The 72,089-nt window shown below is 38.7% G+C and overlaps 4 protein-coding genes across 4 annotated transcripts; all 4 read right to left on the bottom strand.

Moving 5' to 3' along the window:
* Positions 1 to 3,550: 3,550 nt before the first annotated feature.
* LOC135156048 (uncharacterized) lies at positions 3,551 to 4,445 on the bottom strand. Its single transcript, XM_064107078.1, has one exon. The coding sequence runs from the start codon at positions 4,443 to 4,445 to the stop codon at positions 3,645 to 3,647; it is 801 nt and encodes a 266-aa protein (XP_063963148.1). The 3' UTR covers positions 3,551 to 3,644.
* Positions 4,446 to 4,506: 61 nt separating this feature from the next.
* On the bottom strand, positions 4,507 to 5,292 carry LOC135156047 (uncharacterized). The gene has a single exon (XM_064107077.1). It carries the CDS (start codon positions 5,290 to 5,292, stop codon positions 4,507 to 4,509), a length of 786 nt encoding a protein of 261 aa, XP_063963147.1.
* A 7,814-nt stretch (positions 5,293 to 13,106) lies between these two features.
* LOC135156046 (receptor-type tyrosine-protein phosphatase F-like) lies at positions 13,107 to 31,295 on the bottom strand. Its single transcript, XM_064107076.1, has 11 exons — positions 31,008 to 31,295; positions 29,394 to 29,726; positions 28,202 to 28,339; positions 27,464 to 27,628; positions 20,978 to 21,276; positions 19,347 to 19,422; positions 18,136 to 18,426; positions 16,522 to 16,854; positions 15,330 to 15,467; positions 14,658 to 14,819; positions 13,107 to 13,423 (listed from the first exon to the last, which is right to left on the bottom strand). Exons 1-11 carry the CDS (start codon positions 31,159 to 31,161, stop codon positions 13,107 to 13,109), a joined length of 2,406 nt encoding a protein of 801 aa, XP_063963146.1. The 5' UTR covers positions 31,162 to 31,295.
* A 2,543-nt stretch (positions 31,296 to 33,838) lies between these two features.
* Positions 33,839 to 60,566, bottom strand: LOC135156045 (receptor-type tyrosine-protein phosphatase F-like). The gene is made up of 12 exons (XM_064107075.1): positions 60,467 to 60,566; positions 59,640 to 59,777; positions 58,901 to 59,065; positions 53,013 to 53,311; positions 51,373 to 51,448; positions 50,162 to 50,452; positions 49,039 to 49,341; positions 43,947 to 44,237; positions 42,326 to 42,658; positions 41,135 to 41,272; positions 40,397 to 40,561; positions 33,839 to 34,149 (listed from the first exon to the last, which is right to left on the bottom strand). Exons 1-12 carry the CDS (start codon positions 60,564 to 60,566, stop codon positions 33,839 to 33,841), a joined length of 2,610 nt encoding a protein of 869 aa, XP_063963145.1.
* Positions 60,567 to 72,089: the final 11,523 nt, after the last annotated feature.

Below are 72,089 nucleotides of genomic sequence, written 5' to 3'. Positions count from 1 at the left end.
TGCAAGTTCGAAAGGATTTGCCTCTCAAAAACTGACATAAGTTGGAAGGCTAATTCCAGCCCACCCTAATTTTCATACCCTTTGTTTCAGTGGGCAGTGCTCGCTCAAGCATGAATAGTTTTCCAACTTTTTTGTGTTATTTGAAAGTTGACTTTATTGGCTTTCCATATATGTAAGTCTTTTCCCCCAAAGTGCTACATTTTTTATTTGGCAGCCATTTCAAAAGTGTATAGTTTTTTTTTGGGACGCACTGTAGAACAATTATTTGTTATATAATCATTATTTATTAAATAATAACTATTATTTATATATAATTTACATTTTATTTGTAAATAATTACTATTATATAAAATAACATTTCTAATTATTTATATATAATTCCAAGTAATACTTCATTATTTGTAAATAATAATAGTTCGACATTCCATTATTTATAAATAATGATTATTTGTTTTTCATTATTTATAAATAATGATTATTTGTCTTTTATTATTTATAAATAATGATTTTCGTTTTTAATTATTTATAAATAATGACACTACATACTTCATTATTTATAAATAATTGCAATTCGTCTTTCCATTATTTATAAATAAGTTTTCTATTATTTATAAATAATAATTATTTATTAACAATGCCAGTGCACATTTCTTTATTTATAAATAATTTGTTGAGTTTCCCATTATTTATAAATAATGATTATTTGTTAAATAATGAAAACGTCTACTTCATTATTTATAAATAATTTTTTTTCGAGTGCGCCATTATTTTCATTATTTATAAGTAATCATTGCGAGAATAAATACAGTTCACACATGAAATTGCCATTTCTCAACTTTTATTGTCACTGGGGGATATTCCCAGATTAAGAACAATTTTCCAACAATATTTAACAATTAAGCAAGATCAAACAATTGAGACCTCGGCGAAGGAGGTCCAATGAAAGGGGGGTAACCGGGTCATGTGACCTGCGGAAGGAAGACATCCTACCGCGACTCCAGGGCAGGTATTTCCTGGGGTGCGGTTCCCCTATACAATTATCAACTATTCAATATTATGTTCTCGAGTGTCAGAGATGTAGGAGGGAGAGGCGTATATGAGTATGAAATATTGGAGGGGGAACCGGGTCACATGACCTGCCGGAAGGAAGACATCCGACCGGGACTCCAGGACAGGTATTTCCTGGGATGCGGTTCCCCTATACATTTTTCATCTATTCAATATTATAGTTATCTCGTGTGTCAGGAGGGGAAGAGGTTTCAAGACATGAATGTGAAATCTTGGAGGGGGAACCTGGTCATGTGACCTGCCGGGAGGAAGAAATCCATCCGGAATTCCAAGCCAGGAGACTCAGAAAGATGCGTTCCCCTCTCCAATATTTAATGACCCAATAAGTACACAGTCCCTCCCCCTGGTGTTGAAATTTTTGTGAAATAAGACAGAAACGAGCCCCCACTATTTGTGAAATGGGCCCCAGATCTAGCCCAACCAACCAGCCAAAACAAACCCAACCAACCAACCAAAACAAGCCTGACCGACCAGCCAGCCAAAACCAGGCCAATCCAACCAAATGGATCAGACCAATTAAACAAGTAGAACAAGCCCATCCAACCAACCAATCAAGCCCATCCTCCAACCAGAACACATTCAACCAACTTAGTTCAATTGGCCCGTAAAGGGTCTCTATACCTAGCCATCAAGAATGTGGGGTATTCCTCTTGCCCATCACAACCCCCTTTGTCGCATATACCAGCATAGTATCGAAATACAATGAAGTACAAAACATATCGTTTCCGGTTACCCCCCCCCCCCCCTACAGAAATCAATGCTTTTAATGGGTGGGAGGGAGGGAAAATAATAGTTATAGAGAATAAATACAGTTCACACATGAAACTGCCATTTCTCAACTTTTATTGTCACTGGGGGATATTCCCAGATTAAGAACAATTTTCCAACAATATTTAACAATTAAGCAAGATCAAACAATTGAGACCTCGGCGAAGGAGGTCCAATGAAAGGGGGGTAACCGGGTCATGTGACCTGCGGAAGGAAGAAATCCTACCGCGACTCCAGGGCAGGTATTTCCTGGGGTGCGGTTCCCCTATACAATTATCAACTATTCAATATTATGTTCTCGAGTGTCAGAGATGTAGGAGGGAGAGGCGTATATGAGTATGAAATATTGGAGGGGGAACCGGGTCACATGACCTGCCGGAAGGAAGACATCCGACCGGGACTCCAGGACAGGTATTTCCTGGGGTGCGGTTCCCCTATACATTTTTCATCTATTCAATATTATAGTTATCTCGTGTGTCAGGAGGGGGAGAGGTTTCAAGACATGAATGTGAAATCTTGGAGGGGGAACCTGGTCATGTGACCTGCCGGGAGGAAGAAATCCATCCGGAATTCCAAGCCAGGAGACTCAGAAAGATGCATTCCCCTCTCCAATATTTAATGACCCAATAAGTACACAGTCCCTCCCCCTGGTGTTGAAATTTTTGTGAAATAAGACAGAAACACCCATCCAAAAAGGAAACCCCAATTTTTTTTTTTTTTTTTTTTTCCCCATCCTCCTAGCGACCACACTTCCTGAACCGTTACCTGTTAGGCAGCCAAGGATTGTAAAGCGATCCGGAAGTCATTTATGAGCAGATCGCTACCACTATCAGATAAGTGTACCCCGTCTCGAAAGTACTGCCTGTGGTCCTGTATGCTTATGTTGTGATGCAGATAAGATGCTCGAAACATTCTCCTTACTTTTCCCCGGGCATGTTTGTTAATAGTCTTACGGCAGTTGTTCAACGTCAATTGGGAGTGCGGACCATCTGATCTGCCGTAGTAAAATAGCCTTGGTACGATTTCAGAAAAGCAGATGTGGCTGTTCGGAAGCTGCTGTCTGATAGACAGGAGAATCTCGTCGACCGCCTGCCTGCAGTTCTTCACTGGGTGTCTACCGATGTTATTGGTGCCCGCATGAAGAATTACCACGTCCGGGGTAGCGTGATGCTTTAGCAGAGACTGTACAGACTTGGCCAGGTCATGCATTTCAAGGCCGCCCCTCCCGAACCACCGGACTTGGCTCCCTGGCTGAACCTCAAGGTTTTGGAGACCTGTCGCCTTGGCCCTTTCTCCGGCCCTTCGCACTAGGCTGTCTCCTACGATCGAGATCCTCCGGTTGCCTGTTGGTCCTGCATGACAAAGAAATTATTCTATCACGAGCATCATATATCTTTCGACTCTTGGGTGAATCCCCCCCCCCCCAACAATGCGTAATTGTAATTGCTACTGCTTCAATATTTGTTTACTTCCTATATCGTGCTTTGTCCATTTTCTTCCATGGTTATCCTTATATGTGCTACCTATTTTTTCATCTTTATTTATTTCTTATTATTATTATCTTTTTTTTTTTTTTTTTTTTTTTTAAATATGTATTAATAGATTCATAATTCACTTCCTTGTGTTGTATTATCCGTTAAACTCAATGGGATGCGTCTTACATTAAATGACAGACTTTTTACCCTTCCTTCTTCCTGGTCGTAACATAGTTAGGCTTCCCTATAGTCAAGTGCTTATACCTCATACTTGTACAAACCAAAATCATAAGCTTGTTTGCATCAACATAATGATAGAAATCTCAGTTCCCCTCAAATTCTCACATATGTTTTAAACGCACTGCTCCGCCATCTGCCCATTTCTTGAAGCTGTTCTTCTGTCGCTCCTCCAATGGCCGCTGTAGTGGCGGCCCCAATTCGGGAGGAATGGGTCCCATATTTCTCTGCTTCAAAGCCGGAGACTCCCAAGACTTTCCTCAACACAGCTCTAAACTGATACCTAGTTAGCGGTGACCCATTTGCATGGCAGAAGAGGGGGCCTTGCATCACTGGCCTCATTTTCAGATATCTAACCATCGCCCCTACTGGACAGCTGCTGTTCAATCCATTTCGCTTTATCTTCAGAGTTGTTGAAGTACCATATTGATCTGTCTTTGAGAATCGAATGGTAACCAACAGGTAAGCTTCTTTAGAGCTTTGGAAAACACTTATGTCTTGGTCAAGGACGGTCATGTCTTCGGTCCCACCTGTGCCATCTACCGTGAACTCACCAACCCGCAGCATTCCGAAAAAGGCTAACAGAAATGATGCCTGAAACATGACGGCTTCATAATGGGTTACACAGATGAGACAGAGGTTAGGTAAAATATTGACAAGGACATCCCATGTTATAGGCCTGCGCCAATCTTTCCTCTTCCGGCCTCGCCTGCTTCCTTCAATCATCTTCCTGATCAGAAAATGGGTGGTCGGGTCAAGCCAGCTGTATATCTTATGCAAGTATGATAGCGCTGCCACATGAAGTGTTATAGTTGATGGTGCTCTACCACTCAGTGACAGATGCGCGATAAATGACATGACCTGCTGGGGAGTAGCCGGCCAAGATGAATCCAGCATGCTCGCCAGTCGGAATCGCTGGAACGAGTCGATAGCTCTCTGGTACGAGGTCTTGGTCCCCTTAGTTGTAACATCTGAAATAAGCCGGCATACCTCCTGCTCTATATCCGCCAAATGCTTTCTGGTATTGGTGTTGATGTTGCATCCGCCTGTGGTGCCAGCTCATCTGTAACCGGGATAGAGAGTCAGCAATATCATTTTCTTTTGTGGCGATATAGACTGCCTTGACTATCGTGTCTCTCTTCAAACATTGGAGAACTAGGGTTCTTACAAGTGACATTATTCTTGGGCAATGGGATGTCTGTTTGTTTATAACATTCTTGATGGCCATATTATCGGTATGAAGTCTAATTCGCTTCCCTGCTAGATCGGAACCCCATACCAACAGTGCTACGGCTATTGGGACCATCTCTTTCCATGCAATGGAATAGTCCCCGGATAGAACAAAAGGGGGCCAATGGCCGCAAAACCATTTGCCATGAAAGTAACCACCGAAACCTATTGTACCACTCGCGTCAGTGAAGAGGTCAAGATCAAAGTCACTCTCCCAGCGACCCGGTCGAACTATAGTCACCCCATTGAAGTCATCTAGGAAGGCGAGCCATGTTGTTAGATCGGACTTTGTTCCCTCTGAGAGTTGTATTACACTGTCCGGTTTTGAAATTTTCTTTGTCTGATCTGTTAACCTCCTCAGAAAGGCCCTACCCGGTTTAACCGCCCTACATATAAAATTAAGCGACCCGATCAAGGACTGTATCTCCTTCAAAGACAAGGATTGTTTCCTAATTGTCTCTGCGATCTTCCGTTTCAATTGTGTCCTTTTCTCGCAAGGGACTCTTACTTCCATGCGTTCTGTGTCAATTTCAAGGCCTAGAAATGTAAGTCTGGTTGTGGGACCCTCTGACTTCTCTTGAGCGAGGGGGACCCCCAGTTCTTTGCATAATGTCCTAAACTCTTGGATAATTTCTAGACATGAGAGGCCCCCTCCCTTGGCTGAACCCACTGCTAAAAAATCATCCATGTAATGTATCAGCCGATCGGTTCCCAGTTTGTCTTTCACACAGAATTCGAGGAAGGATGAAAACTTTTCGAAATATGCTGGTGCACACCGAATGCCCATCGGGAGACATCTGTCAACATAATACAGACCCTGAAATTTCACACCCAACAATTAAAAATCCCGGGGATTTATAGGGAGCAACCTGAAAGCTGACTTAATGTCTTCCTTTGCCAGCTGCACTCCTCTACCGATCCTTGACACTATGTCTACTGCATCGTCAAACCTACTATATTCAACCTTACATGCATCCTCCCGTATGAAATCATTTATAGAAAGACCTGTAGGATAGGAAAGATTGTGAATTAACCTGTATTCTCCAGTTCTTTTTGGCACAAGACCAATAGGGCTGACCCTAAGGTTGGTCAGTGGTCTCTTGTCAAATGGTCCTAAATATCTACCTAGCCTAACTTCTTTATCAATTTTCTTCTTCGCCTCTTCCCTGTTGTGTTCCACTGATTTTAGATTCGGAAAATCGACTGGCATCCGGGGGCCTGTATAATTCAAGTCAAAACCAAACATAAAACCTGACTTCAAAAATTCGGCAGTCCTTTTGTCGGGATAGTCCCTTAATTTGGTAACTAACTTCTCAACCAAAACTGGAGTCGGGGCTAACGCTGGCAAAAGACTAGGCCAGCACTCTATACCTAATTCTACTTTATCCCTACTTTTGCCCCTGGCCTCCAGTTGCTTGCAGGAACTTGGGGCACTTGACTTTCCCGTGTCCCGGGATGCCACATGCAACGCACTTATGTAAGAATCTGCATTGCTGCCTATTGCAGACCCCTGGTCCGAAATTGAGCTCGTAACATACATTTGACGCGCTTGGCGTTCGCTTACTGCTAACCTTTCGGTGGTCCGAATTTTGCCTCCACCCCCCGGCCTGCTGGCGGGCAAAGGGAAATTGACCAGGAGATGTGTAGTTGTTCTTCCCGTATCCTGTCAGTCTATAGCTCGAGGGGTTATGGGCCCCTTGCTTCGGAGAACCCCCACCGACCACATACATGAGCCATAATTCGCCATCTATTCTACCCCAAGCCTGGCCCAAAAGCGTTACCGACATGCGGGAACGGTACTGAATGTCGTATTCTCGCCACCCGAATCCAGTATATTTATTAGCAGCTGATCTGATAAGGCTGCAGTATTTAAGTAAGGCCTGTGCCGAGTGACTGTGCGCCTCTAAGTAGACGCTCGCATATTCCAGAAACGCGCTGGTCCACAACTCGATATTGGTAATCTTGTTTTTTGAGCTAGCCACAGGTTTCAAGAAAATTTGTTGACCATTCTGGACCATCGTGAACCCAAATTGTTCCTCCTGTGGCCCCATGGGCCGGGTGGACATCCCCTGATCACCAACTAGCCCATTTAGATCTTTATATTCACCTTTTTCATATTTTCTCTTTGATGTTCTTGGGAATCGCAGCCCATAATGCTTCCCCGTGTATTTGAGTTGGGTTAACACTCACTGGCCCATCATTTAGTGCTGAAGCTTGACCCTGGTTTGGATCTAGGCCTACGTTCCGAGTCAAACTGGAGCTAGATCTAACGTTAGAATTACTGCTGTAACCGTCCTCGGAAAGGATACGACCTACAGGGGGACCTAGGTCACTAGGCCTAGTGTATGATGGTGGCACAATACTCGGAAATGACCCCATGGGAATGGGTGACACCACACCACTCTCATCCTTAGCAGTCACGGCATTACCGATATTAGCTGTATCTGCACTAGTAATCACGTTAGTTGTAATAACAGCATCAGCAACCTCACCTGACACGGGTATTTGTGGTTGATTTGGCTGAGGCGTAGAGCTCATCTCCAGCTGCCCCAGTCCCGAGAGCGTCCGTTGGACTTCACCACCCTCGGCCTGCGCTGACGCTGCTCCACCTTGCCCGGTATTTTCACCATTTCTCCTCCTTGATCTCGTAATAACTCTATTTGCCGTCCTCCCGGCAGTGTCAGTCTCTTGTTTGCGTGGTCTACCACGGCCACGGCCACGTCCAGCTTTCCGTTTGCCCATGTTTTAACGCTAATCGGGAAAAATTCACGTAGTGAACAAATCACAAAAAATAACGTCTTGAATCCCCCAGTGCGAAGTTGAGAATGAGCACACGTTTGCAATTCTTCCAGCGGGTGCGCACGTCCCGAAATCGCTTGCTATATTTCATTGGCTGTTCCCCGCATATAGGCGGAGCCTGCTCGGCAGTTGTTAAGCTATCACTAAGGACATTGCATTATGGGGCTAATGAGGCTGCTGTCGGCCAATCGCAGACCTGTTGTTGGGGGCGTGTCCTTGAAGATTTCCCGCGGAATACAAGCGTGCATTAATTGATCTTAACGGATTGTATGGAACGCTATTAGATACGTCTGCTGTAAGGACCTGCATTCTCTCACAAATGCGTCTATTCGCTAATTCGAATAATCGTATTATTTAATGTTCGAGTTTTCCATTATTTATAAATAAAGATTATTTGTTAAATAATGAAATATCTTCTTCATTATTTATAAATAATAATTTTGTTTCAATATCCCATTATTTATAAATAATCATTATTTATAAACAATTTTTACAGTTTGCCATTATATACAAATAATCATTATTTATATACAAATAACCATTATTTATTAAATAATGGAATACTCGCTATAACATGCAAATGTGGGACCGCCCATGATATGAATATTCATGATGCGATTTCCTTTTTCGTGATTTTTCTTCACAAATTTTTGTCCGTTTCCTCTTCATAATGGCATTTCTTGAAGCAATTTTCTAGGGATATGGTCTGATTGTAATATTCTTCATTTTCTATATAACTTCGTCTTCGTAGAAATATCAAAAAGTGTAATTTTATACGATTTTTCCTACAGTTCACAATCCCCGTAGGCGCGCGTGTATTTCACCTTTTCTCTCTGATCGTAGGAACAACCCAAGGGTTCATTACATGTTGTCGCGCACAGAAAAATTAAGCCAAAAAAGTTGCGTGTTGTGGACACCAGAAGTGAGATCCCAGCACGCGAGACCCACTTGTTAGAAATCCACTGAAAAATGCGGTTCATGGTGCGACCTTAGTATACGGTACCTCGCAATACGTGTGAGTGGGAACAACCGGTGAATCGACGAAATGCTCTTCATCGAAATATTACGTTGGTTGGTCCCCGGAACTGTCGGGCGGAATTTAGCCCGAAATCCGGATCCTTAATGGAAGTGGATCAAGTGCATATGAGCTGAGAGAGTGAGTGTAAGTGCATCAGGCCCTTCTACTATAATTCTATAATACTATAATTTTTTGTTTTTTTGTTTTTGTTCAGTTAATTTTTCCCCGAAATGCTCGCAACGACAATACGGGGGCATGATGACCCCTACATTTTTGAAAACTTATTTTTCTATTGAAAATTATCACAAAATTCACCAAAAGTGTGCACGAAAGCCTTCATATTTCACTTTTAAAACTCCAAAAAGTGCCCAAATGACTAGACCAAAAGCTTCAGTCTCTGTATTTTGGTTGTTCCACTGAACTGCGTTGGCTCACTCACCAATAGACCAAAAGCTTCAGTCTCTGTATTTTGGTTGTTCCGCTGAACTGCGTTGGCTCACTCACCAATACATAAATGTATTGGTATTGGTAAATGGGGATTATAGTAAAATGTCAGAAATTGTTTAATAAATCCCCAGAAACGACGGTTATTCCTGTCTACCAAATGACAAGCTTGGTCGCTTCGCTGTATCGCTTTCAACTTGAGAACGAGTTTACACGCATGCTCCCCCCCCCCCGAAAGAAAGTCTGTGTACGGCCATGCTCAAAAGAGCCTGGCACATTGATTTATATATACTTTTCATTTTCATTATTTTTATATTTTTATCTCATTATCACCATGGCCTCACGCATAATTTTTTCAGGGGGGGGGGGGGGGGGAGCATGACGCGCGTAAACTTTCTAAAAAAAAACCTTGAAAGCGAGACAACCACGCGACCAAGCCAAAATGACAAGCTTGGTCGCTTCGCTGTCTCGCTTTCAACTTGAGAGCGTTTACGCGCGTCTGCCCCCACCTCCCGAAAGAAATTCTGTGAACGGCCATGCTCAAAAGAGCATATGGCACCATTGATTTATATATACTTTTCATTTTCATTATTTTTATCACATTATCATCATGGCCTTATGCAGAATTTCTTTCCGGGGGGGGGGGGGGGGAGCAGGACGCACGTAAACTTTCAAAAAAAATCTTGAAAGCGAGACAGCGACGCGACCAAGCTCAAATGACAAGCTTGGTCGCTTCGCTTTTTCAAGGTTTTTTTTGAGAAAGTTTACGCGCGTCATGCTCCCCCCCCGGAAATTTCTGCGTAAGGCCATAGTGATAATGAGATAAAAATAATGAAATTGATAAGTATACATAAATCAATGTGCCAGGCTCTTTTGAGCATGGCCGTACACATAATTTCTTTCGGGGGGGAGCATGCGCGTAAACTCGTTCTCAAGTTGAAAGCGACACAGCGAAGCGACCAAGCTTGTCATTTGGGCACTTTTTGGAGTTTTAAAAGTGAAATATGAAGGCTTTCGTGCACACATTTGGTGAATTTTGTGATAATTTTCAATAGAAAAATAAGTTTTCAAAAATTTAGGGGTCATCATGCCCCCGTATTGTCGTTGCGAGCATTTTGGGGAAAAATTAACTTAACAAAAACAAAAAATTATAGAAAGTAGAAGGGCCTGATGCACTTACACTCACTCTCTCAGCTCGTATGCACTTGATCCACTTCCATTAAGGATCCGGATTTCGGGCTAAATTCTGCCCGACAGTTCCGGGGACCAACCAACGTAATATTTCGTATTGCGAGGTACCGTATACTAAGGTCGCACCATGAACCGCATTTTTCAGTGGATTTCTAACAAGTGGGTCTCGCGTGCTGGGATCTCACTTCTGGTGTCCACAACACGCAACTTCTATGGCTTAATTTTTCTGTGCGCGACAAATAGCTTCATGATGTAATGAACCACTCGGTTGTTCCTACGATCAGAGAGAAAGGTGATCATACACGCGCGCCTACGGGGATTGTGAACTGTAGGAAAAATCGTATAAAATTACACTTTTTGATATTTCTACGAAGACGAAGTTATATAGAAAATGAAGAATATTACAATCAGACCATATCCCTAGAAAATTGCTTCAAGAAATGCCATTATGAAGAGGAAACGGACAAAAATTTGTGAAGAAAAATCACGAAAAAGGAAATCGCATCATGAATATTCATATCATGGGCGGTCCCACATTTGCATGTTATAGCGAGATTTCCATTATTTAATAAATAATGGTTATTTGTATATAAATAATGATTATTTGTTTAAATGGCAAACTGTAAAAATTGTTTATAAATAATGATTATTTATAAATAATGGGATATTGAAACAAAATTATTATTTATAAATAATGAAGAAGATATTTCATTATTTAACAAATAATGTTTATTTATAAATAATGGAAAACTCGAACATTAAATAATGATTATTTATAAATAATGAAAATAATGGCGCACTCGAAAAAAAAATATTTATAAATAATAAGGTAGACGTTTTCATTATTTAACAAATAATCATTATTTATGAATAATGGGAAACTCAACAAATTATTTATAAATAAAGAAATGTGCACCGGCATTGTTAATAAATAATTATTATTTATAAATAATAGAAAATTTATTTATAAATAATGGAAAAACGAATTGCAATTATTTTTAAATAATGAAGTATGTAGTGTCATTATTTATAAATAATTAAAAACGAAAATCATTATTTATAAATAATAAAAGACAAATAATCATTATTTATAAATAATGAAAAACAAATAATCATTATTTATAAATAATGAAAAACAAATAATCATTATTTATCAATAATGAAAATCAAATTATCATTATTTATAAATAATGAAAAACAAATCATTATTTATAAATAATGGAATGTCGAATTATTATTATTTACAAATAATGAAATATTACTTGGAATTATATATAAATAATTAGAAATGTTATTTTATATAATAGTAATTATTTACAAATAAAATGGTAAATTATATATAAATAATAGTTATTATTTAATAAATAATGATTATATAACAAATAATTGTTCTATATAATATTGGTACAATCGGCGCCTCATAAAAAATATCCTGAAGAATGTCAAAAATTCAAAGCGCTTTCGACAAAACACAGACAGGTTTAGAGTTCGAACTTCAATTTTATATTTGTGTTTATGGTGGTTGGTTAATATATACGGACATTAATTTGGAAAAAAAAAGTTCCAAGGCAGTTTACTATATTGCAGGATATCATTGACATCTAATACTCGCGCTAACTCGCATTGAACGTATTCAGCATATAGCATGTTTAGATGATATTTTGCGAGGGAACGTTTAGCGTCCGAACTAGTCCAGACGCTGGCCCTTCGATATTTTCCCCTCCACTCTCTGCACACCATTCACTGCTCGTTTTCCTCCATACTGCACTTATCCAGTGATCGCGCGACCCCCGAATGGGGTAAATTCGAGGGTCGCGCGATCACTTGGTCAGTGCAGTGTGGAGGAAAACGTGCAGAAAGTGGAGGGGAAAAATCTCGAAGGGCCAGCATCTGGAGTCCAGGACTACGTTCGAACGAGAAAATCTTCGAATTTGAGTTGTAAAAAACTTTGATTTTTAGAGTACTTGACAGCATGAATGAAATGCCTGTTTTCGGGTGGGGGGGGGGGGGGGGGGCTTCAGTCCCCAAAGCCTCCCTAAAACCGCGCTGGATAGAGTTAAACCAAGTATTTTCCTTCCATTACTTCGTATCTTATGTAGATCTCACACAAAGCGTACGATCTGCTTATCTAATTATCCGAAATCGGTAATCGAAATCATCATCCATTGGCCCGGGAGGAGGGGGGGGGGGGCACTTCTATTGACGGGTGCCATGCGCGACCATGATGTCTCGAAAAGCACCCTAAACAAGTATTTTCCATATTCTAAAAATGCACCCCTTAACAAGTATTGGCGTGTGAAACCCTACCCTTAACAAGTATTGGAAACAAAACAATACCCTTGGAAAGTATTCCCTGATTCGAACTGCTAAACAAGTACAGTGATATTTTAGTTATGTCACGGACTTCGGTCGTCGGTTTTACCTTTACCTACATCATTGGGTATACGGCCCAACCTACCACACCTCTCGCAAATCGGACTCTAAACACGTAGTGTTGACGGGGCAAAAAGTACATCATTTATAAAACATGTGTCTTTTTTATACCCTCGCAAATTTGACCCTAAACACGTAGCTTTCCTAGCAAAATAGATACCTTTTTTCATTATTTTTTGACACCCTTATTACGTTACGTACGTAACATGCCCTATCTTCAAAAAGACATAATTTTGACGTGTTTTTTTTTTGGTCGCGCATGGTATCTACTCTTCAATGTAAGTGCCCCCTGGGTCTATTGGACTGTATTAACACCTGGAGCAGGTTCAAGGCATAACTCTATGTTAATGGTGATGTGTTATTCTAACATTAAAGCAATTCATGATTTTTTTTTATATCAAAACCCTTCTCAGTAGCAATCTGAAATCGTACCCGTAGCATGATCATGTGAGTGCCAAATCATGAATTATAAGATAAAAACTACAATTAGCAATCAAACTTGCCTGAATATAATAATTCCTGTCCGGCAGAAGATCAGGGATTATCACCGAAAACCTTTCATTGATGTCAGAGCATTGACCATCTCCACACGTAAAGCTAACATTCCTGACTATAGGTGTGACACTACTATCATCCGTCTCCCAATAGAGAACGTAATAACCTATTATCCTTCCCAGAGGAGGGTTTGGTGACATCCATTCCACTGTGATGCTCTCCTGGTCAGAAGCTGGAAGATTTACTCTTATAGGTGGTCCAGGCTCTGTCATTAATAAGTCATAATATACAAGTCAAAAAAATGATCTAAAAAATACTAACTGTAAATTGGTTTGAAAAATGATACAAAAGTAGATAGAAAGTTTTGCTTTATTAACGATATACCTACAGTTTGAAAGGAAAAGGTCATCACACAATATTGAACAAACACTTTTCTGGAAAATATTTACTAATGTGAATGAAAAAAAAAATACAATGCATTTATTTTTATAATATGAAAAGTTAATTTCAAAAATGAACATGAATGTGATATCTCTTTTTGTTTCTTTAAAAACATTTATTTAGTTTTTTTTTGCATCATTCGCCCTAGCTTCCATGCATGTTATGCGCATATCTGCCGACTAGTTTGAGGAACCAGAAACCTCGTTAAAATATGCAGTTCTTCTTTACCAATATATACACAACTGCTTTTTAAAACCGGCATAGTGCCATTTACATCATTGCAATATATGGGTCTAGGCATGGGCATAAATCCCGGGGGTTGGGGATACATCCCCCACTTTTCAAAATAGAAACAATATCTTTTTTAATCATCAAATGATCAATACTACTGTTGATGTGTGGATTCATATTTAAATGCAGTCAAAGTGCTTACATTGGCCTAACTTTGCATTTTAAAAATAAAAAAATTCGCGCGGTCGCTCAGCTCCCAAGCTCAACCTATACATTCTTACCAGAATTTATCCGCGACAAATCTCTATATCTAGCTTATAGCAAAGGTTATATCCACTGCATCATGGGAGTTTAGTTATAATAAGTCTATTTACATGTATAAATACGTGTTTCCAATGAATTTCAAATATCATTATAACTTTTATCATAAACGAATCAAAACATCCTTTAAATACACTTTCGTGAATATGGGAGGAGGTCATCTGGTATCTTTGTGTGGAAGCGGGAGTTTTGTACGAAAAACATTTTGCCTTCATATTCTTCAAAAGTATACAATAAAATTACTGAGGACATTAATCAAATCAATGCCATTAAAGAAACATTCATCTTTGTCATTTAATCCATTTATAGGGGACTTTGAAGCACATGAATTTATACAAAAATGTAATAAATATTTCATAAATGAATTTTGCTCAAAATTTGGAATGTTGTTGGGTTTAGGCAATGAGGCATGTCTACAGTTGATATGTTTGTAGCAAAGCTTTGAATAGATAGATTACACCAAAGTCAAAAGAAAGAATTGTATTTCACTACGGTTTTAGTCTTACTTGCTTCATCTGTCTGTGCCCAAAACTCTGGTGAATAAACCCCTGGTAGTTCATAGTTCCATGCTCTGACCATGATACTATAATTTGAATATGGGATGAGGCCATCTATTTCTGTCTCGGGTGTTGTACTCTCCGACACATTACTTTGATGTACTACGCCTCCTGGAAATGAACAAGATTCCAAGGAAAAAGTTGATTGTAGGTATGAGCATATAGAAATCATTTCGAAAAATTGTTACGACAATTCATTGTGATGACAAACAGCCATCCCCTACATACCAAATAAAGTTTGTCCAAATTTGTGGAGCTTTTAAATAGATATAGGCATACAAGTAATGCTTACAAACTGTTTTCCAAGCATTGTAGTTCAATCAATACCAATGTAGATTAGAGGACTACCAATTTACTAGGTTTCGAAGATGGAAACATCTATAAATTTGAAAGAATTGCTAATCTGGCCAAATAAAAAATGTCTGTCAATATATTCCTAAGGAGTCCCTGCTATCTTATTCGACCGCAAAAGATGACTTGTCGGGCATTTTTAAAACCCAAATGTGATGACAATATAGGGCATGGATACATTTTTGTCAATCCAATTCTTAGTAAAGAAATTTCTTTGATTGCACCGCTGAAGACTCTAATCAATTTTCAGCGTCCCCAAGATTTCATTACCTGTTGAATTGGATAGGATAACATCGTAGCTGGTAATTGGTCCATTTCGATAACCACAATCTGGTTTATCCCAAGTAAAGGTAATACTTCGTTTCCTGGTGCCAGTTGAATGGACATTAGTTGGAGGACCAGATGGATCTATAAATAAAGAAATCAATGCATTTCTGATTTACCTTTTTCTCTTCGAGACAAAGCATCCTGCTACCTTATAACTTTATGTGTGTGTGCAATAATCATTTTTGTATAAGGTTCAAAAAGACTAATTAAGAGTTTGAAAGATTCCTTTTTTAAGAGAAGGTAAGAGAAGGTGCAATTTAGTTCATGATCATGATGGTAAGCTTTCTTCTTGAGTTGATTCAATCGAGTAGGTCCATAATTTGAAGAATCATATGGGTTTTATGTATCGCAGCATACAGTGGATGATAAATGTGACTTGGTCCTATCTGATGTCAAATCTTTTGTCCTAAACTTTTATACAATTATGGTGTTCCAAAGTGATGATGTCACATTTTCATCCATTTCAGCATTTTATACTATACCTAAGCAGAGCATGATGGAAAAACATGTACAACTTACATGTAAGTTTGGTGAGAATCGGTCAACATGGTGGAAAGGGGCCCAAAATATGACCTCTAGAATACATAGCCCAAAGGAAATCAATGTGTTATTGGCACGGTTCAATTGGGCTCATTACGTATTCATGTGAATATATCTTGGACCCATTCCCACCAAATTTGGATGTAGAGAATTGTTCATGCTGATGACGACACACTTTGGTAGTCTTGAGTTGCTTTTTTTGTGCATGTATTTCTTTTTAAGGTAAATTTTCAAATTCGCACACATTTGTAAAACAAGAACATGATAGTGTTTTACAAATAGTAGGGATAAAGTTTCTTTCTCTGGGGCAGTCAATAGGAGATCAATACCAGTTTCTTTTTTAGTTGAATATAAATCTAAAAAAATAGGCAATAATTGGTCCTGCCCACAGGCATATTCACACTACATTCTCAGCCCTGCTGGGCCACACCCTCCCTCACGCACACCCACATTTTCGTGTACATCCAAATAAATATGTAAGGAACAGATTCTTACCTTTTAAACCGTCACTCTCCCTTCAGCTGGATCAACACACAAATCACCACACACATGCACAGACACCCTTCCCACACACAAACACACACACAATACTTACATGAATGTCCTGTGACAGCTTTTCGAGAATCGGAATTACCGTAGCCGCTGCTTGTTTTGGCTCTCACAAACACCATATATTCAGAGTTTGGACGTAACTCCAGAATGTTGAAGGTGAAGGTTGGTCCATTGACAGACCCTGCTGAAGTTAGGCCTAATTGAGGCTGGCTGGGTATATCCTCACACATATCGCCTTGATAAATATAATACTGGATTTGATAGTGTGTGGGCTCGCATGGAGGAGAAGAAGGAGGATCCCAGGTGACTGTAAAACCTGTAGCGCCTGCGACTTCCTGATGTTTGGTAATTTGTCCAATATTGGGAATTCCAGGTTCTTGATATATTTGGTAGAAATAAGAAACAGATATTTGTTTCAGGAATAAAATTCAGAATATGTTCTCTTAATAAAGAAATTATGGAGCGTTATGGCCCAGTGGATTAGTCTTCTGACTTTGGAACAGAAGGTCGTGGGTTCGAATCCCAGCCATGGCGTAATTTCCTTCAGCAAGAAACTCATCCACTTTGTGCTGCACTCAACCCAGGTGAGATAAATGGGTACCCGGTGGGAAGAAATTCCTTGAATGCTTGAGCGCCTAGGCAGGTCAGCTAAAGCCGGGGTAACAGTAATAGCAGGGCCCGCTGGGAGAACAGTTTTCTCAACTAAAGTGGCTACCCTGGGTATATATACCTATATTATTATTATTATTATCATCATCATCATCAATATTATCCGACAAGTACAGACCGACCTGTACCCCGCTGTAAAACAGCGTTGATATGTTATCAACGCTGAGTAGGGTAATCCCTCCGTCTTTTTAATGATCATTTTTGTAATTGTAAATATATCTATCGTTGTTGTAATTTTTAATTGACGGAAAATAAATACAATACAATACATGTACCTGTAAGCAGTTATCCGAGGAATCCTTCTCCATATGGCCTTCCCCATCTATGTCCATTCAAGTTACACACCCTTTGCACGAGTTATCTCGTTCTCAGAGTGGAGCGGGTTAACCTTTAAATGTTGCTTAAATAAACAACTCTTTTTCCAAAAGACGTCAAAGACATTATGGTGCCTGGAATTGGCCCTTTTGACACTTTTTGTGTACACATGTCCACACATAGTTACCAAGAATGCGTGCAGCATTTTCATTTTTTAATGTAGAATAAAAGAGCACTGTCGATTTAATGATGTGCTCACTGGTATAAGTGTCATGGCTGGAGATCGAACCCTGGCCTTTCATATGTCTAATCAGGCACATTATACCACTTTGCCACGATACATCCACACGCTGATGCACAGCAGACCTTCTGGAGAATGACACCCCCTCCCTCCCCACCGATGTAGATATGCTTGTTACTACGAGTTATGTTCATTTGAACAGAGGAAATGCCTGTCTGATGTCATGCCAACAGACATGTTTGTATAGGAAAACGCAAGAGCGGATTTATTTTTCCCAGTATATATGACATGCCTTGACACATTAATTCAGGAAACTATTCCCTTCATGTACATTACTTCATCAATACATGGAAAATGTGCAAATAATAAAAGAAACATATTTAGACTTATAAGTGTTAGGATGTGCTAATACGTAATACTTATTTCACGAACCTGATACATTTGTCTGTGCCAACTTCATAAGCCATCTACTCTTATTATTGGTGGCGGTAACTACTCTTACTCTGAAGCGATAATTGGTGCAAGCATCAAGTCCAGGGATAAGTACATAGTTAACTCGTACCGATATTTGATACCTAATATACATATTTCTGTCAGTGTCATAGAGATCATACTGGTATTCCTTTAGATCATCATGTAGGTTTTCACACGAAGGTTCATCCCACTCAAAGCGCAAGGAGTGTGTAGAAGAAGTGTACGACACAGACTCAATTGCAGAGGGAGCTGTTAAAAAAAACATGATTAAAAATGTATATCTTTATGAAAAGGAATAGCAAAAACAAATTACAGTGAACTTTATTTCCATCTGTCTTTGCCCATTCCCTTTAATAATGACACCACGGTAACTATGCCAAGTATTATATTGTAACTACCATGAAAAGCCTTCGTTGTTATTGGTTGCTGAGTCCTCAGTGTTGCCATGGTAGTTGCAAAGTTACCATACCATAGTTTATGAAACAGGCACCTGATGTCAAAGAATTACCAATGAGAAGAGCTGGCAGATAAATGTCTCCGCTATTCATTTATTTTACTCTTTGACTGAAATTTACAGATGTTTACAATATTTGCAGAAGTACAGAATTCATGTTTTTAATCATTTTTTGCAGCATATAACGACATTGTTATTCTCTGAATTTTCAAACATTACTCAATAATCAATTGGCAATATCTATGTTTGTCTTCAGACGCGGATTTTTGGGGGGAGAGGGGCCTTTGGGGACTGAAGCCCCCCCCCCCCCCCACATACACATAAAAAAATCAACCACAAAGAAAAGCAAATAGATGTAGGTCCTATATGTATGGATTAATGCGGTATTTTATTAATGATGTCAAGTGCTCTAAAATCAATGTTTTTACTATTCAAATTCGAAAATTTTCTCACTTGGTCGCTAAATGCACCCTCGCAGACTGCCTTTCAAATTTTTTTAGAATTAACGTCCCTTTATACTTCATCCACCACGAATACATACTTATGCCATAAAATTGAAGTTTTAACTCTAAAGCTATCTGTGTTCATGCACCCTAAAAAGGAAATTGGCTAGAAGTCCTGGGTAAACTTTGCGAGCTTGTATGTTCCCGTGATATCCCGTCATCTATAATCAATGCGGTGTTATTGAAATAATAAGGTCAAATGATTGTCTTACTGCCTTCTGATGTAAGCCTAATCAAAGGTTGGTCTGGACTCGGGTTACCAACTCCAAGTATTGTCTCCGCTTCTACCTATAAAAAAAGACAAGTGGCAAATAACCGGAAGTTAGAGAAAAAGAATGAGATAAGAGAATTCTGACTATGTTGTACGCCACAGGAAGTATAGAATGTAGATTTGAAATCCAAGCTCTTTCTATGACCCCGTATCTTTTGTTGATCTTATACGGAGCAGTGGCGTACCGTGGGTCACGGCATTGGGGGGGGGGGCACCCGAACAAAATTTAGTCACTTAGTGAGCGCGCGAAGCGCGCTCAGTTGCCTGGTATACTGACTTAAACTGACCTAATAAAGATAGTTTAAGGACAGTGCCATTAAATGGATATGTATCTCACTGATCACGTAATGCGAGCGAAAGCTGACATTTTTTTATATTCAGACCCAAAAAGAGACATTATAAGCAAATTTTTGTAATCATGATATGTACCTTTCTCGCTAAACAAACAGTGCGAGCGCGAAGCGCGAGCTGAAATTTTTGTATATATTGACCCCAAACAGGGACATATAAGGACTATTTTTTCAAGGAATCCATTAAGAGTACACATATCTCACCATAGTCATCTAATGCGAGTGCCAAGCGCATGATGATGATGTTAGAATTACATCTAAACACATAAAGTACTTTTTGTAGTCATTGTAATCGTGATTATCATACGCATCGTCGCATCTCACTAATCAAATATTGCGAGCGCGAATTTTTGGAAATTCAGACCTGAGGAGGGGCATTCTAAGGCTTGTTCGTAGGAATTCACGAAGACTATGCGTATTTCACAAACCAAATGACGCGAGCGCGAATCACAAACTGATTTTTTTTTTTTTTTCAGATCAGAAAAAGGGACATTTTTAAGGACGGATTTTAGGAATTCATGAAGAGCAGACATATCTCACCAATCCACTAATGCGAACGTAAGCACGGACAGGAAATGTTTTATATTAAGACTTTAAAATGGGGCAATCTAATAAGCAGTCATGAAAAAGAAGCTTATGTCACTACGTAAACAATAATAAATCGAAGTGCGAGGAAATATATTTGGTGTATATTGACTTGAAAACGGGAGGTTTTAGTACAACAGGATTATATATCTTGTTAAACAGACAATGCGAGCGCCAGGAACAATGAAGACATAGGCCCTGAGCAAATTATGTTTCTTAAAGTTACGAATTTTTGTATTTTCATGTATAACATAATTATAATATAATATATTATAATAAACAATAATTTCTTCTTTCCCACTACGTTTCTTTCCCTTTCTCCCTCTTTTTCTCCTTTTCCCCGTTTTTTTTTTTTTGGCCAGCCGATTGGCACGTGCCCCCCCCATGCCCCCCCCCCGTAGTTACGCCACTGATACGGAGCATACAATCTGCTTATCTGACACCAGTTATCATCATCCATAAGGCTGTTTAGACGTTAAAGAAGATTTACGAGATAGCTTTATGTTTATGGTGGGTCATTCTAATGGGGATGTAGCAAAACTGTCAGAAATGCTACGTTTCAAGCAATTTGCGATTTTCTATAAAGTAGCTCTTTTAAGTAACAATCTGAAATATCTTCATGTGATTAGGAAATCACAACGAATTGTGAGATAAAAGTAAAATCAAGAATCAGACTTGCCTGGACGGAATAATTTGTGTCCGGCCGAAGATCAGGGATTATCACCGAAAACCTTTCATTGATGTCAGAGCATTGACCATCTCCACACGTAAAGCTAACATTCCTGACTATAGGTGTGACACTACTATCATCCGTCTCCCAATAGAGAACGTAATAACCTATTATCCTTCCCAGAGGAGGGTTTGGTGACATCCATTCCACTGTGATGCTCTCCTGGTCTGAAGCTGGAAGATTTACTCGTATGGGTGGTCCAGGCTCTGCCATTAATAAGTCATGTATAAAAGTCACAAAAATAATCACACACTACTAGGTGAAAGGTGGTTTTAAATATCATGCAAAAATAGATAGTAGGTTTTATTTTGTTTAGAATATGCCAACAATTATATCTTAACTAAACTTCTAGAGCACGATACGATATTCACTTTGCATGAAGAATTAACTATTACTTAAAGGTCAAGTCCAACCCAGAAAAATGATATCTTGAATAAATAGAGAAAAACCAAACTAGCAAAACGCTAAAAATTTCATGAGAATTTCTTGAAAGTGCATGAAGTCCTGAAAAGGACTGTAAACCAGACGAGATGAGCTGAATATGGCTTGAGTAGCGATGATTTAAGGAGTAGCAGGTTGAAGTAAAAAGAGGTTACTCGACGTTTCGGTCAAGTTGACTGTCCGTCTTCAACCTAAATCAGTTATAAAATTGCACTAAATAATTGCTCTATGCAAGGATGCTTGACGAATTATAAGACAGCTTCCCGGCGACAAATTTGAAAATGCCCATTGTAAGTAAACCTTGTGTTTTCCAGATGCCCTTTTGTTTCAGTGGCTAAACTGGCATGAAAATTGTCATAATTATATATTTAAAGCTAGAAAATAATGCAAAATTAAATATCATCTAAACAAAGGATTTAAAACTATTGTCTTAATTAAAGTGTCCCATTTACCCCACATGGCCGGGGTAAATGGTACGCACCAAATCCAGGTGGGAATATATGCTTTGTCATTTTTTTTTTCAACATTTCAATTGATGTTTTAGTTTGAAGTAATGCTTACATTTCATATGAAGGCAGTCTTTGAGGAATATTTTGACATATTTTTCTGAGTTCTAAACAATGTTGGTGTAATTTTTATACATCCAGCTTACTGATTACATAATTTATTATTTTCTATTTTAATGTAGCTGTGCAGGCCGATATAGCTTCACCTTGCCAATAAGAAAGAAAGACTGGACTCCTAGTCAGGGGAAGTGGAGTGCAGAGTCCATGGAAGCTGCAGTTAAAGCTGTTACGGAGCAAAATGTTGGCATCCGGAAAGCGGTAGCTACTCATGGTGTGCAGCGACGACTGCGAAGTGGAAAAACTGACATGTCAGCTTCAAGGCCTCAAGTTCTTACAAGTGCACAAGAAAAGGATCGAGCTCCATATATGATCACATTTTTTATATGGAGAGTATTGGTCTTGGCCTGACTGATGATGTCTGCAGATTGGCGCTTGAGATGGCATTAGATGAAGGGATTACTCATCCTTTCAATACTGATAAGAGAGCGGGATACGACTGGTATGTTGGATTCAAGAAACGCAACCCTGACTTGTTACTTCGACAGCCAGAAGCACTCTCTGCCGCTTGTGCATCAATGCTGAATCAAACGGTCATTGACAAACATTAAAAAAAAACTTGGAGATCTGTTGAAGTCAACTGGGCTAGGAAACAAACCCAGCTCAAATCTATAATGTTGATGAAACAGGATTTAGTCTGGTATGTGCCATCGAAAATTTGGCACAGAAGGGGAAGAAAACGATAAACGCTCAAACGAGTGGAGGGGAGAAAACGTCTCAGTTTTGATATGTGCAAATGCAATCGGTCAACCTCTTCCTCCTTTCGTGATTTTCAAAGGTCATCGATTGAATTCTGGTCTTGCAAATAATGCACCAGCTGAAATATTATTTGCTTTGAGTAAGAGCTCTTTCATTGATGCGGAGCTGTTTGAAACCTAGTTTGAGAAGCAGTTCCTGGCCAAGATACCCTCATCAAGACCAGTGATACTCGTTCTCGATGGTAACAGCTCACACCTAACACTGACACCCTCAAGCTCGCCAAAGCAAACTCAATTCATGTTTTCTGTTTGCCACCTCATGCCTCCGACCAAACACAGCCATTGGACAAGGCAGTTTTCAGATCAATGAAGGCTAGCTATAAACACCGATGTCAAGTATTCATGCGGGACAATCCAAATAAAATCATCACGCGGTATGAATTCTGTGAAATATTCAGGGAGGAGTACAATAGAGAACTGGCGATGGCAAATGTCATCAGTGGATTTAAAGCCACAGGAGTGTATCCCCTACAACCCCAGTGCCATAAGTGCTGAGCACTTGCAGCAGTCTTCTATCGAGAGTTTGAGACCCATCTGGAAAGAGAAATTCCGGATCCAGATGAGTCACGAGAGATAGGCCAAGAGGATGGAGAGCCTCAACCAGCATCAGGCAAAGTGCAGTTGGCCCAGTCAGATGATCAGATCTCCGAACCTTCTGCAACAACTGATACAGCTACGGACCGTCCAATTAAAGGTCAAGTCCACCCCAGGAAATTGCTGACTTGAATAAAAAGAGAAAAATCAAACTAGCATAGTGCTGAAAATTTCATCAAAATCGGATGTAAAATAAGAAAGTTATGACATTTTAAAGTTTCGCTTATTTTTCACAAAACGGTGATATGCACAACTAAGTGAGTCAGTCGATGATGTCCATCACTCACTACTTCTTTTGTTTTTTATTGTTTGAATTATACAATATTTCATTTTTTATAGATTTGACAATATGGACCAACTTGACTGAACCATATAGTATTAAACAATGCTAATTCCACATGTTCAGGGAGGAATTAATCGTTGTATCACTTGACAATGAGGAGAAAATTCGAATATATCATATTTCATATAATAAAATACAAAAGAAATAGTGAGTGGATGATGTCATAGTTTCCTCATTTGCATACCAGCCAGGATGTGCATATAACTGTTTTATGAAATTAAGCGAAACTTTAAAATGTCATAACTTTGTTATTTTACATCCGATTTTGATGAAATTTTCAGTGTTATGCTTGTTGGATTTTTCTCTTATTATTCAAATCAACTTTTTGTTGGGGTGGACTTGTCCTTTAAGTACGTCTGCTGATTGTAGTTCGAGTGTTCCTGTTTCAACGCTTCATTCAAAGCCCTCTCCGTCATTTCCTGAAACCCCCAAAAGACCCCTCATCCAGAAAACACTGAAGTGCACCAAAAAATCAAGGTGTGTAACCGAGTCAAGGGTAATGACAGCTGACGAAATTATCGAAGAGATCGATGGAGAAGAAGCAAAAAACAGAAAGAAGAGCAAGATGGACTGAAGGAAGTACGAAAACAGGCAAGAGAAAAAAGGAAGAGGACCGTGAAAAGGAAAAACAAGAAAAGCTAGTTGTTAGATTAGTTAAACATCACAAAAAATCAAGGCAAACAAAACATAAAGATACAATCTCAAAAGTCTGTAGAGCCTAAAAAATCAATGGATGACGAGAGAAAAGAAACTCAAAAGTACTGTAGTGGATGTAATTCCTTCTACTTCGATGATGAAACTGATTATGACGGTTGGTGGCCGTGCACTGGATGTGCTCGCTACTGGCATGAAACATGTACTGGACTATGGAAGATCTCTAATTTAGAGAACTTTCAATGTGAAGAGTGTGACAAATTATTAATCATGTTAATAGAACAATGGTTGTCTGCTAAATAGCGTAGGCCTATATGCATGTTCATGTATATTTTTTGATTTATTATAAATATATATACCATGTTTACGTAGCTTACTTCTTTCCCTATTTATCTTTGTTATGAATGACCAATATTCTACCTATGAGTTTGTTTTAAGTAATATCTCAAGTTGAAAGATCGGGTGAATTATCTTAACCCAAGATTTCTAACTTTGGACTACCACAAGGCTCGGTTATTGGTCCTGTAGGTTATTCAGTGTATACACTTTTGACCCTAAAACTGCAGGAGACCTTGGAAATGCCCTTGATAAACTGCAGAGATGCATACTTGACATCAAACAGTGGATGGCTGTAAACAAATTAAATCTGGAAGACACGGAAACTGAATTTTTCATAGCTACCTCCCCACACAATTTGAGGAAATTGCCTGATATTCAACTTGAAATTGGTGATCTTCGTATTAATCCTTCAGAAAAAAAATTAAGAACCTAGGAGTATATCTTGATAAACATATGACTATGAATGATCATATTTCCACAGTTTGTTGTAGTGTCACATATCATTTGAGGAACATTACTAGAATTCGTAGGTTTATTGATCAGTCAACTGCTAACCATGTCATACGCTCCCTTATTCTTTCTCGTCTTGATTTCTGTAATGGTCTTCTTTCTTCAATACCAGTGGCTCACATCAATCGTCTCCAGCACCTCCAGTATTGGGCTGCCGTCTTATTTTTGAAGTCCGCCGTGACACACCTCCTAAACCCCTGTTACTTAATTTACACTGGCTTCCTATTAGACAACGGATTATTTTTTAAGTTACTTCTTTTTGTATACAAATTACTCTATAACATAGCCCCAAAATACTTGTGTGATTGTTTAGAAATTTATGTCCCTGGTAGAAGAACTAGATCCTCTGAAGACCCACTTAAATTTACATATCTAACTAAAAGAAACAGACCGGAGATAGAACATTCACTGTTGCATCCTTAATGGAATGGAACTTCCTCTCACAATAAGACAATCCCCAACAATTAAGTCATTTTAGAAGTCCCTTAAAACTGTTTTGTTATAGGCAACTGCCTTAATTTAATATGTCATTCTGATGTTTTGTTTGTATAAATAAGTTAACTGAAATTGTGAGCGCTTTGGCATGTTTGGGCCATGTGGGAAAAGCGCGTAATAAGTATTATTATGAGTAAGTCGTATTCCTTTTAAAATTTTGTTTCCAGTCTTTCTGTCGTCGTTTCTCTTCTTCCGGAGGAAAAAAAATCGTTCGGGGTATGATTCGCGTGCGACAAAATGCAAATCAGACAGAATTATCATACCAATACCTATTCCAGTATATCATAAGTCGTATATGATATATGAATCCCTTTCGTTTCCAGTCTTAATACAGGTCTTATTATCGTCCTCACTCTTCCTCCAGAGAAATAAAAATCGCTCGCACGGTAAAACTTCGCGCGACGAAAATGCAAATTATCATATATTAAAAACTAGTCTAGATCAAGGCAATCGGCGTCATTGAATACTCGCCTCAACCTTAAAATTCGTGTGTTTGTGACCAATAACTTCAGTTCAGTACCTCACGATCAAAATCGAGTGTGCGGAGAGAGAAGTGCATGTTGGAGTAAATAAGAGATAACGATGTGGGATGTACAAAAAAATCAACAGAAATCAGGTCAAATATGTGGAATGTGATTATGTTAAAACAGTAGTCAAAATTCGCGTGTTTGTTATGTTAAAACAGTAGTCCAGTACATTTTATTTAAGGCACTTGCCGGCTTATTAAAACGAAACTCGAATTTCAATTTCACTTTGTCTTCCCAGCGTGTTTGTCCCATTGAAGACACCGTTAGAAAAAAATTGCATCGAAATCCAAAACACGAGTGATTCCACACGCGCACGCGACCCGACTGATTAGTATAAGCCGATATTATCATATAACACTTTTTGTCTGAAGATCCATAGAGCTGCGATATTACCACGGCTTGAGCTACCACTTTTTCAACGGCGTTCGTTGCAATCATGGAGCTAATCCTATACTAGCACACTGTGGATAAATTACCTGCTGAAGGAAACACGCAATGGTTAAGATTCGAACCCACGACCCTCTGTTCAAGAGGCGAGAGTCAAAACCACTACACCACGACGCGCCCAAAATTATATAGTAAAAAAAGTAAAGTTAAAGGCATACATGAATATGAAAGGAAATGTTATCTTTTCTTTCATAACACCTTTTTTCATCATCCGTTCTCTGCCATGCATGATTCGCACATATAAGTTGACTAATAAGGCGCACCATAGCCTATAATTTAGTCGGAGGCTTTAGTTATTGTCTTTGCTGTTATGCTGAATGCAAGCTATACGTCTGATGTGGCAAAGACTACGAATTGTGAAATGGCCGCTTCACAATTCGTAGTCTTTGCCACATCAGACGTATCGCTTGCGTTCACCATAACAGCAAAGACAATAACTGCAGCCTCCGCCTAGATTATAGGCTAGGGGCACCAGAAACCGCGTTAAAATATGCAGTTGTTTACTAATATACAAAACCAGCATAGCGGCATTTACATATTTGTAATGTATGGTTACAGTCAATCCATGACTACAGTTGATGTGTTCCTACCAAAGCTTCAAATTATTGGATAAAACCAATACCAATAGAAAGAATTTGCATTTCACTCTTGTTTAGTCTTACTTGCTTCTTCAGTCCGTGCCCAAAACTCTGGAGAATAACTGGCCCCTGGTAGTTCATAGTTCCATGCTCTGATTCTGATACTATAATTTGAATATGGGATGAGGCCATCTATTGTTGTCTGGGGTCTTGTACTATCCGACACATTACTTTGATGTACTAAGCCTCCTGAAAATGAACAAGATTCCACTGATAAAGTCGATCGTAGGTATTAGCATATAGAAATCATAACTAAAAACAATTCAAAATAGTACTTGTATGACAACAGCAATTCATGGTGATGAAAAACAATTGTGCCCTATTTGTGGAGGTTTTCAAAAGATATACAATATCTATTCGGAAAGGGAAGGAAAAGAAAATCAAAATCATGTTCCTGAAATAAATTATTTCAAAAGAAAGTTTTCTTCGACAATCTGTGCCTTTGTCATATATAGGCCTGAAATAGTAACGAAAATTGCTTACAAACGGGATTCCAAGTATTGAAATTCAATGAATACTAACAGATTAGACGAACACCACTTTTCTAGGATTCAATGATGGAAACATCCATAAATTTGAAACGCATTGCCTTGCACACTAATTCGACTGCAAAAGATGACTTGTCAGGCATTTTTGAAACCCACATGTGATGATAATGTAGGGCATGGATATATTTTTTGTCGATCCCACTCATAAAAACATTTCTTTGATTGCACCGCTGAAGACTCTAATCAATTTTCAGCGTCCCCAAGATTTCATTACCTGTTGAATTGGATAGGATAACATCGTAGCTGGTAATTGGTCCATTTCGATAACCACAATCTGGTTTATCCCAAGTAAAGGTAATACTTCGTTTCCTGGTGCCAGTTGAATGGACATTAGTTGGAGGACCAGATGGATCTATAAATAAAGAAATCAATGCATTTCTGATTTACCTTTTTCTCTTCGAGACAAAGCATCCTGCTACCTTATAACTTTATGTGTGTGTGCAATAATCATTTTTGTATAAGGTTCAAAAAGACTAATTAAGAGTTTGAAAGATTCCTTTTTTAAGAGAAGGTAAGAGAAGGTGCAATTTAGTTCATGATCATGATGGTAAGCTTTCTTCTTGAGTTGATTCAATCGAGTAGGTCCATAATTTGAAGAATCATATGGGTTTTATGTATCGCAGCATACAGTGGATGATAAATGTGACTTGGTCCTATCTGATGTCAAATCTTTTGTCCTAAACTTTTATACAATTATGGTGTTCCAAAGTGATGATGTCACATTTTCATCCATTTCAGCATTTTATACTATAACTAAGCAGAGCATGATGGAAAAACATGTACAACTTACATGTAAGTTTGGTGAGAATCGGTCAACATGGTGGAAAGGGGCCCAAAATATGACCTCTAGAATACATAGCCCAAAGGAAATCAATGTGTTATTGGCACGGTTCAATTGGGCTCATTACGTATTCATGTGAATTTATCTTGGACCCATTCCCACCAAATTTGGATGTAGAGAATTGTTCATGCTGATGACGACACACTTTGGTAGTCTTGAGTTGCTTTTTTTGTGCATGTATTTCTTTTTAAGGTAAATTTTCAAATTCGCACACATTTGTAAAACAAGAACATGATAGTGTTTTACAAATAGTAGGGATAAAGTTTCTTTCTCTGGGGCAGTCAATAGGAGATCAATACCAGTTTCTTTTTTAGTTGAATATAAATCTAAAAAAATAGGCAATAATTGGTCCTGCCCACAGGCATATTCACACTACATTCTCAGACCTGCTGGGCCACACCCTCCCTCACGCACACCCACATTTTCGTGTACATCCAAATAAATATGTAAGGAACAGATTCTTACCTTTTAAACCGTCACTCTCCCTTCAGCTGGATCAACACACAAATCACCACACACATGCACAGACACCCTTCCCACACACAAACACACACACAATACTTACATGAATGTCCTGTGACAGCTTTTCGAGAATCGGAATTACCGTAGCCGCTGCTTGTTTTGGCTCTCACAAACACCATATATTCAGAGTTTGGACGTAACTCCAGAATGTTGAAGGTGAAGGTTGATCCATTGACAGACCCTGCTGAAGTTAGGCCTAATTGAGGCTGGCTGGGTATATCCTCACACATATCGCCTTGATAAATATAATACTGGATTTGATAGTGTGTGGGCTCGCATGGAGGAGAAGAAGGAGGATCCCAGGTGACTGTAAAACCTGTAGCGCCTGCGACTTCCTGATGTTTGGTAATTTGTCCAATATTGGGAATTCCAGGTTCTTGATATATTTTGTAGAAATAAGAAACAGATATTTGTTTCAGGAATAAAATTCAGAATATGTTCTCTTAATAAAGAAATTATGGAGCGTTATGGCCCAGTGGATTAGTCTTCTGACTTTGGAACAGAGGGTCGTGGGTTCGAATCCCAGCCATGGCGTAATTTCCTTCAGCAAGAAACTCATCCACTTTGTGCTGCACTCAACCCAGGTGAGATAAATGGGTACCCGGTGGGAAGAAATTCCTTGAATGCTTGAGCGCCTAGGCAGGTCAGCTAAAGCCGGGGTAACAGTAATAGCAGGGCCCGCTGGGAGAACAGTTTTCTCAACTAAAGTGGCTACCCTGTGTATATATACCTATATTATTATTATTATTATCATCATCATCATCAATATTATCCGACAAGTACAGACCGACCTGTACCCCGCTGTAAAACAGCGTTGATATGTTATCAACGCTGAGTAGGGTAATCCCTCCGTCTTTTTAATGATCATTTTTGTAATTGTAAATATATCTATCGTTGTTGTAATTTTTAATTGACGGAAAATAAATACAATACAATACATGTACCTGTAAGCAGTTATCCGAGGAATCCTTCTCCATATGGCCTTCCCCATCTATGTCCATTCAAGTTACACACCCTTTGCACGAGTTATCTCGTTCTCAGAGTGGAGCGGGTTAACCTTTAAATGTTGCTTAAATAAACAACTCTTTTTCCAAAAGACGTCAAAGACATTATGGTGCCTGGAATTAGCCCTTTTGACACTTTCTGTGTACACATGTCCACACATAGTTACCAAGAATGCGTGCAGCATTTTCATTTTTTAATGTAGAATAAAAGAGCACTGTCGATTTAATGATGTGCTCACTGGTATAAGTGTCATGGCTGGAGATCGAACCCTGGCCTTTCATATGTCTAATCAGGCACATTATACCACTTTGCCACGATACATCCACACGCTGATGCACAGCAGACCTTCTGGAGAATGACACCCCCTCCCTCCCCACCGATGTAGATATGCTTGTTACTACGAGTTATGTTCATTTGAACAGAGGAAATGCCTGTCTGATGTCATGCCAACAGACATGTTTGTATAGGAAAACGCAAGAGCGGATTTATTTTTCCCAGTATATATGACATGCCTTGACACATTAATTCAGGAAACTATTCCCTTCATGTACATTACTTCATCAATACATGGAAAATGTGCAAATAATAAAAGAAACATATTTAGACTTATAAGTGTTAGGATGTGCTAATACGTAATACTTATTTCACGAACCTGATACATTTGTCTGTGCCAACTTCATAAGCCATCTACTCTTATTATTGGTGGCGGTAACTACTCTTACTCTGAAGCGATAATTGGTGCAAGCATCAAGTCCAGGGATAAGTACATAGTTAACTCGTACCGATATTTGATACCTAATATACATATTTCTGTCAGTGTCATAGATATCATACTGGTATTCCTTTAGATCATCATGTAGGTTTTCACACGAAGGTTCATCCCACTCAAAGCGCAAGGAGTGTGTAGAAGAAGTGTACGACACAGACTCAATTGCAGAGGGAGCTGTTAAAAAAAACATGATTAAAAATGTATATCTTTATGAAAAGGAATAGCAAAAACAAATTACAGTGAACTTTATTTCCATCTGTCTTTGCCCATTCCCTTTAATAATGACACCACGGTAACTATGCCAAGTATTATATTGTAACTACCATGAAAAGCCTTCGTTGTTATTGGTTGCTGAGTCCTCAGTGTTGCCATGGTAGTTGCAAAGTTACCATACCATAGTTTATGAAACAGGCACCTGATGTCAAAGAATTACCAATGAGAAGAGCTGGCAGATAAATGTCTCCGCTATTCATTTGTTTTACTCTTTGACTGAAATTTACAGATGTTTACAATATTTGCAGAAGTACAGAATTCATGTTTTTAATCATTTTTTGCAGCATATAACGACATTGTTATTCTCTGAATTTTCAAACATTACTCAATAATCAATTGGCAATATCTATGTTTGTCTTCAGACGCGGATTTTTGGGGGGAGAGGGGCCTTTGGGGACTGAAGCCCCCCCCCCCCCACATACACATAAAAAAATCAACCACAAAGAAAAGCAAATAGATGTAGGTCCTATATGTATGGATTAATGCGGTATTTTATTAATGATGTCAAGTGCTCTAAAATCAATGTTTTTACTATTCAAATTCGAAAATTTTCTCACTTGGTCGCTAAATGCACCCTCGCAGACTGCCTTTCAAATTTTTTTAGAATTAACGTCCCTTTATACTTCATCCACCACGAATACATACTTATGCCATAAAATTGAAGTTTTAACTCTAAAGCTATCTGTGTTCATGCACCCTAAAAAGGAAATTGGCTAGAAGTCCTGGGTAAACTTTGCGAGCTTGTATGTTCCCGTGATATCCCGTCATCTATAATCAATGCGGTGTTATTGAAATAATAAGGTCAAATGATTGTCTTACTGCCTTCTGATGTAAGCCTAATCAAAGGTTGGTCTGGACTCGGGTTACCAACTCCAAGTATTGTCTCCGCTTCTACCTATAAAAAAAGACAAGTGGCAAATAACCGGAAGTTAGAGAAAAAGAATGAGATAAGAGAATTCTGACTATGTTGTACGCCACAGGAAGTATAGAATGTAGATTTGAAATCCAAGCTCTTTCTATGACCTCGTATCTTTTGTTGATCTTATACGGAGCAGTGGCGTACCGTGGGTCACGGCATTGGGGGGCACCCGAAAAAAATTTAGTCACTTAGTGAGCGCGCGAAGCGCGCTCAGTTGCCTGGTATACTGACTTAAACTGACCTAATAAAGATAGTTTAAGGACAGTGCCATTAAATGGATATGTATCTCACTGATCACGTAATGCGAGCGAAAGCTGACATTTTTTGATATTCAGACCCAAAAAGAGACATTATAAGCACATTTTTGTAATCATGATATGTACCTTTCTCGCTAAACAAACAGTGCGAGCGCGAAGCGCGAGCTGAAATTTTTGTATATATTGACCCCAAACAGGGACATATAAGGACTATTTTTTCAAGGAATCCATTAAGAGTACACATATCTCACCATAGTCATCTAATGCGAGTGCCAAGCGCATGATGATGATGTTAGAATTACATCTAAACACATAAAGTACTTTTTGTAGTCATTGTAATCGTGATTATCATACGCATCGTCGCATCTCACTAATCAAATATTGCGAGCGCGAATTTTTGGAAATTCAGACCTGAGGAGGGGCATTCTAAGGCTTGTTTGTAGGAATTCACGAAGACTATGCGTATTTCACAAACCAAATGACGCGAGCGCGAATCACAAACTGATTTTTTTTTTTTTCAGATCAGAAAAAGGGACATTTTTAAGGACGGATTTTAGGAATTCATGAAGAGCAGACATATCTCACCAATCCACTAATGCGAACGTAAGCACGGACAGGAAATGTTTTATATTAAGACTTTAAAATGGGGCAATCTAATAAGCAGTCATGAAAAAGAAGCTTATGTCACTACGTAAACAATAATAAATCGAAGTGCGAGGAAATATATTTGGTGTATATTGACTTGAAAACGGGAGGTTTTAGTACAACAGGATTATATATCTTGTTAAACAGACAATGCGAGCGCCAGGAACAATGAAGACATAGGCCCTGAGCAAATTATGTTTCTTAAAGTTACGAATTTTTGAATTTTTGTATTTTCATGTATAACATAATTATAATATAATATATTATAATAAACAATAATTTCTTCTTTCCCACTACGTTTCTTTCCCTTTCTCCCTCTTTTTCTCCTTTTCCCCGTTTTTTTTTTTTTTGGCCAGCCGATTGGCACGTGCCCCCCCCCATGCCCCCCCCCCGTAGTTACGCCACTGATACGGAGCATACAATCTGCTTATCTGACACCAGTTATCATCATCCATAAGGCTGTTTAGACGTTAAAGAAGATTTACGAGATAGCTTTATGTTTATGGTGGGTCATTCTAATGGGGATGTAGCAAAACTGTCAGAAATGCTACGTTTCAAGCAATTTGCGATTTTCTATAAAGTAGCTCTTTTAAGTAACAATCTGAAATATCTTCATGTGATTAGGAAATCACAACGAATTGTGAGATAAAAGTAAAATCAAGAATCAGACTTGCCTGGACGGAATAATTTGTGTCCGGCCGAAGATCAGGGATTATCACCGAAAACCTTTGATTGATGTCAGAGCATTGACCATCTCCACACGTAAAGCTAACATTCCTGACTATAGGTGTGACACTACTATCATCCGTCTCCCAATAGAGAACGTAATAACCTATTATCCTTCCCAGAGGAGGGTTTGGTGACATCCATTCCACTGTGATGCTCTCCTGGTCTGAAGCTGGAAGATTTACTCGTATGGGTGGTCCAGGCTCTGCCATTAATAAGTCATGTATAAAAGTCACAAAAATAATCACACACTACTAGGTGAAAGGTGGTTTTAAATATCATGCAAAAATAGATAGTAGGTTTTATTTTGTTTAGAATATGCCAACAATTATATCTTAACTAAACTTCTAGAGCACGATACGATATTCACTTTGCATGAAGAATTAACTATTACTTAAAGGTCAAGTCCAACCCAGAAAAATGATATCTTGAATAAATAGAGAAAAACCAAACTAGCAAAACGCTAAAAATTTCATGAGAATTTCTTGAAAGTGCATGAAGTCCTGAAAAGGACTGTAAACCAGACGAGATGAGCTGAATATGGCTTGAGTAGCGATGATTTAAGGAGTAGCAGGTTGAAGTAAAAAGAGGTTACTCGACGTTTCGGTCAAGTTGACTGTCCGTCTTCAACCTAAATCAGTTATAAAATTGCACTAAATAATTGCTCTATGCAAGGATGCTTGACGAATTATAAGACAGCTTCCCGGCGACAAATTTGAAAATGCCCATTGTAAGTAAACCTTGTGTTTTCCAGATGCCCTTTTGTTTCAGTGGCTAAACTGGCATGAAAATTGTCATAATTATATATTTAAAGCTAGAAAATAATGCAAAATTAAATATCATCTAAACAAAGGATTTAAAACTATTGTCTTAATTAAAGTGTCCCATTTACCCCACATGGCCGGGGTAAATGGTACGCACCAAATCCAGGTGGGAATATATGCTTTGTCATTTTTTTTTTCAACATTTCAATTGATGTTTTAGTTTGAAGTAATGCTTACATTTCATATGAAGGCAGTCTTTGAGGAATATTTTGACATATTTTTCTGAGTTCTAAACAATGTTGGTGTAATTTTTATACATCCAGCTTACTGATTACATAATTTATTATTTTTTATTTTAATGTAGCTGTGCAGGCCGATATAGCTTCACCTTGCCAAGAAGAAAGAAAGACTTGACTCCAAGTCAGGGGAAGTGGAGTGCAGAGTCCATGGAAGCTGCAGTTAAAGCTGTTACGGAGCAAAATGTTGGCATCCGGAAAGCGGTAGCTACTCATGGTGTGCAGCGACGACTGCGAAGTGGAAAAACTGACATGTCAGCTTCAAGGCCTCAAGTTCTTACAAGTGCACAAGAAAAGGATCGAGCTCCATATATGATCACATTTTTTATATGGAGAGTATTGGTCTTGGCCTGACTGATGATGTCTGCAGATTGGCGCTTGAGATGGCATTAGATGAAGGGATTACTCATCCTTTCAATACTGATAAGAGAGCGGGATACGACTGGTATGTTGGATTCAAGAAACGCAACCCTGACTTGTTACTTCGACAGCCAGAAGCACTCTCTGCCGCTTGTGCATCAATGCTGAATCAAACGGTCATTGACAAACATTAAAAAAAAACTTGGAGATCTGTTGAAGTCAACTGGGCTAGGAAACAAACCCAGCTCAAATCTATAATGTTGATGAAACAGGATTTAGTCTGGTATGTGCCATCGAAAATTTGGCACAGAAGGGGAAGAAAACGATAAACGCTCAAACGAGTGGAGGGGAGAAAACGTCTCAGTTTTGATATGTGCAAATGCAATCGGTCAACCTCTTCCTCCTTTCGTGATTTTCAAAGGTCATCGATTGAATTCTGGTCTTGCAAATAATGCACCAGCTGAAATATTATTTGCTTTGAGTAAGAGCTCTTTCATTGATGCGGAGCTGTTTGAAACCTAGTTTGAGAAGCAGTTCCTGGCCAAGATACCCTCATCAAGACCAGTGATACTCGTTCTCGATGGTAACAGCTCACACCTAACACTGACACCCTCAAGCTCGCCAAAGCAAACTCAATTCATGTTTTCTGTTTGCCACCTCATGCCTCCGACCAAACACAGCCATTGGACAAGGCAGTTTTCAGATCAATGAAGGCTAGCTATAAACACCGATGTCAAGTATTCATGCGGGACAATCCAAATAAAATCATCACGCGGTATGAATTCTGTGAAATATTCAGGGAGGAGTACAATAGAGAACTGGCGATGGCAAATGTCATCAGTGGATTTAAAGCCACAGGAGTGTATCCCCTACAACCCCAGTGCCATAAGTGCTGAGCACTTGCAGCAGTCTTCTATCGAGAGTTTGAGACCCATCTGGAAAGAGAAATTCCGGATCCAGATGAGTCACGAGAGATAGGCCAAGAGGATGGAGAGCCTCAACCAGCATCAGGCAAAGTGCAGTTGGCCCAGTCAGATGATCAGATCTCCGAACCTTCTGCAACAACTGATACAGCTACGGACCGTCCAATTAAGTACGTCTGCTGATTGTAGTTCGAGTGTTCCTGTTTCAACGCTTCATTCAAAGCCCTCTCCGTCATTTCCTGAAACCCCCAAAAGACCCCTCATCCAGAAAACACTGAAGTGCACCAAAAAATCAAGGTGTGTAACCGAGTCAAGGGTAATGACAGCTGACGAAATTATCGAAGAGATCGATGGAGAAGAAGCAAAAAACAGAAAGAAGAGCAAGATGGACTGAAGGAAGTACGAAAACAGGCAAGAGAAAAAAGGAAGAGGACCGTGAAAAGGAAAAACAAGAAAAGCTAGTTGTTAGATTAGTTAAACATCACAAAAAATCAAGGCAAACAAAACATAAAGATACAATCTCAAAAGTCTGTAGAGCCTAAAAAATCAATGGAAGACGAGAGAAAAGAAACTCAAAAGTACTGTAGTGGATGTAATTCCTTCTACTTCGATGATGAAACTGATTATGACGGTTGGTGGCCGTGCACTGGATGTGCTCGCTACTGGCATGAAACATGTACTGGACTATGGAAGATCTCTAATTTAGAGAACTTTCAATGTGAAGAGTGTGACAAATGATTAATCATGTTAATAGAACAATGGTTGTCTGCTAAATAGCGTAGGCCTATATGCATGTTCATGTATATTTTTTGATTTATTATAAATATATATACCATGTTTACGTAGCTTACTTCTTTCCCTATTTATCTTTGTTATGAATGACCAATATTCTACCTATGAGTTTGTTTTAAGTAATATCTCAAGTTGAAAGATCGGGTGAATTATCTTAACCCAAGATTTCTAACTTTGGACTACCACAAGGCTCGGTTATTGGTCCTGTAGGTTATTCAGTGTATACACTTTTGACCCTAAAACTGCAGGAGACCTTGGAAATGCCCTTGATAAACTGCAGAGATGCATACTTGACATCAAACAGTGGATGGCTGTAAACTAATTAAATCTGGAAGACACGGAAACTGAATTTTTCATAGCTACCTCCCCACACAATTTGAGGAAATTGCCTGATATTCAACTTGAAATTGGTGATCTTCGTATTAATCCTTCAGAAAAAAAATTAAGAACCTAGGAGTATATCTTGATAAACATATGACTATGAATGATCATATTTCCACAGTTTGTTGTAGTGTCACATATCATTTGAGGAACATTACTAGAATTCGTAGGTTTATTGATCAGTCAACTGCTAACCATGTCATACGCTCCCTTATCCTTTCTCGTCTTGATTTCTGTAATGGTCTTCTTTCTTCAATACCAGTGGCTCACATCAATCGTCTCCAGCACCTCCAGTATTGGGCTGCCGTCTTATTTTTGAAGTCCGCCGTGACACACCTCCTAAACCCCTGTTACTTAATTTACACTGGCTTCCTATTAGACAACGGATTATTTTTTAAGTTACTTCTTTTTGTATACAAATTACTCTATAACATAGCCCCAAAATACTTGTGTGATTGTTTAGAAATTTATGTCCCTGGTAGAAGAACTAGATCCTCTGAAGACCCACTTAAATTTACATATCTAACTAAAAGAAACAGACCGGAGATAGAACATTCACTGTTGCATCCTTAATGGAATGGAACTTCCTCTCACAATAAGACAATCCCCAACAATTAAGTCATTTTAGAAGTCCCTTAAAACTGTTTTGTTATAGGCAACTGCCTTAATTTAATATGTCATTCTGATGTTTTGTTTGTATAAATAAGTTAACTGAAATTGTGAGCGCTTTGGCATGTTTGGGCCATGTGGGAAAAGCGCGTAATAAGTATTATTATGAGTAAGTCGTATTCCTTTTAAAATTTTGTTTCCAGTCTTTCTGTCGTCGTTTCTCTTCTTCCGGAGGAAAAAAATCGTTCGGGGTATGATTCGCGTGCGACAAAATGCAAATCAGACAGAATTATCATACCAATACCTATTCCAGTATATCATAAGTCGTATATGATATATGAATCCCTTTCGTTTCCAGTCTTAATACAGGTCTTATTATCGTCCTCACTCTTCCTCCAGAGAAATAAAAATCGCTCGCACGGTAAAACTTCGCGCGACGAAAATGCAAATTATCATATATTAAAAACTAGTCTAGATCAAGGCAATCGGCGTCATTGAATACTCGCCTCAACCTTAAAATTCGTGTGTTTGTGACCAATAACTTCAGTTCAGTCGTTTCTCTTCTTCCGGAGGAAAAAAATCGTTCGGGGTATGATTCGCGTGCGACAAAATGCAAATCAGACAGAATTATCATACCAATACCTATTCCAGTATATCATAAGTCGTATATGATATATGAATCCCTTTCGTTTCCAGTCTTAATACAGGTCTTATTATCGTCCTCACTCTTCCTCCAGAGAAATAAAAATCGCTCGCACGAAAATGCAAATTATCATATATTAAAAACTAGTCTAGATCAAGGCAATCGGCGTCATTGAATACTCGCCTCAACCTTAAAATTCGTGTGTTTGTGACCAATAACTTCAGTTCAGTCGTTTCTCTTCTTCCGGAGGAAAAAAATCGTTCGGGGTATGATTCGCGTGCGACAAAATGCAAATCAGACAGAATTATCATACCAATACCTATTCCAGTATATCATAAGTCGTATATGATATATGAATCCCTTTCGTTTCCAGTCTTAATACAGGTCTTATTATCGTCCTCACTCTTCCTCCAGAGAAATAAAAATCGCTCGCACGGTAAAACTTCGCGCGACGAAAATGCAAATTATCATATATTAAAAACTAGTCTAGATCAAGGCAATCGGCGTCATTGAATACTCGCCTCAACCTTAAAATTCGTGTGTTTGTGACCAATAACTTCAGTTCAGTACCTCACGATCAAAATCGAGTGTGCGGAGAGAGAAGTGCATGTTGGAGTAAATAAGAGATAACGATGTGGGATGTACAAAAAAATCAACAGAAATCAGGTCAAATATGTGGAATGTGATTATGTTAAAACAGTAGTCCAAATTCGCGTGTTTGTTATGTTAAAACAGTAGTCCAGTACATTTTATTTAAGGCACTTGCCGGCTTATTAAAACGAAACTCGAATTTCAATTTCACTTTGTCTTCCCAGCGTGTTTGTCCCATTGAAGACACCGTTAGAAAAAAATTGCATCGAAATCCAAAACACGAGTGATTCCACACGCGCACGCGACCCGACTGATTAGTATAAGCCGATATTATCATATAACACTTTTTGTCTGAAGATCCATAGAGCTGCGATATTACCACGGCTTGAGCTACCACTTTTTCAACGGCGTTCGTTGCAATCATGGAGCTAATCCTACTAGCACACTGTGGATAAATTACCTGCTGAAGGAAACACGCAATGGTTAAGATTCGAACCCACGACCCTCTGTTCAAGAGGCGAGAGTCAAAACCACTACACCACGACGCGCCCAAAATTATATAGTAAAAAAAGTAAAGTTAAAGGCATACATGAATATGAAAGGAAATGTTATCTTTTCTTTCATAACACCTTTTTTCATCATCCGTTCTCTGCCATGCATGATTCGCACATATAAGTTGACTAATAAGGCGCACCATAGCCTATAATTTAGTCGGAGGCTTTAGTTATTGTCTTTGCTGTTATGCTGAATGCAAGCTATACGTCTGATGTGGCAAAGACTACGAATTGTGAAATGGCCGCTTCACAATTCGTAGTCTTTGCCACATCAGACGTATCGCTTGCGTTCACCATAACAGCAAAGACAATAACTGCAGCCTCCGCCTAGATTATAGGCTAGGGGCACCAGAAACCGCGTTAAAATATGCAGTTGTTTACTAATATACAAAACCAGCATAGCGGCATTTACATATTTGTAATGTATGGTTACAGTCAATCCATGACTACAGTTGATGTGTTCCTACCAAAGCTTCAAATTATTGGATAAAACCAATACCAATAGAAAGAATTTGCATTTCACTCTTGTTTAGTCTTACTTGCTTCTTCAGTCCGTGCCCAAAACTCTGGAGAATAACTGGCCCCTGGTAGTTCATAGTTCCATGCTCTGATTCTGATACTGTAATTTGAATATGGGATGAGGCCATCTATTGTTGTCTGGGGTCTTGTACTATCCGACACATTACTTTGATGTACTAAGCCTCCTGAAAATGAACAAGATTCCACTGATAAAGTCGATCGTAGGTATTAGCATATAGAAATCATAACTAAAAACAATTCAAAATAGTACTTGTATGACAACAGCAATTCATGGTGATGAAAAACAATTGTGCCCTATTTGTGGAGGTTTTCAAAAGATATACAATATCTATTCGGAAAGGGAAGGAAAAGAAAATCAAAATCATGTTCCTGAAATAAATTATTTCAAAAGAAAGTTTTCTTCGACAATCTGTGCCTTTGTCATATATAGGCCTGAAATAGTAACGAAAATTGCTTACAAACGGGATTCCAAGTATTGAAATTCAATGAATACTAACAGATTAGACGAACACCACTTTTCTAGGATTCAATGATGGAAACATCCATAAATTTGAAACGCATTGCCTTGCACACTAATTCGACTGCAAAAGATGACTTGTCAGGCATTTTTGAAACCCACATGTGATGATAATGTAGGGCATGGATATATTTTTTGTCGATCCCACTCATAAAAACATTTCTTTGATTGCACCGCTGAAGACTCTAATCAATTTTCAGCGTCCCCAAGATTTCATTACCTGTTGAATTGGATAGGATAACATCGTAGCTGGTAATTGGTCCATTTCGATAACCACAATCTGGTTTATCCCAAGTAAAGGTAATACTTCGTTTCCTGGTGCCAGTTGAATGGACATTAGTTGGAGGACCAGATGGATCTATAAATAAAGAAATCAATGCATTTCTGATTTACCTTTTTCTCTTCGAGACAAAGCATCCTGCTACCTTATAACTTTATGTGTGTGTGCAATAATCATTTTTGTATAAGGTTAAAAAAGACTAATTAAGAGTTTGAAAGATTCCTTTTTTAAGAGAAGGTAAGAGAAGGTGCAATTTAGTTCATGATCATGATGGTAAGCTTTCTTCTTGAGTTGATTCAATCGAGTAGGTCCATAATTTGAAGAATCATATGGGTTTTATGTATCGCAGCATACAGTGGATGATAAATGTGACTTGGTCCTATCTGATGTCAAATCTTTTGTCCTAAACTTTTATACAATTATGGTGTTCCAAAGTGATGATGTCACATTTTCATCCATTTCAGCATTTTATACTATACCTAAGCAGAGCATGATGGAAAAACATGTACAACTTACATGTAAGTTTGGTGAGAATCGGTCAACATGGTGGAAAGGGGCCCAAAATATGACCTCTAGAATACATAGCCCAAAGGAAATCAATGTGTTATTGGCACGGTTCAATTGGGCTCATTACGTATTCATGTGAATATATCTTGGACCCATTCCCACCAAATTTGGATGTAGAGAATTGTTCATGCTGATGACGACACACTTTGGTAGTCTTGAGTTGCTTTTTTTGTGCATGTATTTCTTTTTAAGGTAAATTTTCAAATTCGCACACATTTGTAAAACAAGAACATGATAGTGTTTTACAAATAGTAGGGATAAAGTTTCTTTCTCTGGGGCAGTCAATAGGAGATCAATACCAGTTTCTTTTTTAGTTGAATATAAATCTAAAAAATAGGCAATAATTGGTCCTGCCCACAGGCATATTCACACTACATTCTCAGCCCTGCTGGGCCACACCCTCCCTCACGCACACCCACATTTTCGTGTACATCCAAATAAATATGTAAGGAACAGATTCTTACCTTTTAAACCGTCACTCTCCCTTCAGCTGGATCAACACACAAATCACCACACACATGCACAGACACCCTTCCCACACACAAACACACACACAATACTTACATGAATGTCCTGTGACAGCTTTTCGAGAATCGGAATTACCGTAGCCGCTGCTTGTTTTGGCTCTCACAAACACCATATATTCAGAGTTTGGACGTAACTCCAGAATGTTGAAGGTGAAGGTTGATCCATTGACAGACCCTGCTGAAGTTAGGCCTAATTGAGGCTGGCTGGGTATATCCTCACACATATCGCCTTGATAAATATAATACTGGATTTGATAGTGTGTGGGCTCGCATGGAGGAGAAGAAGGAGGATCCCAGGTGACTGTAAAACCTGTAGCGCCTGCGACTTCCTGATGTTTGGTAATTTGTTCAATATTGGGAATTCCAGGTTCTTGATATATTTGGTAGAAATAAGAAACAGATATTTTTTTCAGGAATAAAATTCAGAATATGTTCTCTTAATAAAGAAATTATGGAGCGTTATGGCCCAGTGGATTAGTCTTCTGACTTTGGAACAGAGGGTCGTGGGTTCGAATCCCAGCCATGGCGTAATTTCCTTCAGCAAGAAACTCATCCACTTTGTGCTGCACTCAACCCAGGTGAGATAAATGGGTACCCGGTGGGAAGAAATTCCTTGAATGCTTGAGCGCCTAGGCAGGTCAGCTAAAGCCGGGGTAACAGTAATAGCAGGGCCCGCTGGGAGAACAGTTTTCTCAACTAAAGTGGCTACCCTGGGTATATATACCTATATTATTATTATTATTATCATCATCATCATCATCAATATTATCCGACAAGTACAGACCGACCTGTACCCCGCTGTAAAACAGCGTTGATATGTTATCAACGCTGAGTAGGGTAATCCCTCCGTCTTTTTAATGATCATTTTTGTAATTGTAAATATATCTATTGTTGTTGTAATTTTTAATTGACGGAAAATAAATACAATACAATACATGTACCTGTAAGCAGTTATCCGAGGAATCCTTCTCCATATGGCCTTCCCCATCTATGTCCATTCAAGTTACACACCCTTTGCACGAGTTATCTCGTTCTCAGAGTGGAGCGGGTTAACCTTTAAATGTTGCTTAAATAAACAACTCTTTTTCCAAAAGACGTCAAAGACATTATGGTGCCTGGAATTGGCCCTTTGACACTTTTTGTGTACACATGTCCACACATAGTTACCAAGAATGCGTGCAGCATTTTTTTATTTTTTAATGTAGAATGTAGAAAGAGCACTGTCGATTTAATGATGTGCTCACTGGTATAAATGTCATGGCTGGAGATCGAACCCTGGCCTTTCATATGTCTAATCAGGCACATTATACCACTTTGCCACGATACATCCACACGCTGATGCACACTGACCTTCTGGAGAATGACACCCCCTCCCTCCCCACCGATGTAGATATGCTTGTTACTACGAGTTATGTTCATTTGAACAGGGGAAATGCCTGTCTGATGTCATGCCAACAGACATGTTTGTATAGGAAAACGCAAGAGCGGATTTATTTTTCCCAGTATATATGACATGCCTTGACACATTAATTCAGGAAACTATTCCCTTCATGCACATTACTTCACCAATACATGGAAAATGTGCAAATAACTAAAAGAAACATATTTAGACTTATAAGTGTTAGGATGTGCTAATACATAATACTTATTTGACGAACCTGATACATTTGTCTGTGCGAACTTCATAAGCCATCTACTCTTATTATAGGTGGCGGTAACTACTCTTACTCTGAAGCGATAATTGGTGCAAGCATCAAGTCCAGGGATAAGTACATAGTTAACTCGTACCGATATTTGATACCTAATATACATATTTCTGTCAGTGTCATAGAGATCATACTGGTATTCCTTTAGATCATCATGTAGGTTTTCACACGAAAGTTCATCCCACTCAAAGCGCAAGGAGTGTGTAGAAGAAGTGTGCGACACAGACTCAATTGCAGAGGGAGCTGTTAAAAAAAAACATGATTAAACATGTATATCTTTATGAAAAGGGATTAAAAAGGAAAATATAATTGGTATTGTTATTGGCTGCTGAGTCCTCAGTGTTGACATGGTAGTTGCAAAGTTACCATACCATAGTTTATGAAACAGGCACCTGATGCCAAAGAATTACCAATGAGAAGGGCTGGCAGATAATTGTCTCCGCTTTTAAATTGTTTTATTCTTTGACTGAAATTTACAGATATTTACAATATTTGCAGAAGTACATAATTCATGTTTTTAATCATTTTTGCAGCATATAACGACGTTGTTATTCTCTGAATTTTCAACAATTACTCAATAATCAATTGGCAATATCTATGTTTGTCTTCAGACGAAGTTTTTTGGGGGAGGGGGCCTTTGGGGACTGAAGCCCCCTCCCCCCCCCCCCACACACACACACATAGAAAAATTAACCACAAAGAAAAACAAATAGATGTAGGTCCTATATGTATGGATTAATGCGGTATTCTATTCATGATTTCAAGTGCTCTAAAACACTAGCGTACCTACGGGGGAGGGCAGTCTGCCCCCTGTTGCACCCACAAATGTAATAACGCCCACAAATGTAATAACGCCCACAAATGTAATAACACTTTACCCACAAATGTAATAACGCCCACAAATGTAATAACACTTTACCCACAAATGTAATAATTTTTGATCGCCCACAAATGTAATAATGACTTTACCCACAAATGTAATAAATTTGAAGGGATTTTTGGCGAATCCGTTTTAAACTAAAATCCTATAGTAATGCGTTCATATAGCACAAAAGTGCAAAGTCTTTTTTCCAGACCCGATTAATTCAAAAATTATAATATAATTTAAAATCTTTTTTCCAGACCCGGTTGTTTCAAAAATTATAATATAAGTCCAAAGTCTTTTTTTTTCCAGACAAGGTTATTTAAAAAAATATGAAATAAATCCAAACTAGGATACGATAATGATATTTCAGTGGAATGAAAATGAGAATCGAGCTTAGTCTTTTCTCCAGACCCAGTTAATTAAAACTGATGGAATTAATGTCTTTGTTGTTGTTTGAACTTACACGGTGCGTATTGTGAATATATGCGCTAAGAGTAAATTGAGAATCAGGCGTAGTCTTTCTCCACACCCGGTTACTTAAAACTAAATCCTTATAGTAGTGCGTTCATATAGCACAAAAGTGCTAAGTTTTTTTTCCAGACCTGGTTAATTAGATATTTATGACATAAGTCTAAATTAAGTCTTTTTTTCAAGACCTGGTTGTTTCAAAAATTATAATATAAGTCCAAAGTCTTTTTCCAGACCGGTTGTTTCAAACATTAAAACATAAGTCCAAAGTCTTTTTTCCAGACCCAGTTATTTCAAAAATTATAATATAAGTCCAAACTAAGATACCATAATGATATTCCAGTGGAATAAAAATAAAAATCGAGCTTAGTCTTTTATCCAAACCCAGTTATTCGAAAATTATAAATAACAATACAACAACAACAAAAACAGTATAAAGACCCCATAATCTTATTAATGCTGGATAACATGGACATATAGCATAGTCTTTCAGCCAGACCCATTTATTTTATTTCCTTCAAAATAACGCTTACAGTAATAATAAGAAAATTCCAAATCTAAGACCAAACAATCCTTCAACCTAAGAACCTGTTTTAAAAAGAGGTTTAGAGCATTGTCTTTATTCCAGACCTAATCATTAAAAAAAATTACCAAAAAAATTCTTCTAACGTAAGACTATATCATATTCTTATTCTTCTGGAATAACACGAGTTTTAAAACGTACTCTTTTCTCCAGACCCGGTTATTTAAAAAAATGAATTAAAAAAACTTCAACAGTTCAAATCTAAGACCAATCTTCAAAAGTTACACCCTTACTGGGTGTAACTGAGTGTAAAAATATGTATTTACCCCGCACCCAGTTTTTTTTTTAAATAATACTAAGACCCTTACAAAACATTGTAATAATGCATGGGTATAGCAAACATCCTTTCTCCAGACTTGGTTATTATTTGAAAAAAAAGATAGTTTTTACAAATATTCTAAAACGAATACCCAATAATCTAATTACTGTGGAATAACATGAAGATCGATTGTAGACTTTCCTCCAGACACAGTTATTTCAAGAATAAAAAAGCAATAAAACCCAACCCCAACAACGAATCTAAGAACCAACAATCCTCCAAATTAAGACCATGTAGAAAAGCACATGTTTAGAGCGTTGTCTTTATTCCAGACCCAGTCATTTAAAAAATAATTCAAACAGTCTTAAAAACACAAGACTTTGTCGTATTCTTATTCCTGTGGAATAACACGAGTATTATGCTTAGTCTTTCGTCTAGACCCGGTTATTTAAAAAATAAAGAAATATTGAAGAAAAAAAAACTAAGACCAAATTTCAAAATTAAGCCCAGTTAACATGCTTGGGTTTAGAGTGTTGTCTGTACCCCACACCCAGTTCTCTGAAAAATACAAATTAAGCGAAACTTTAATCTCAGAACTTAACCCCAGCATCTTCTAAACTATTAAAACCCTGTGATAACGCATACCACGGAAACGACAAATTAATCATAGGCGTAAATGTTCATATCTGAATAGTACGCACCTTAAAACCCAAGATAACAATAACAACGTTATTCTACATCAATGATATTGTGGGGTCTTTGTTGATATAGATAGTTTGTTTTTATTGTTTCTTATAATTTCCTATTTTGAAATAACTGAGTCTGGAACAAAGACTACACCATAGGTCTTTGTTTTGTTGTTTCAGTTAGGACTCTGGAAAAAAGACTTTGAAATTGTATTATAATTTTTGAAACAACCGGGTCTGGAAAAAAGACTTTGCACTTTTGTGCTATACGAACACATTACTATAGGGTTTTAGTTTTTAGTTACCGGGTCTGGAGAAAAGACTATGCTTGATTCTCAATTTACTCTTAGCGCATATATTCACAATATGCGCTGTATAAGTGAAAACAACAACAAAGACACTAATTCCACCAGTTTTAATTAACTGGGTCTGGAAAAAGACTAAGCTCGATTCTCATTTTTATTCCACTGGAATATCATTATCATATCTTAGTTTGGACATATTTTTTTAAATAACCGGGTCTGGAAAAAAGACTTTGGACTTATATTATAATTTTTTTTAGACAACCGGGTCTGGAAAAAAGACTTTGAACTTATATTATAATTTTTGAAACAACCGGGTATGGAAAAAAAACGTTGGACTTATATTATAATTTTTGAAACAACCGGGTCTGTAAAAAAAGACTTTGAACTTATTCTATATTTTTTGTTAAACAACCGGGTCTGGAAAAAAGACTTTGAACTTATATTATAATTTTTGAAACAACCGGGTATGGAAAAAAAACGTTGGACTTATATCATAATTTTTTTAACAACCGGGTCTGTAAAAAAAGACTTTGAACTTATATTATAATTTTTTTAACAACTTGGTCTGGAAAAAAAGACTTTGGATTATATTATATTTTCTTTATTAACCGGGTCTGGAAAAAAAGACTTTGCACTTTTGAGCTATATTAACGTATTACTATAGGATTTCAGTTTAGAACGGATTCGCCAAAAATCCCTTCAAATTTATTACATTTGTGGGTAAAGTCATTATTACATTTGTGGGCGATCAAAATTATTACATTTGTGGGTAAAGTGTTATTACATTTGTGGGCGTTATTACATTTGTGGGTAAAGTGTTATTACATTTGTGGGCGTTATTACATTTGTGGGCGATTATTACATTTGTGGGTGTAACACCCCCCCCCCCCCCGACGAGTCACAACTTATACAAAAGACATATCCCTGCCCCCCCCCCCTGACGAGCTTGAAAGACCTTTCCCCCTCCCCCTGACGAGCTCAAAGACCTTTAGTGCCCCCCCCCCCCTGACGAGCTAGCCTGACGAGCTTGAAAAACTTTTTTTTTAGCTTGTCAATTTTTTTTCTGATACGAAAACCTTTATTTTTGATTGAAGACCTTTTTTTTTGCTTGTCAAATTCCGGACTATATTGCTGGAGATCGATGAATTTCTGTGCTCGTACTTTAAAGAGCATTGGTGTATCCTGCATTTAGATGTTATTTTTGCGAGGGTACATTTAGCGACCGATGGTTGACGGTGCTAAAATTGAAAAAAGAGTACATCAGAAAAAATATAATACATAAGAGAAATCTAACTTGCTATTTGCTGAAGGTTTATATCTTCACTGTACATGGGCTTCGTTCATGTGTCAGACAACTAAATTATTTTGATAGACAATTTCTTTGCCTGGTATACCCAAACAGGCATCAAATATAAATTACTTCTGAAATAGTCAGATGCAAGAGTGTATGAAGTTCTATGTGAAAGCATCCCACATACATATGCCTGACTTCATTATAACTGTTACTTATTAATCATTAGAAGACATTTTCCAAATAGTAAGCGTATCTGATTACAAAAACGTTGTTAGTGTTGAGTAGAAATCGGAGATATATAACTTGAACTGCAATATATATATATGTATATGTGTGTATAAGTATATGGATATATTATAAATAATAATTTGAGGAGAATTCTTTTTAGTTATTTAGTTATTCATATCCACTGAGACTGATTGCAAATGATAAATGATAATCTTACAGTGCGAGTAGAAAAGAAAGTTCTGTCTAGAGTCCTTGATACAACCACCCTTTTCCCAAATAATACAGCAGTAACTACAAATATACTGCATTTTAATTACTGATTTTTAAGTGTGGGGAGGGGGGTGAACAATACCCACCTCCAGGTCCGGTATCCGTAGTTTCAGTCATCGGTTCACTCTGCCCAACACCATTAACTGCTATAACCGCAATGCTGTACCGCGAGTATGGCTCCAAACCAACTAACGTGTATCGTGTAGAGGTGGTGCTCACTTCATATTCAGTTGGTGTTGTGTCTGGTGATGGACAGGCCAGCTTTTGATAGAGGCTATAACGTATGATGAAGCTGTCAGGAGAGCATAGGCTTGATGATGACAGTTCCCAGCTGACAACAATTTGGGTGATAGATGATGACGTCTGTAAGGATTCTACACTTGCAGGTCCTAAAAACGAGTTCATTTGATACTAGTAATACAAGAAAAATGAACTTGAAATATTTTTCAAGACAATAATAAAAAAGTAGGCTTTTCAGCAATGGTCTTTTGTCTCTTGATTGCTGATGTTTCATGGGGTCTTTACCATATGGCCTTCCCCCATCTGTGTCCATTCAAGTTACACACCCTTTGCACGAGTTATCTCGTTCTCTGAGTGGAGCGGGTTAACCTTTAAATGTTGCTTAAATAAACAACTCTTTTTCCAAAAGACGTCAAAGACATTATGGTGCCTGGAATTGGCCCTTTTGACACTTTCTGTGTACACATGTCCACACATAGTTACCAAGAATGCGTGCAGCATTTTCATTTTTTAATGTAGAATAAAAGAGCACTGTCGATTTAATGATGTGCTCACTGGTATAAGTGTCATGGCTGGAGATCGAACCCTGGCCTTTCATATGTCTAATCAGGCACATTATACCACTTTGCCACGATACATCCACACGCTGATGCACAGCAGACCTTCTGGAGAATGACACCCCCTCCCTCCCCACCGATGTAGATATGCTTGTTACTACGAGTTATGTTCATTTGAACAGAGGAAATGCCTGTCTGATGTCATGCCAACAGACATGTTTGTATAGGAAAACGCAAGAGCGGATTTATTTTTCCCAGTATATATGACATGCCTTGACACATTAATTCAGGAAACTATTCCCTTCATGTACATTACTTCATCAATACATGGAAAATGTGCAAATAATAAAATAAACATATTTAGACTTATAAGTGTTAGGATGTGCTAATACGTAATACTTATTTCACGAACCTGATACATTTGTCTGTGCGAACTTCATAAGCCATCTACTCTTATTATTGGTGGCGGTAACTACTCTTACTCTGAAGCGATAATTGGTGCAAGCATCAAGTCCAGGGATAAGTACATAGTTAACTCGTACCGATATTTGATACCTAATATACATATTTCTGTCAGTGTCATAGAGATCATACTGGTATTCCTTTAGATCATCATGTAGGTTTTCACACGAAGGTTCATCCCACTCAAAGCGCAAGGAGTGTGTAAAAGAAGTGTACGACACAGACTCAATTGCAGAGGGAGCTGTTAAAAAAAACATGATTAAAAATGTATATCTTTATGAAAAGGAATAGCAAAAACAAATTACAGTGAACTTTATTTCCATCTGTCTTTGCCCATTCCCTTTAATAATGACACCACGGTAACTATGCCAAGTATTATATTGTAACTACCATGAAAAGCCTTCGTTGTTATTGGTTGCTGAGTCCTCAGTGTTGCCATGGTAGTTGCAAAGTTACCATACCATAGTTTATGAAACAGGCACCTGATGTCAAAGAATTACCAATGAGAAGAGCTGGCAGATAAATGTCTCCGCTATTCATTTGTTTTACTCTTTGACTGAAATTTACAGATGTTTACAAATATTTGCAGAAGTACAGAATTCATGTTTTTAATCATTTTTTGCAGCATATAACGACATTGTTATTCTCTGAATTTTCAAACATTACTCAATAATCAATTGGCAATATCTATGTTTGTCTTCAGACGCGGTTTTTTTTGGGGGAGAGGGGCCTTTGGGGACTGAAGCCCCCCCCCCCCACATACACATAAAAAAAATCAACCACAAAGAAAAGCAAATAGATGTAGGTCCTATATGTATGGATTAATGCGGTATTTTATTAATGATGTCAAGTGCTCTAAAATCAATGTTTTTACTATTCAAATTCGAAAATTTTCTCACTTGGTCGCTAAATGCACCCTCGCAGACTGCCTTTCAAATTTTTTTAGAATTAACGTCCCTTTATACTTCATCCACCACGAATACATACTTATGCCATAAAATTGAAGTTTTAACTCTAAAGCTATCTGTGTTCATGCACCCTAAAAAGGAAATTGGCTAGAAGTCCTGGGTAAACTTTGCGAGCTTGTATGTTCCCGTGATATCCCGTCATCTATAATCAATGCGGTGTTATTGAAATAATAAGGTCAAATGATTGTCTTACTGCCTTCTGATGTAAGCCTAATCAAAGGTTGGTCTGGACTCGGGTTACCAACTCCAAGTATTGTCTCCGCTTCTACCTATAAAAAAAGACAAGTGGCAAATAACCGGAAGTTAGAGAAAAAGAATGAGATAAGAGAATTCTGACTATGTTGTACGCCACAGGAAGTATAGAATGTAGATTTGAAATCCAAGCTCTTTCTATGACCCCGTATCTTTTGTTGATCTTATACGGAGCAGTGGCGTACCGTGGGTCACGGCATTGGGGGGGCACCCGAAAAAAAATTAGTCACTTAGTGAGCGCGCGAAGCGCGCTCAGTTGCCTGGTATACTGACTTAAACTGACCTAATAAAGATAGTTTAAGGACAGTGCCATTAAATGGATATGTATCTCACTGATCACGTAATGCGAGCGAAAGCTGACATTTTTTGATATTCAGACCCAAAAAGAGACATTATAAGCACATTTTTGTAATCATGATATGTACCTTTCTCGCTAAACAAACAGTGCGAGCGCGAAGCGCGAGCTGAAATTTTTGTATATATTGACCCCAAACAGGGACATATAAGGACTATTTTTTCAAGGAATCCATTATGAGTACACATATCTCACCATAGTCATCTAATGCGAGTGCCAAGCGCATGATGATGATGTTAGAATTACATCTAAACACATAAAGTACTTTTTGTAGTCATTGTAATCGTGATTATCATACGCATCGTCGCATCTCACTAATCAAATATTGCGAGCGCGAATTTTTGGAAATTCAGACCTGAGGAGGGGCATTCTAAGGCTTGTTTGTAGGAATTCACGAAGACTATGCGTATTTCACAAACCAAATGACGCGAGCGCGAATCACAAACTGATTTTTTTTTATTTTCAGATCAGAAAAAGGGACATTTTTAAGGACGGATTTTAGGAATTCATGAAGAGCAGACATATCTCACCAATCCACTAATGCGAACGTAAGCACGGACAGGAAATGTTTTATATTAAGACTTTAAAATGGGGCAATCTAATAAGCAGTCATGAAAAAGAAGCTTATGTCACTACGTAAACAATAATAAATCGAAGTGCGAGGAAATATATTTGGTGTATATTGACTTGAAAACGGGAGGTTTTAGTACAACAGGATTATATATCTTGTTAAACAGACAATGCGAGCGCCAGGAACAATGAAGACATAGGCCCTGAGCAAATTATGTTTCTTAAAGTTACGAATTTTTGAATTTTTGTATTTTCATGTATAACATAATTATAATATAATATATTATAATAAACAATAATTTCTTCTTTCCCACTACGTTTCTTTCCCTTTCTCCCTCTTTTTCTCCTTTTCCCCGTTTTTTTTTTTTTTGGCCAGCCGATTGGCACGTGCCCCCCCCCCATGCCCCCCCCCCCCCGTAGTTACGCCACTGATACGGAGCATACAATCTGCTTATCTGACACCAGTTATCATCATCCATAAGGCTGTTTAGACGTTAAAGAAGATTTACGAGATAGCTTTATGTTTATGGTGGGTCATTCTAATGGGGATGTAGCAAAACTGTCAGAAATGCTACGTTTCAAGCAATTTGCGATTTTCTATAAAGTAGCTCTTTTAAGTAACAATCTGAAATATCTTCATGTGATTAGGAAATCACAACGAATTGTGAGATAAAAGTAAAATCAAGAATCAGACTTGCCTGGACGGAATAATTTGTGTCCGGCCGAAGATCAGGGATTATCACCGAAAACCTTTGATTGATGTCAGAGCATTGACCATCTCCACACGTAAAGCTAACATTCCTGACTATAGGTGTGACACTACTATCATCCGTCTCCCAATAGAGAACGTAATAACCTATTATCCTTCCCAGAGGAGGGTTTGGTGACATCCATTCCACTGTGATGCTCTCCTGGTCTGAAGCTGGAAGATTTACTCGTATGGGTGGTCCAGGCTCTGCCATTAATAAGTCATGTATAAAAGTCACAAAAATAATCACACACTACTAGGTGAAAGGTGGTTTTAAATATCATGCAAAAATAGATAGTAGGTTTTATTTTGTTTAGAATATGCCAACAATTATATCTTAACTAAACTTCTAGAGCACGATACGATATTCACTTTGCATGAAGAATTAACTATTACTTAAAGGTCAAGTCCAACCCAGAAAAATGATATCTTGAATAAATAGAGAAAAACCAAACTAGCAAAACGCTAAAAATTTCATGAGAATTTCTTGAAAGTGCATGAAGTCCTGAAAAGGACTGTAAACCAGACGAGATGAGCTGAATATGGCTTGAGTAGCGATGATTTAAGGAGTAGCAGGTTGAAGTAAAAAGAGGTTACTCGACGTTTCGGTCAAGTTGACTGTCCGTCTTCAACCTAAATCAGTTATAAAATTGCACTAAATAATTGCTCTATGCAAGGATGCTTGACGAATTATAAGACAGCTTCCCGGCGACAAATTTGAAAATGCCCATTGTAAGTAAACCTTGTGTTTTCCAGATGCCCTTTTGTTTCAGTGGCTAAACTGGCATGAAAATTGTCATAATTATATATTTAAAGCTAGAAAATAATGCAAAATTAAATATCATCTAAACAAAGGATTTAAAACTATTGTCTTAATTAAAGTGTCCCATTTACCCCACATGGCCGGGGTAAATGGTACGCACCAAATCCAGGTGGGAATATATGCTTTGTCATTTTTTTTTTCAACATTTCAATTGATGTTTTAGTTTGAAGTAATGCTTACATTTCATATGAAGGCAGTCTTTGAGGAATATTTTGACATATTTTTCTGAGTTCTAAACAATGTTGGTGTAATTTTTATACATCCAGCTTACTGATTACATAATTTATTATTTTCTATTTTAATGTAGCTGTGCAGGCCGATATAGCTTCACCTTGCCAAGAAGAAAGAAAGACTGGACTCCTAGTCAGGGGAAGTGGAGTGCAGAGTCCATGGAAGCTGCAGTTAAAGCTGTTACGGAGCAAAATGTTGGCATCCGGAAAGCGGTAGCTACTCATGGTGTGCAGCGACGACTGCGAAGTGGAAAAACTGACATGTCAGCTTCAAGGCCTCAAGTTCTTACAAGTGCACAAGAAAAGGATCGAGCTCCATATATGATCACATTTTTTATATGGAGAGTATTGGTCTTGGCCTGACTGATGATGTCTGCAGATTGGCGCTTGAGATGGCATTAGATGAAGGGATTACTCATCCTTTCAATACTGATAAGAGAGCGGGATACGACTGGTATGTTGGATTCAAGAAACGCAACCCTGACTTGTTACTTCGACAGCCAGAAGCACTCTCTGCCGCTTGTGCATCAATGCTGAATCAAACGGTCATTGACAAACATTAAAAAAAAACTTGGAGATCTGTTGAAGTCAACTGGGCTAGGAAACAAACCCAGCTCAAATCTATAATGTTGATGAAACAGGATTTAGTCTGGTATGTGCCATCGAAAATTTGGCACAGAAGGGGAAGAAAACGATAAACGTTCAAACGAGTGGAGGGGAGAAAACGTCTCAGTTTTGATATGTGCAAATGCAATCGGTCAACCTCTTCCTCCTTTCGTGATTTTCAAAGGTCATCGATTGAATTCTGGTCTTGCAAATAATGCACCAGCTGAAATATTATTTGCTTTGAGTAAGAGCTCTTTCATTGATGCGGAGCTGTTTGAAACCTAGTTTGAGAAGCAGTTCCTGGCCAAGATACCCTCATCAAGACCAGTGATACTCGTTCTCGATGGTAACAGCTCACACCTAACACTGACACCCTCAAGCTCGCCAAAGCAAACTCAATTCATGTTTTCTGTTTGCCACCTCATGCCTCCGACCAAACACAGCCATTGGACAAGGCAGTTTTCAGATCAATGAAGGCTAGCTATAAACACCGATGTCAAGTATTCATGCGGGACAATCCAAATAAAATCATCACGCGGTATGAATTCTGTGAAATATTCAGGGAGGAGTACAATAGAGAACTGGCGATGGCAAATGTCATCAGTGGATTTAAAGCCACAGGAGTGTATCCCCTACAACCCCAGTGCCATAAGTGCTGAGCACTTGCAGCAGTCTTCTATCGAGAGTTTGAGACCCATCTGGAAAGAGAAATTCCGGATCCAGATGAGTCACGAGAGATAGGCCAAGAGGATGGAGAGCCTCAACCAGCATCAGGCAAAGTGCAGTTGGCCCAGTCAGATGATCAGATCTCCGAACCTTCTGCAACAACTGATACAGCTACGGACCGTCCAATTAAGTACGTCTGCTGATTGTAGTTCGAGTGTTCCTGTTTCAACGCTTCATTCAAAGCCCTCTCCGTCATTTCCTGAAACCCCCAAAAGACCCCTCATCCAGAAAACACTGAAGTGCACCAAAAAATCAAGGTGTGTAACCGAGTCAAGGGTAATGACAGCTGACGAAATTATCGAAGAGATCGATGGAGAAGAAGCAAAAAACAGAAAGAAGAGCAAGATGGACTGAAGGAAGTACGAAAACAGGCAAGAGAAAAAAGGAAGAGGACCGTGAAAAGGAAAAACAAGAAAAGCTAGTTGTTAGATTAGTTAAACATCACAAAAAATCAAGGCAAACAAAACATAAAGATACAATCTCAAAAGTCTGTAGAGCCTAAAAAATCAATGGAAGACGAGAGAAAAGAAACTCAAAAGTACTGTAGTGGATGTAATTCCTTCTACTTCGATGATGAAACTGATTATGACGGTTGGTGGCCGTGCACTGGATGTGCTCGCTACTGGCATGAAACATGTACTGGACTATGGAAGATCTCTAATTTAGAGAACTTTCAATGTGAAGAGTGTGACAAATGATTAATCATGTTAATAGAACAATGGTTGTCTGCTAAATAGCGTAGGCCTATATGCATGTTCATGTATATTTTTTGATTTATTATAAATATATATACCATGTTTACGTAGCTTACTTCTTTCCCTATTTATCTTTGTTATGAATGACCAATATTCTACCTATGAGTTTGTTTTAAGTAATATCTCAAGTTGAAAGATCGGGTGAATTATCTTAACCCAAGATTTCTAACTTTGGACTACCACAAGGCTCGGTTATTGGTCCTGTAGGTTATTCAGTGTATACACTTTTGACCCTAAAACTGCAGGAGACCTTGGAAATGCCCTTGATAAACTGCAGAGATGCATACTTGACATCAAACAGTGGATGGCTGTAAACAAATTAAATCTGGAAGACACGGAAACTGAATTTTTCATAGCTACCTCCCCACACAATTTGAGGAAATTGCCTGATATTCAACTTGAAATTGGTGATCTTCGTATTAATCCTTCAGAAAAAAAATTAAGAACCTAGGAGTATATCTTGATAAACATATGACTATGAATGATCATATTTCCACAGTTTGTTGTAGTGTCACATATCATTTGAGGAACATTACTAGAATTCGTAGGTTTATTGATCAGTCAACTGCTAACCATGTCATACGCTCCCTTATCCTTTCTCGTCTTGATTTCTGTAATGGTCTTCTTTCTTCAATACCAGTGGCTCACATCAATCGTCTCCAGCACCTCCAATATTGGGCTGCCGTCTTATTTTTGAAGTCCGCCGTGACACACCTCCTAAACCCCTGTTACTTAATTTACACTGGCTTCCTATTAGACAACGGATTATTTTTTAAGTTACTTCTTTTTGTATACAAATTACTCTATAACATAGCCCCAAAATACTTGTGTGATTGTTTAGAAATTTATGTCCCTGGTAGAAGAACTAGATCCTCTGAAGACCCACTTAAATTTACATATCTAACTAAAAGAAACAGACCGGAGATAGAACATTCACTGTTGCATCCTTAATGGAATGGAACTTCCTCTCACAATAAGACAATCCCCAACAATTAAGTCATTTTAGAAGTCCCTTAAAACTGTTTTGTTATAGGCAACTGCCTTAATTTAATATGTCATTCTGATGTTTTGTTTGTATAAATAAGTTAACTGAAATTGTGAGCGCTTTGGCATGTTTGGGCCATGTGGGAAAAGCGCGTAATAAGTATTATTATGAGTAAGTCGTATTCCTTTTAAAATTTTGTTTCCAGTCTTTCTGTCGTCGTTTCTCTTCTTCCGGAGGAAAAAAATCGTTCGGGGTATGATTCGCGTGCGACAAAATGCAAATCAGACAGAATTATCATACCAATACCTATTCCAGTATATCATAAGTCGTATATGATATATGAATCCCTTTCGTTTCCAGTCTTAATACAGGTCTTATTATCGTCCTCACTCTTCCTCCAGAGAAATAAAAATCGCTCGCACGGTAAAACTTCGCGCGACGAAAATGCAAATTATCATATATTAAAAACTAGTCTAGATCAAGGCAATCGGCGTCATTGAATACTCGCCTCAACCTTAAAATTCGTGTGTTTGTGACCAATAACTTCAGTTCAGTACCTCACGATCAAAATCGAGTGTGCGGAGAGAGAAGTGCATGTTGGAGTAAATAAGAGATAACGATGTGGGATGTACAAAAAAATCAACAGAAATCAGGTCAAATATGTGGAATGTGATTATGTTAACAAAGTAGTCAAAATTCGCGTGTTTGTTATGTTAAAACAGTAGTCCAGTACATTTTATTTAAGGCACTTGCCGGCTTATTAAAACGAAACTCGAATTTCAATTTCACTTTGTCTTCCCAGCGTGTTTGTCCCATTGAAGACACCGTTAGAAAAAAATTGCATCGAAATCCAAAACACGAGTGATTCCACACGCGCACGCGACCCGACTGATTAGTATAAGCCGATATTATCATATAACACTTTTTGTCTGAAGATCCATAGAGCTGCGATATTACCACGGCTTGAGCTACCACTTTTTCAACGGCGTTCGTTGCAATCAAGGAGCTAATCCTACTAGCACACTGTGGATAAATTACCTGCTGAAGGAAACACGCAATGGTTAAGATTCGAACCCACGACCCTCTGTTCAAGAGGCGAGAGTCAAAACCACTACACCACGACGCGCCCAAAATTATATAGTAAAAAAAGTAAAGTTAAAGGCATACATGAATATGAAAGGAAATGTTATCTTTTCTTTCATAACACCTTTTTTCATCATCCGTTCTCTGCCATGCATGATTCGCACATATAAGTTGACTAATAAGGCGCACCATAGCCTATAATTTAGTCGGAGGCTTTAGTTATTGTCTTTGCTGTTATGCTGAATGCAAGCTATACGTCTGATGTGGCAAAGACTACGAATTGTGAAATGGCCGCTTCACAATTCGTAGTCTTTGCCACATCAGACGTATCGCTTGCGTTCACCATAACAGCAAAGACAATAACTGCAGCCTCCGCCTAGATTATAGGCTAGGGGCACCAGAAACCGCGTTAAAATATGCAGTTGTTTACTAATATACAAAACCAGCATAGCGGCATTTACATATTTGTAATGTATGGTTACAGTCAATCCATGACTACAGTTGATGTGTTCCTACCAAAGCTTCAAATTATTGGATAAAACCAATACCAATAGAAAGAATTTGCATTTCACTCTTGTTTAGTCTTACTTGCTTCTTCAGTCCGTGCCCAAAACTCTGGAGAATAACTGGCCCCTGGTAGTTCATAGTTCCATGCTCTGATTCTGATACTGTAATTTGAATATGGGATGAGGCCATCTATTGTTGTCTGGGGTCTTGTACTATCCGACACATTACTTTGATGTACTAAGCCTCCTGAAAATGAACAAGATTCCACTGATAAAGTCGATCGTAGGTATTAGCATATAGAAATCATAACTAAAAACAATTCAAAATAGTACTTGTATGACAACAGCAATTCATGGTGATGAAAAACAATTGTGCCCTATTTGTGGAGGTTTTCAAAAGATATACAATATCTATTCGGAAAGGGAAGGAAAAGAAAATCAAAATCATGTTCCTGAAATAAATTATTTCAAAAGAAAGTTTTCTTCGACAATCTGTGCCTTTGTCATATATAGGCCTGAAATAGTAACGAAAATTGCTTACAAACGGGATTCCAAGTATTGAAATTCAATGAATACTAACAGATTAGACGAACACCACTTTTCTAGGATTCAATGATGGAAACATCCATAAATTTGAAACGCATTGCCTTGCACACTAATTCGACTGCAAAAGATGACTTGTCAGGCATTTTTGAAACCCACATGTGATGATAATGTAGGGCATGGATATATTTTTTTGTCGATCCCACTCATAAAAACATTTCTTTGATTGCACCGCTGAAGACTCTAATCAATTTTCAAAGTCCCCATGATTTTATTACCTGTTGAATTGGATAGAATAACGTCGTAGCTTGTAATTGGTCCATTTCGATAACCACAATCTGGTTTATCCCAAGTAAAGGTAATACTTCGTTTCCTGGTGCCAGTTGAAAGGATATTTGTAGGAGGACCAGATGGATCTATAAAAAGGAAGGAAGACTAATTTATTTTATTTTCCTACTCATCCTTATCTCGTTCCCCTGTTTATATATTTTTTTAATCAATACATTTTTCTGATTTACCCTTTTCTCGGTTTTTTTCCAAGAGGCAGCAATTTTGTCCAGGCTTTCTTCTTGAATTGATATAATCTTGTAGGTTCATGATTTGGTGAAACATTGGTTTTGTATAGGGGAAGGCGGGTAATTAGATGAACATTTTTGCTTTTTGCATGTTAGAACTGATATGACTAATAATCTTGTAGAAATAAGTAGTTTGCCTTTAAATTTAATTCTTGGGAAACATTTTTTTACCAATATATAACATTGTACCCCTACACTGAAAGTCACTGTCACCTTTGAAATAAAAGGGTCGAATAGCTCAACTTGCCCCACCCCTTTGGTGAGTTGAGCCTCGTTCTGGGATAAGTTGAGCCACAAAAACTATGAAAAAAGGGAAATTAGATCCATCACGGATGGTTTGCTACGTAGTTGTCTACGTTTTCTTAGCTGATTTTGATGAACTTGTAAATATAACTTTTTACTAGTTCTTCCAAAGTCCTTCTACTCGGAGATTTCAATATTCATGTGGACATTCCAAGTGAACCTGAGGCAAAGTAGTTTCTCTCATCTCTTGATGAAGCAGGCCTTCGCCGACACATCCAGGGCCCTACCCACAGGTGTGGCCAGACGCTGGATCTGATTATTTCTGAGGACAATGACGATTACTTCCTGAATTCCTGCTGGATTCGAGAGAAGTACTATTCTGATCATCATTATCTTGGCTGTGTACTTGACGTGGCAAAACCAAAGCTACCGACTGTGACCTCTGTTTCTCGTAATTTCCGTAGCCTCGATCAACAAGGATTCTCTATACTCTGAGATAGCTGAAGCATTTGTTGACTTTCCTTTTCAAGGTACTGCAGATGAACAAGTTATATTTTACAACAATGCAATCTCTACAGTACTGGTTACCCTGTGTCCAGCCACCAAAAGGACCCACAAATTTCGTTCTCATCCTCCATGGTATAGTGATGAGGTTTATGCAGCGAGACGTACAAGACGAAGACTAGAAAACATGTGGCTGAATCGCACCACTAATAATCGCGAGAAATACCTGAACCAGATCCACACGATAGACAAGTTGGTCAAACAAGCAAAGTCATCATTCTACAACGACCAACTAATTGATGCTGATACTAAGAAAATATTTGGCGCTCTGAATGTGCTCTTGGACAGGTATCCGAAAATCGTTCCAGGACATGGCTGTGTCTGCTGAAGATCTCTCCAACAGATTTTCCACTTATTTTAGCAGTAAATATGCGCTGATAAGGGATTTGTATCTGTGTCAACCGATGCAGTCAGGAAGATTATCATGTCATCGCCAAATAAATCTTGCTCACTCGTCCCTGTTCCTGTGTGATTGGTGAAGGGGAATATTGACATATATCTTCTATACATTGTGTCAATTTTCGAAACGTCACAGAACTCTTGTCAGTTGTCATCACCACTGAAGGATGCTGTTGTCACGCCTCTCATCAAGAAACCAACTTATGCCAGAGGTATTTGGGCTATATAGTATAGGGTTACACTTCGTAATTCCGAAGGTTCTTTATTCCGAAGGTTCGTAATTCCGAAACACGTAAATTGCCTATACCTCGATGTTCGTTAATCCGAAAACGAAAAAGGGTTCGTTAATCCGAACATTTGTGGCGTTATTCCGACGGTTCGTTATTCCGAAGGTTCGATGATCCGAAAACGAAATAAGGTTCGTTGTTCCGAAGGTTCGATACTCCGAAAACGAAATAAGGTTCGTTGTTCCGAAGGTTCGTTAATCCGAAAACGAAATAAGGTTCGTTGTTCCGAAGGTTTGTTAATCCGAAAACGAAATAAGGTTCGTTTTTCCGAAGGTTCGTTAATCCGAAAACGAAATAAGGTTCGTTGTTCCGAAGGTTCGTTAATCCGAAAACAAAATAAGGTTCGTTAATCCGAAAAATGAAAACCGGGAAAGCAGAGGCAGAGGCAAATGGGGGGGGGGGGCGGGGGACACTGTTGCCGTTCAATTGTTATGAGGATGGGAAGGCAAGGGCGGCCGAACGAATTTTCGTTCGGGGGGTAAAGCCAAAAAATGAAACTCATAGGTCAAAATGGGTACTTTGGTGATATAATCACCTTAAGCTTATCATCTGCTTGAAGTCATTGTGTGTTTGATAGTGATTAAGTAGAGAAAAACGTTTTTGAAGTGACTTCTTATTATGGCAAAATGTATATTTAAGCTTTATTTTTCGGGAGAGAGTATAATGAGCGAGCGGCTTGGTAAAAAAGAATTTAAAGGTGAAGTTGTAAAACTCGTTTAGGGGTCAATTATTCTTAAAATGCCATTATTACGAGGTGTTGCGAGCGTAAATCACAAGCTAAAACTTAAGGGTATTTCAATAAAAAATGAAAATAAGTTTTTAAAAATCCGAGCAGATTTCTGCTGTCATTAAAAAGATGTGCATCTAACTAAAGAATTAACACGAGCGCAAAACGCGAGCTTAAACATACTGACCAGAAAAGAAACCTGTTAAAGAAAGCATTTAGTGACCTCTTTAGGATACATATTTCTCCAATCGAATAATTGAGAGTGCGAAGCGCAAGCTGAAAATTTGCAATATTCCAGCCTCAAATTTAACTTGTATACTTTAAAAAGAGTATTTTATTTCGAAAAACATGAAAAACAGCATATTTATTTTTGAAAAAGGAACTTTCCCATTTTGGAAAAATATGCATTTCCCTGTTTTTTTATTTCATTTTTGGGGTGCAAGTGCCCCCTGCCTCCCTCCCAGCGGATCCAACTTTTGTCAAATAGGGGGGGGGGCAAATTTTTTTTTCAGCCATATTTTCCTCGATCGGCAGCTTAAAGTTGATTTTTGTTTGTTTCTTTGAAAGGGTAGTCCTAATAGTCAATAATTAGCTTTATACTTATAAAACAAAGTAAATAGGTAATAACATGATGAACCCTTTTTAAATAATGCGAACGCGAGCTATATTTTTTTTGATATGATGGGCAATATGTTTGTGATCTTCAAAACGAGATGCCTATTAGATAATAACTACTAGCAAGAAGCGAGAACAGAAATTTAAAATATAAGCTCTGACCTGATCTAAAGGGGACATTTTAAGAACTTTTTGCAGTTAGCCATGAAGACGATGCGTGTTTTTAAACCAGTGGCGGCGGAGCGTATTTTCCTTTTTTTTTTTGGGGGGGGAGGGGGGCATAGCCAAAAAAGGAGCCAATAGAGGCATTTTGGTGCAAACGGATATTTTCGCCATAAGATTATCATCTGTGTAAAGAGGTTGTGTGTTTTGTAGTAATTAAGTTGAGCAAAAATTTTTAAGTGATCTCTGATTGATAAGTTATATATTTACGTTTCATTTCTCCGAGCGTAGCGAGCAAGCGGTTTGGGGAAAAAAATCAAATCTGAAGATGTAAAATTCACCTTTTTGGTCAATTACTGTTAAAAGGGCATCCTTGTGAGATGTTGCGAGCGGATCACGTGCTCAAACTTTTGGAAATTTCATGTAGGCCTAAAATGATAATAATGATAATAATGATATGGCTATCCAGGGAAGCCACTTCAGTTCTAAAAACTGTTCTCCCAGCTATTATTATTATCCCGGCTTTAGCTGGGCTGCCTAGGCGCCCAAAGGAAGGCATTAACGAATTTCTACCGGGTACCCATTCACCTCACCTGGGTTGAGTGCAGCACAGTGTGAATAATTTCTTGCTGAAGTAAATAATGCCATGACTTGGATTCGAACCTACGACTCTCTGCCTTAAAGTCAGAAGACTTATCCACTGGGCCAAAACGCCCCACATAAAAAGTAAACGTTCCGATTTTATTTCGTAAACATGAAAAAAGGATGTGAATTTAACTAAAGAATCAAACGCGAGCGCGAAGCGCAAGCTGAAATTTTTCATATACTGACCAGGAGAGGAACCTTTTGCATTTGGTGACTCATGAATGGGATCATGAGCTAGGCCTACATATCTCACCAATCATAAAGATAGATAGAGACATCCTTTTTACGTGTTTTTTTGGTCGCGCATGGTATCTACTCGTCAATGTAAGTGGCCCCCCCCCCCGGGCCTTTCGGATAACAAAAAGTGAGATATTTCCCATCTTACTTGAAAATTCTTTTAATATTTGTGGCATTAGGACATTTACTATACTTTCGATGGATAATAATAATAATAATAATGCTCAATTCTTGTATAGCGCATCACACATAGCATAACGAATTTAAATCGAAGAATTAAACAAAATTTAAACACAAATCAAACTGTTGATAGTTTCCACAAACTTTTATTTTGAGGAAATCGTGGTTTTATATTTCTCTGTGCCATATATGTGTGTGTAATATTCAAATTTCAAATGTATATTTATGACACTTATAATTTGAAACTCCAAATGAAAAGGATTGCATATCAAAGATAATCAAACAATATAACATATTCCGTCAAAATATCAAAATGCGTGATTTTTTTACATCCTTTCACATTTCACGCTAAAATGACACTTTCACGCAAAAGTGCGCTTGGCATCCGGCCGTAAGCTATTCCTGGGTATTTTTGCAAGACTTTTAGCTGGGATGCCAAGCATTAACAAATTTTGCCGTCGAATCATTATCTAGAGCCCTTTTTTTCTTTTGGCCGATCTACTATAATGAGGAATTATTTTGTTACATTATTTTTCCCCTTTTAAGCAATGTTATTGGTGTAATTAGCGTAATTAGTATACTGCGCTAATTAACATATATGAGCAATATGATTTTATAAATATAAATTTCTTTGTCATTTTATATCGAGAATGCCCGAATAATACAGCTATCCTATGGTTTTTTATGGCGAAGAATTCATTTATGACATTATTTTTCCCTTTTTACCAATCAGCCATGCATGAAGTCTTTTGTTAACCATGCGATAGCCTCTGTGGGAAACCGGTGAAAACACGTTTATTTAATGAAATTATGGAAATACAAGTATTGTTTCGAGGGAACGTAACTTTTTTATTTTTTGACCATTTTTTGTGATTAAGGTATCAAATTAAAGAGCAGATATTGAACTTTATGCGCTCAAATAACCTTTTCTTGCAATTTTTGACAAACTTGAATGACATATTTAAGCAATATTTGCAATTATTGTGATATTTGCGCCTAATTCAAATTGCAAAACACATATCTGTGCCAGTATTTTTAGCCTTCAAATTCATGGCTTTTTGGAGCACTCAATCCAGCTTCAGTCTCTAGTCCCATATAGTACTTTCTGTGTGTGTGCCCTGCATACCCACCTTAGGCTAAAAATAAAGCAGCCCCTGGAAGCTGAGTCACTGGACCGGGTGGAGTTGTTGATCAAACCTCATTCAGCTGGCTTAGATTGACTGGATTTGATTATCTGTGACTGTGGCAAAGGAGCAATATTAAGTCAAGAACTGCAATCCTCTGCTTCTATTTTGATGAACCTGGCTGTTGTAACTGGTAGCTGTGCTGAGCTGTGCAAGTGTGATCATTAACGTCAGATCATCGTCACAGACGTCAGGCTCAGTCATTGCCAAATGCCATTTACAGACTGTGAAACAGCCATAACAACTTCAGCCTGTAACTCAAGTTCAACTTAACTCAACAACTTTACCTCCCCTTCACATCTGAATTCAATTGGAGCGCTATTACTTCCATACAATGTTACCGGCATCTAAGGCCACCGTCTCACCTAGGAGAGAGTCAAATGCCAATGGTTATGACATTTCATCTGAAGGACAGTCCAAGGGAGGTCACAAATTTCTCAATGTAGTGCTTGACAAATACCTGTACGTTGAAACCAAGAGAGTTTTATGTGACTTACTAGTTGAACATCCCGATTTCAACCCAGCACACCTTGCAGACGAGCCTTCTCAAGGTGATGGCATGCTGCCTTCTGTTGAAGATGTGAACCATCCCAACTCTAATCAAAGAGTAGATGAGGAGCAGTCAGCCCCAGCTGTTGTTGACTGTAATGATAACAACCCAAAATCATCTAAGCTTGAAAATCAAGGCAGATATGAGTGCAATGATCTTCAGGATTCCAACGCCTATAACCCCAAGAAGGTGCTACAAAGTGTCAGTTGCCCACCCGTCAGTAACTCTGAAAGTGATCCAGTAACCCATGTTATTCCAACAACAACGAGTACAAATGAGAAACTAGCCAGCGACTGTGATTGTAAGGCGTTGTCGATTCAATTACATGACCTTAATGAAGACCTGAAAGAGAAACGGAATTTAAATACAGTCATATTAATGGAGAATGACCAACTTCTTAACCAAACACGGCAACTCCGGAGGGATCTACGGAGTTTGCAGGATCTTCAGGAATTAACAAAGTTCTGCTACAAAACAAGGATGGTGAGATATCAACACTGAAAAATGCTTTGTCTAAGAAAGTACCTGAGATAAGGGACCTTCAGTTACAAGTAGACTTCTTAACTACTATATGTAAAACTCATGGGCTTCAAGGTGTTTTTGATGAAGATAGTGCTTCAGTTGAGTCTCCACTATCTTATAGTCCTTCTAGAAGCAACACCAATCAATACCCTAGGCTGCAAAAAAGCAGGTATTTCACAAATACTAATCACATTCAGCACTACGGGTCTTCTAACCATCATCAAGGCTCACCCTCACGAGGTCATCATAAACAACAAGCTGATTCATCCTCTAACCCCAAATTCAAGAGTCCTGTTGTGGATTCGTCTGTCAAAAGCAGTGGATATCCTGGACAGAGAACTGCTTCGATACACCTGCCCAGGTCTATGGGTCAGTACCAGGCCAATCACAACCAATCATCTGGAAGGTTGCAAAGATCAAGGCAAGGTGTAAATTGGAAATTGCCATCTGCCACCAATCCCTCACCAGGCCTTTCAACAACCGCACACCCTTACATCATCCCAACTTCTAACAGGTTCGAAAGCCTTCGTGTGGATGAAGACATTCACAATGACGAGGGTTATATACATCTGCAAAATACTTCTGAGAAAGTGCCTGAAGTTTCCTCCCCTAAGCGTCCTAGAAGTGTGGTCAATGGTGCTAGAAATCCTCATGTGGGACACCAGCCTTCTTCACCATCAACATCAAGCAGAGTGATAGACGAGCTCTTCCAACAAGCGGTGAATTCCCCAACCAGGATTGAACACAAACGGATGGTCTACATACAAGCTCTAGAAGGCAAGGAAATCACTTGGCTGATGCTCCAAGAAACATAAATACAGAGGCATCTTCTCTACAGTCTGACACTGCTTTTCATACTGCATCTTATCCCAAACAAACTTTGTCGGACACTTTTGATCAAGATAACCATTCCACTGTAACTCTTGAAACACAACCAGTTACTAACTTCCACCAGCCAGGATGGGCTTTGCATGCTGCTGATAATGAAGAACCTCTCCGAGCTTATACAAGTGAACTGGAACATGGTGAGAAGAGGAAGTGTCATCGGGTCAAGCCTGCTCACACTGCTAACGTGTCTGACGAACCAATATTGCGGAATGTCAGTCATAATCGACATGAACATTTGACGACCCCAGCAGTGGAAAACAAAACCCAACTTGGATCAAATTCCCTTTTTCGGCATGGTCGGGCCTCAGCAGCCACTTACCAGTGGCAAGTGGAGACTGTTTACTACATAACAGCTTCTCTCCTGAACCTTCTGTGCCTGCACTCAGTACAGCCAAGCCACATGATCGAGCAAGCAATCAGAGACCAGCACCTTCGCATCATGTATCTCACAGATGCCAGTCTACGTCTCCTGTCTCAGAGAATGTAAAGTCAGTCTGCATTGCCTCCTTTGATGCTCGTGGTTTCAAGTCTAATGAAAGTTTTATTCACTGTTTTCTATCGCAAGGAAAGTACATATTCTTTTTATACAAGAACATTGGATCCATGAAGGTGAACTCCACTATCTCAATTCAGCTCATCAGGATTTCATCACATTCAGTAAGGCTCATGATCCAATTTATTCGCTTCCAAGCAGAAGAGGGAGAGGTGGCGTAGCCACTTTTATCAACAAGGAACTCCCATGTTCATTAAAGCCTGTTCCCACCCTATCTCAAAGGCTCATCTGCACTCTTTTACAATTCTCATTGTGTGATATCATCCTATTCAACTGTTATATGCCTTGTGATACCTCTCCAGATGCTCTTGCGGAATACCAGGCGATACTAGAGGAAATGCTACAAATCATCCAAACAAATGGTTCCTGTACCTTTCTAATAGGTGGTGACCTCAATGTGGACCTTCACAGCAGTGAGCGGAGGAAAAAAGGTTCAGAGTATCCTTGGTGACTTCATGAATACCAACGAACTCGTCTGTCTTTCGGCTCTGCTTAAAGGTCAAAGTGCCTATACATTCCAGAGTGATGATGGAACCAAGCGGTCATTCATCGACACTTTCCTCACTCATCAAAGGATGGGTAGTGACTTCTACAACATTGTTATCCACTACAAGGAACCACTGAATGGATCTGATCACTTCCCCATCAGCGTGACATGGAAGCTTCCAGTACGCAACGACTTCCCTGCAAGGAGTGAAAAGCTGTTAGGTGTCCAACGTTTATGTCGTCCAAAAATCAACTGGAAGAAGGTGTCCAAACAAGTGATCATTGATTTGTACACAGAACCGCTGGGAAGAGCCTCTGAATCTATTTTGACATCTATTGCTGGCGCAACTCTTAATGTGACCCTCCTGTACAGCATCATGTCTAAGCTGCAGTCAGTGTTAGTTCAAACTGCAATGAGCTTACCTCACTCTAAGGGTAAAGGTAGAGGCAAAGGCAAGATGGAGTGGAATTCTGAAGTAGAGGAAAGCTACAAGAGCTATATCAATCTATGGAAGGACTGGAGAGGCTCCGGTGAAGACAAGAGTAGTTCCCTGGGCATGTTAGCTGCCAAACTTAAGAAGCACTTCCGCTCCAAGCTGAGACAGTCAAGAGCTGCTTGCAGAAATGGGCTTCTCACAGAAATCGAGGAGGCCCACGAGCATAATGACAGGCTGTTTTACACGCTTGTAAAAGGAAACAGTCGACACTGCAACACAGGCGTGCAGCATCTGAATCTGGGAGAGCATTGCTACTCAGGGATATAAATCATCCAGGGCTGGACACAATACTTCCAAGAGTTGTCAACTCCCAGCTACAACAGGTCAGGGAGTGGGACCCAAAGTAATTCACACTATCTTGATGATCAAGCCCTCTGCGGATCCAATCTTGTGTTTTCTTCTAAAGAACTTCAGACAACCATCTCCTCTTTAAAGACTGGCAAGGCTTGTGGTCCTGACAACATATCTCCTGAACATCTTCTGTACACCGGATATAACGCAAGGACTCTCATCCTCATCCTCATGAACTGGATGGTTAGCTTGAAATACATCCCACTAAGCCTCAAGAATGGCCTTGTGATCCCTCTACATAAAGGTGGTGGTAAAGATCCAGCTGTTCCCGGAAATTACAGAGGCATCACCCTAACTCCTGTCTTGGGCAAGCTGCTAGAACTGTTGATAAAGCCCAAACTCATCAATCATTTGCTGGAACATGACATCCCGGATCAGCTGCAGTTTGGCTTTCAACAAGAAAGGTCTTGCCTACTAGCTGGTAAAGCTCTTGACTTAGTCATTGAACTCAGCAAGTCCTCCAAGTAGCCACTGTTCGTTGCAATGCTTGATGCCCAAAAGGCATTTGACAAGGTATGGCAGGAAGGTCTGCTCTCAAAAATCTCTTCCACACATCCGTCTGAATTCCTGCTGGATACCATTGCAGAATTCTACAACAACTGCTCGAGTAAGGTACTGTGGGACCACTCAGTGGGCCCATCATTCAGGGTTCTCCAAGGAGTAAGGCAGGGTGGTGTGTTGTCTCCAATGCTCTACACTCTTTACATCGACGATCTCATTAAAATCCTCAGAGACCATCGTCTGGGCTGTAAAGTAAAGAATCTCTATGTTGGTGTCATAGCATTTGCCGACGACATAGCACTTCTCAGCAACAGCCCAACAGAGCTCCAGGAGATGCTCAATGTTACTCTGCAATACACCCAGGATTGGAGATACAAGATAAACCCCTCTAAGAGTGCCGTTATAGTGTTCAACCACCACAAAGATCATGGGCTATCCTGGCACATAGGTGGAGAATCTGTCATCGAGGTATCATCCCATAAACACCTTGGGATTACTAGGACTTGGGACATACAGTTCGACTTTGCATCTCAAAAGGATACAAAGCGTTCTTTGCTCTTGTCGGGACATCTCCCTTCAGTGCTAGAGTTGTACCTCACATCGCCGCCAAGCTTTGGTCAACCTTCTGTGTCCCGCGCATGCTATATGGCTGCGCTTGCGTGTCCTTCTCCAAGACCATGCTGAATCGCCTCGACAAAGCTCAGGTACATCTTTTCAAACGTATACTAGGGCTTCCAGTATCTGCTGCTGATGAAGGTGTGTACCTCCTGACAGACTTACTGCCCATAAGCATTCTGGTTATGAAGGGGAAGCTTTTGCTGTTAGGACAGATCCTGAACGTTGCCTCTGACAGAGCAGAACGCAGGCTATTTCTTCATAGCATCTGTGCCAACACCCCTTCTGTTCAACAATGGCGCTCTGTTCTCAGGATGCTAAATCTTCCTTCGCTAAATGAGCTGTTGGCTAAACCTCCAACTTATAGCCTCTGGAAACGGTGGTATTAGCAGTGACTGGAGCATCGGAGTCCAGGCAAAGTGAGGCTCTATCCAAGAAAGTTTCACTCTCATTATGGACCAGAAGACTAAAGCCCAAGGCTATCGACTTGTATCCTGGACATATAGCTAATCCATCCCTGAGACCAGCTATCACCATCAGAGCCCAGATCTCTTGCAAAGTTTACCTAACCCAGGCCAGACTGGTAAGAATTGGAAAGTCTGCTGATGACATCTGTCGACTGTGTTCTGATAATCGAGAAGATGTTGAACACTTTGTCTCATCATGTCCAGCCACTGCATCTGTGCGCCGCGACCTCATCAACCGCATGAAGAAAAATGACAATACCAGGCAATTTGCAGGCTTCTTTAAGTCAGACCCTCAGTGTTTCCTAGAATGTGTTCTCTTTCTTCCCCCTGTGCACCACAGAAATGACACCAAAACCCAGCTCCACACACTTATTTTATATTTCATTCGCAACCTTCACACAACCCGCCAAAAACTCCTCAGCAACTTCACCAGCTCTAACAACTCTTAGGAAGTGTCATTTTTCAACTGTTACCAGCGATCTCCGACCTTAACGGAGGAAGGATACAAGAGAGAGATTAAGGTCAAAGTTCATTCAGAGTCACTGAACTTTGGCCATATTGGGGTATTTTTTCAAATGTCATCATAACTTTTAAAGTTTATTGATCCAGTTCATGATAAAACTTGAACACGAGGGTATTAAAGTATAATCGATCATTTTAATTAGTTGTACAAGTTTCAGGTCACATGATCAAGGTCATACGTCATTTAGGGTTGGTAAGCTTATTATTTTATTATCACATGAATGGCGCTGTTATGAATAATTATTAGTTTTAGATGTTTCCAATGTTCTGCTGCTATGATTATTATGTGAAAATATGAATAATAAATGTTCTTTGGTCTGTAGCATTGCAAGTTATAGTTTTTATTCAGTTCATTTTACTCCATTACAACAAATCTATGTTTACATTCAATTTTCGCGTTTGCTATTATCATAGGTCCATGCTGTTATATATCGTAGTCTAAGACGGGGTCCGGCCAGCCCGACCCTGGACAGCCCTTGAGATTTTTTTGTCACAATGCATGGTCGTACGACTGCATTTCCACACTGCAATACATGTGATGAAATGAGCTTTGAAAAAAAATTAAGAATTAAAATGTGAACTTTAAGAACCTACTCTTTTGGTATTTCACACATCGTTCTCCACATTTGTAAAAAGATCGGTCTATATCGATATATTTATAATTTCTGATCTGAGTATAAAAACTCGTTTTAGTATGTACTTATGCATCTAATTATGTACATAATGTACGGTATTTCCAATTTTTCTTTCAAAATACGCACCTGGTAAAATACACATTGTCTCCTTTCGGATAACATAAAATGAGATATCTTCCATCTTACTTAAACATTCTTTTAATATTTGTGGCATTAGGACATTTATTATACATTCGATGGATAAACGAATTTAAATCCAAGAATTTAAGTTGCGTAAAAAACTTCAAACTATTGATAGTTTTCACAAACTTTTATTTTGAGGT

The sequence above is a fragment of the Lytechinus pictus genome, chromosome 11 (genome assembly GCF_037042905.1).
Source record: "Lytechinus pictus isolate F3 Inbred chromosome 11, Lp3.0, whole genome shotgun sequence".
Lineage (NCBI taxonomy): Eukaryota > Metazoa > Echinodermata > Echinoidea > Temnopleuroida > Toxopneustidae > Lytechinus > Lytechinus pictus.
Note: the sequence above shows the minus strand (reverse complement) of the source record. Positions and strands in the feature narration are given on the sequence as shown.

Coding starts and splice junctions, on each gene's coding strand:
- LOC135156046 (XM_064107076.1), bottom strand. CDS start 31,161: ATGTATATTAGGTATCAAATATCGGTACGAGTTAACTATGTACTTATC. Junction 16,855..18,135: donor GGCACAGACAAATGTATCAG/GTTCGTGAAATA, acceptor AAATATATCAAG/AACCTGGAATTCCCAATATT. Junction 14,820..15,329: donor TATCCTATCCAATTCAACAG/GTAATGAAATCT, acceptor GTTCATTTCCAG/GAGGCGTAGTACATCAAAGT.
- LOC135156045 (XM_064107075.1), bottom strand. CDS start 60,566: ATGATCAGAATAGTACTTCTCTCGAATCCAGCAGGAATTCAGGAAGTA. Junction 59,778..60,466: donor GCGTCTGGCCACACCTGTGG/GTAGGGCCCTGG, acceptor TCCTTTTTATAG/ATCCATCTGGTCCTCCTACA. Junction 42,659..43,946: donor CGCACAGACAAATGTATCAG/GTTCGTCAAATA, acceptor AAATATATCAAG/AACCTGGAATTCCCAATATT.
- LOC135156048 (XM_064107078.1), bottom strand. CDS start 4,445: ATGCTGGATTCATCTTGGCCGGCTACTCCCCAGCAGGTCATGTCATTT.
- LOC135156047 (XM_064107077.1), bottom strand. CDS start 5,292: ATGGAAGTAAGAGTCCCTTGCGAGAAAAGGACACAATTGAAACGGAAG.